Below are 71,917 nucleotides of genomic sequence, written 5' to 3'. Positions count from 1 at the left end.
CAACTTCTCCTCCACCTTCACATACATCTTTCATTTCTTCTCTTTTCTACTTTCACTCACACTCTTCTACTAAGTCTTCTACACTCTTCTTCAACTTCTATAATATTTAATCTAACTCTATTTTGGAGCAAAGAGAAGGCTTACCTTCAACTTACAACTACAAGAGTCAAGACCACTCTACAAATTTCCAAAGGCTTCAAACTTCAACTGAAGGCTACTACTCTCTTCAACTCAAGTTCAAGGGTTTCGATTCTCCTCTAAAGGCTTCAAGTCCAGGAAAATTAAAGCTTTATTTGTTTCCATTTCCTTTATTTCATTTCAAACATCATTTCTCCCCTGCTACTTCATTTTAAATTACAAAATGAGTGGCTCGGGACCCTCTGGAGGGGCATCCTCTATTGGTTCGGCACCCGCTAGATCGGATGACCCGGCATGGGCTTACAGAACATTGGTTCCGGGTTAAAAAAAAAACAAAGTAAGTTGCATATTTTGTGGGAAAGTCATATCGAGTGGAGGTATAGCCCGCTTGAAAGGACATCTAACGGTTGTTCCAGGTGAGGTAGCAGCATGTAAAAAAGTGTCTGAAGATGTAAAATACCGAATGAAGCAACTTTTAGATTTAAAGAGAAAAGAAAGGGCTAGGAAGAACGTATCCAGAGCAGAGGTTGGTAGTTTTTATGGCACACCAAAAGAAGAGGAAGATGAGGAGGAAGACATTGGCACTAGAACAATGACTCAGAGAAAGGGAAAGGAAGTTGTTGTAGAACCAACTGGTACAAAGAGGAAGAAGGGAATCACAGGGGGAATCAGGAATTTTTTTGCACCATGAACAACCCCCGAAGCCTAGCCAAGTTTTAAAAGTGCTTTGGCAACAAAAGAAACCATAGATAGGGCAAACATGGCGGTTGGCATACTTTGCTATGATGCCAACCTCCCTTTCAGTGTTTGCCAATTCACCTTTCTGGGAACCTATGTTCAATGTTGTGAATGCCGTGGGTTCGGGTTATAAGGCACCTGCTTATCATGATTTAAGGGGGACCATTTTAAAGAATACGGTGGATGAAATAAGCAGCTACTTGGAGGAGATTAAGATGTCATGAAGATCCACTTGGCAGTAGCATTATGGCCGATGGATGGACAGACACCAAACAACGTTGCCTAATCAACTTTTTGGTGTACTGCCCTAAAGGAGTAATATTTCTAAAATCCGTTGATGCATCTGGCAGAGTGAAGAATGCCGATGAATTATTCAATATCTTTGATCGGATTGTCACAGAAGTTGATCTAGAAAATGTAGTGCAGTTTGTAACTGACAGTGAGCCAAGTTAAAAAGTTCCTGGGAAAAGATTAGAAGCAAAATATGGTACATTCTTCTGAACTCCGTGTGCAGCCCATTGCTTAAATCTAATCTTGGAGCACTTGAGCAAACCTAGTGTATTTCCTCATATAGCAAGCACAATTGAGAGGGCTCGAAGGATTACAAAGTTTATCTACAACCACGAAGGCCTCTTGAATTTGATGAGAAAGTTCACAAGTGGGCGGGAATTATGTCATCCTGCTTTGACCAGATTTGCTACAAATTCCATAAGCATACAAAGTCGGGTGTTGAATCGGAAAGCACTTCAACAAATGTTCGTGTCTGACGAGTATAGTACTAATAGGTTTGTCCAACACTCATTGAGTAAAGAGGTAGTTAGTACTATGTTGGACAAATCTTTTTGGGACAATTCCAAGTACATTTTGAATGCCAACGAGCCTTTAGTAAGAGTGCTACGTTTGGTAGATCGGCAAGACAAACAGGCGATATGTTACCTATATTAAGCCATGGATAGTGCCAAAGAGTACATCAAGGAGAGGTTGAAGAAAAAATCAAATTACATGCCTATCTGGAGGGTTATCGACCAAAGATGGGATAGACAACTCCACAGTCCCCTCCATGCAGCAGGATACTTTCTTAACCCTGCTCTCTTTTTTAGTCCAACCTTCTCCAAGCATAGTGAAGTCACCAAAGGCTAGTTGGAATGCGTCACTCGATTAGTACGTGATGAAGCTACACAGGACCTCATCCGCAATCAAATTGAGACTTATCGAGAGGCTACCGGTTTGTTTGGAATAAAGCTTGCAATCCGCAACCGATCGAAATTCGGACCAGGGATATTTGATTTGTTGGTTTAATTAAGTTTATTTCATTTGAAGTTTCAATTTCTCAACAAATAAATACTTGGCTATTGGTTACTTTATCGTTGCATGGTGAAATAAGGTCGGAGGTGACGTGGAGGAATTCCAAAGCTTTGCCATCAGAATCCTCAGTCAAACCTGTAGTGCGACTGGATATGAAAGGAACTTGAGCACCTTCAAACACCTCCACTCTACAAAAAGAAACAGGTTGGAGCACCAGAGATTGAATGACCTGGTGTTTGTCCATTACAACCTCAAGTTCCGGCAAAGGTATACAACTTAATTTAATGTTTTCAACTCTCACCTCATAACTTTAAACTTTAATTTAAACTTAAACATTAATCTTAATGTTTTCAAAGACTTGATGAGGAAATCTTCCACCACTAGCGACCCTTTGAGTATATAGATCATCTAGATGTTATGATGGATTGGGTTGCGAAAGATGAAGATGTTAGTTTCACGATGGAAAATATTGGTCGGGAAAATCTTGAAGCACCCACTATGGTTGGGGCCAATGATGATGACATACCTTTTGAAAAAGATGTTCCTCCTACTGGTGGTGGCGGCGGCGGCGACGACGACAACGAAGACATTGAATATGATTATCCAGGTTATGAATGATGCTCTTGAGACATGTGACTTGAGAGAGATGATATCATGTATTTCCTTCTTTTATGCTTTTCTATGTATCACTTGCACTTGTGTAAGAAAATTTCGTGTTTTAAGTAATAAAAATGCCTTTTGTTTTACATATTTTGATTCATTTACTTGTTTTTTTTATCTCTTTCTATCAATTACGGATTTTTTTTAGATTTTTCTCATATTTTTTCTTATTTTTTTCCTTCGACCGAAAAGTTTCGAACGAAATGGCCACCGAAGCGAAATTTACAACTAAGTTTTGTACCCAAAACCAGTGGTTTAACATGAACTCTAGCAGTCCAAAATCAATGAATAATTTGGACTACAAACCCATATAAAGGTCAAATCTACATAATCAATTAGATTTCAGGATTAGAGTCTAGAGGAGCTGCGTCATAGAAATTCCTATCCGCTTGCACTATGGCAACTACAGAAGAATGACGCTTGGAGACATGGACCACCAGATAAACATAGAGAGGATAATACAATGAAATAATGTGGATATTTTGATGGAATTAAATTTATGGTTAGGCTCAAGATTATTCATCTAGATCATCACATACCCATGGAGCAGGATCGGCGAGTAAATAGAGTCGCCAATTAGAATGCGAAGAAATTTGGGAAGAATGCATATGCACACCATTCATAATCATACATCCCTTAGTTACATAAGTGGTGACCCATAAAGTTACAAGTATGACCGTCAAACATTTAAAAATAAAAAATGACAAACAGACCCTCCAATCATAATAAATATATCAAAAGAAAAGGGAGATGATTTTTTCACCCCCACTGTAGGATGGTACACCCCCTTTTACGTGAATTGTGGGCAGACTTCAACGCTTTTTGACGTCAAATCACTTTAAAAGGGGGGTGTATCCATCCTACAGAGGGGGGTGAAAAAATCATCTCCCAAAAAAAAAACATATATTGCAGTTCTCCCCCTCAAGCTAGGGCATAAATGCCTATCATGCCCAGAGTGCACTGTGTCCAACATACTCTTTTTTTCCCACCTGCCTTGATAAGAATATCTGGAGTTAGTTATCTGACTCAAGGTGTCCCAATACCCTTGGTTGTGACCTTACAACAAATTGACAGTCAAAATCAATGTGTTTTCTCTCACTAAAAATTAGCTTCGAGACCGACATCTTGAATGACTAACTAATTGTGACAACAAAGCTTCATAGGAAGTTCTCAACCAAACCAACTAAATGTACCATGTGCCATGGTCCTGTATATACCTCAAAACTCGATCTTCCAAGAAAGCACTCCTTAGATTTATAGGTGACTAAGTTTCCTCCAATGAGAGTACAGGACCTGGACGTCGACTATCGATCAGCCTTAGAGTCTAAACATCAGTGTCACAACAGGCCTCAGAATGATAGTTTGGACAGAAAATACCTTCTCATGGGGCGAGACGAGATATCTCAAAACATGAAACATAGGATGAAAGAATCAATTTGTTTACCACAGTTAAATCAATTTCCCAACAAGCTAAGAAGTGCATCAATATCTTTTTGAATATTTAAGTGGTACATCACTATCACCAGAACGAAGAGAATGATTACTCCATAGACGGCCAAGCAGTGCATCACTATCTTTTTGAATAGTTAAGTAGTACATCTATTCCTAGAACAAAGAGAATGATTCTACTCCATAGATGAATCGACAGGTTCTGACCCCAATATATTCATATCTATTGACAGATCTACAATAGAATTGTGCTATGGAATCACAATTCAAAAAAATAATACTTGTGCAAAGGAAAAAATATCCCTCACTTTGATCGAGGAACCTGAATGCCCAAGTATTTTGAAAGACCTAAATCCTTGATAACTGACTTTTTACACAAGCAATATTTTAGCTCTCAAATAGCTTCATTGCCCTCATCAATAACAATTAATCATCAACATAGCCAGTAAACATAATTACCGATGATTTGTGGACACGGAAACGAGTGTCATGTGTCGACACGGACAAGGAGTGTCGGACACGGCAAACCCCCAAAATTTAGACACGGGGAGACGGCTAAAATCGAAAGTAAATATAATCATGATTGTGGACTCGAATTCGTGTGCCGAGTTTCGACACAGATATGAGGTGTCTGGCATGGCAACTCCTAAAATTCTAGAAATGGGGACACGCCCATACATGTCCTTGCATATAAAATTATCGATTACTATCATAATTTGGAAAATTATAAATCCAGTATTCATTTAACAAATTATTAAATCTTCAGACTAATCAACTATAATCTAAAACAAACATGAGATAATCAAATAACAATGCATTCATCAATTTAATCTAGTTCTCTTTCGTCTGCAATATGCAGAGAGAAAGGGAGACCAATAGGACACAATCAATATAATACTGGAATAAGAGTTTGTTTAGGGTTTTAGGTTTAGGAGAGGGGATATAACAACAAATATTAGTTAAAGAAGAGCTAAGAGAAGAGTATAGAATAAGAAGACTTAATAATAAAAAGGTAAAAACAATATTCAATAATAAAATAGAAATAGAATGTCACAGTTGACGAAACAAATAGATATCACATACGCATCATCGCGAGAACTAATTAGAAGAGTTAAATTTGTTTCTCAATTATGGTTTGTCGATCACAATCCATGTTGGCCTTGATCTGATGGTGTGATAAGAGATGATCGGATGAGATTGTTCACGCACGCGTCATCGTGAGGAGCAACTGAGAGCATTAAACATTTTTTTTCTCAATAAGATTTGAGCCATTGATCACGATCTGTGTTATCTTGGTTGGATGGTGTGATAAGACGATGATCAGATGAGATCGTACATGCACGTATTATTGCGAGAATCAACACGAAGAACGATTGGGAGCATTAAATTTTTTTTCTCAATTATATCCGGGCCGTTGATTATTTTCTCGATTAGATCTGGGCCGTTGATCACGCTCCATATTGATCTTGATCAGCTGGTGTTATCAGACGATGATCGGATTAGATCGTTCGTGTACGCATCGTTGCATGGACCGCAATTGGAAGCGTTAATTTTTTTCGATTATATCTTGGTCGTTGATCTCTTAGCCTTCATCGGATCAATGGGAGTTGATCACAACACTCCCATGTTTTGATAATAGCACTCTTCTCTTTAATTTTACACTTACCATTGGTTATTTATAGCTTTCTGAGAATTGCAACAGCCTCTAACAGTGAAAAGAAAATATAAACTAAGGAGAAGAGTGCCAATATTAAACAAAGGAGTTTGAATAGCATCTCCCTAATTAATCCAACAACACTAAATGATCCCTCCCTCCCTCTCTTTGTAAAATTCTTGAAGGTTAAAACGAAATTCAATGAAAAAAAAATCATGGTTGCAAAACATGCCATTAGAGTAACGAAATACTCAAAAATTGGCCAAAGAAAAGGCTGGACTTCGATTCCTCCTAACAAAGCAACGAAACTTTTTAAATGGCCCTTAGCCCCTTATTGAGTCCTTTTCAACTCAGTGGTCAGCACCACTGTGACGGCGTGCACCATGTGTGAGATAAAACACACAGAAATATTGAAGCAGGTTGATGTAGTTTTCACAAAGGGACTGTTCACTTGCTTTCCTTTTGGCTGAAAGGAAAAGAAAGTACCGCTTATTTTCCCTAGAAACCTAAAAAAACACTGTTCTCTTGCTTTCCCAAGAAAGCTGAAAATATGACGTGGAAATTACGATAAAATACGTGGAATTTACGGTTTCCGTCAAAAGAGGCAAAACAATTTCCGCCCAATATGGTCGGAAATTGATTTCTTTTCCCGTGAGAAAGCGTATCGGGCTCCTCTCTCAACCCCAAAAGCTTGAAATCCCCCCGTCCCTTCCTCTCTTCCATCTTCTCCAGCGACCTCTTCTCACCGCCGATCTGGCCGCTGGGAAGCAGAAAAGACATAATTTCGAGAAACTATGTCAACCTCCCCTTGCGCAAAATGCCCTACCCTAGCTACCCCGAACTCGCATCCCTGTGCCTCTGTTCGCCCTTGTAAAGCATACATCTACCTCCATCTTCCACCGTTTAAATAAAGAGGAGGAGAGAGAGAGAGAGAGAGAGAGAGAGAGAGATGGCACCTCAAGCACAAAGACTCTTCTTTCTCGTCAATCTCTTCCCGCTCTTGTTAGATATGTATATTAGAGGTGAATTTGCAGATGAGGCTCGCAAATTATTCGATCAAATGCAACAAAGATGTTGTGTTTTGGAATTATTTGTCAATTTCCTGCTTAATTTCTCTCAGTTTCTCTAGATTTCTGGGCAAGTGAACGGCCACAGGAAACGGATTCCAGCACAGTTTCTTTTCCTTTTTCCACGTCAGATTCTTTTCCTTTCTTTTCTTTTCTTTCACGCGGAAAACAAGTGAACGGACCCAAAATGGAAACCTTAGCCAAGTTTTAAGCTGCATTTCATGTTTATCTCATGGCAGTAAGTGGCCTATTCTGCCACACTGTATCAGGCCATAATGTCATACTTCTACAAGCTCTCACCCAAGAATGAGAATAAATGCTCTTTCCATTTTATTATTTAATATTGCAAAGCTGACATCACTGAAAAATTGCATTCTTCATATTTAGACTAATTGAGACAAATTGATAAATAAATAGGGAGAACTAGTGAGATTGCTGCCAATTAGAAAGTGGTAATGTCACTGCAATGTCACGCACCCACAATCTCCCATCAGAACTATATGGTCAATGGCCCTACATTCCTTTTTAATCCTTGGTTTCTCAAAGGCTAAATTTATCAGAACAAGAAAATTAATTGTTTTTTGATAGGTAAGCTGGGATCGAACACTTGACCTCAGGGTGAAAGAACATAGTCTTTACCAAAATGAAAATTAATTGTTACTTTAAGAATTTGTCCCATAGATGCAAAGAAGGAACTTTAATTACTAATTTCATAAAAATTGAGTAATCAAATTGGTAATAAATAAATTTACACATTAGGCTAGGAACTAAGAACATGAGGTTCTTATTGTAAGAATTTGTCCCATGGCTAGGAACTAAGAACATGAGGCTCTTATTGTAAGAATTTGTCCCATGGATGCAAGGAAGGCACTTTAATTACTAATTTCATAAAAATTTAGTCAATTTGGTAATAAATGTATTTACACACTAGGCAAGGAACTAAGAACATGAGGTTCTTATTGTACGAATTTGTCCCATGGATGCCAAGAAGGCACTTTTGTTACTAATTTCAAAAACAAATAGTCAATTTAATAAATGTATTTACATACTAGGCTAGGAACTAAGACCATGAGGTTCCTAAGTTTCAGAATACTTAGGTAGGACTATAATTTGATGATAAACACAAAATTCAACAAAAGAGCATAAAAAATGCATACCAGACTGAGGCCCATCCACACTCTTAGCAGCTATCTGACTCTGCTCTTCCAATTGCTGCAAAAGCTTTAACGATAAAGAGCGGCCAGTGCCTTCATAGCTTTGAGAATAAAAGCATTCAATAGTTAGGATCATGGTTTTAAATATCGGCCGAAATCCGACGGTTGCGACCTGAACCGAAATTTCGCGAAATCCGGATTTCCCAAATTTTGGCTGAATTTTTTTTTAATATAGTATTAATCTGGAATTTCGACCGAAATTTGGTAATTAATAAAATAGTACTTTTTTATTACTGGATTTCGGCCAAAATTTAGGGATTCAGCCGAAATTTCGGTTTCGGCCAAGGCTGAAACCGAAACCAAAACTGAAATTTAAATCCACGGTTAGGATGCATACTAATCAATCTCTCAATTGGCTCCCAAAATTCGGTTTCGACCAAGGCTGAAACCGAAACCGAAACTGAAATTTAAATCCATGGTTAGGATGCATACTAATCAATCTCTCAATTGGCGGATCAAACCAGCATCCAAAAGGAAAAATAGCAAAGATGTTGACAGACCATACCCATTGACAGTAGATGACAGGAAGACAAGATAAGGGCCAAGTAAGGACTTCACAACCGGCAACGGAATAGCTGCCGCTTCGTCAACAACCAAAAGTTCAACTTGAGAAAGCTTTTCATGGTCATGTGGTTGAATATACTGTGAGAAAAAAAGAGGCAATTAGAAGACAAATCATGTATAAAGTTTGGGATCCAAGCAAAATAATTTTAATGGTGTCTTAGCATACCAACAAGGTTTCGCGAAGAGCATGAAAAAATAGATGACTAGACATGAACCATTATAGTTACTAAAAACTGAACTTTATTTTCCTTGAAGTAATTATTTTTTGGGTAAAGAATCAACTTACAATTCTTAATGAAGTATCATTATCGACAAATAAAATAAAGAGGGAAGATAGAAAGGACACTAATTTCCCCATGAAATTCAACTGTCTCATTGAATAACAAGAAGGCTATACAAGAACATTTTTTTTTGAATGGTACGTCCATACAAGAACATTTGCTACATATAAATTACTTCAACACTATTCACATTCTAAAACAATGAAACAATTACTGCCACATAATAGAGAACCGCAAAGTTAGCATGCATAAGCAAAGTCCAAAAATGAAATAAATACTGCAGTTGAATTCAAAGTTACTGGAAATGCCTTTGTTTGGGAGGTGTGTGTGGGTGCGTGGTGGGGCGGGTGTGTGTGGGGGGAGGGGGTGGAATAACAAATGTGAATAAGTGCTGAAAACGTATTGAATGAGAAAAGTGTGAGAAACACATGGGAAACATTTCACATGCACCCCAAAAATCACATCAAAAACAATATTGTGAAATATTTTCTTTGACACCAAATATGCATAAATAGATTGCAATATCTACAAGCTTTTAATCCTTACATGAATGTATTCACGCATATAACCTTGTAGACATTGAAATTAAACATTCCAAATCTACAAACACAAAAAAAAAAGTTTATCAAAATATTGTTTAAAATTAAAATTATTAAAAAGGATAATAATAAGTTTAAAATGTTAAAAAAAAACTACAATACAATAAAAACATACACAAAAAAAAAAAAATAGACAAAAACCATATGAAAAATAAAAATAAAAATAAAAATAAATAATCAATCTAAAGTGTTCCCCTCTTTGAAAAGACGAGAATGTCATGTAGTGGCCCCATCTGTAACGACTTGGATTTTTTTTCCCAAAATCCTAATCGCTATCACAAAAAGAAACAAGGTAGACTCACAATTGTAAAATACATTTCTTGGAAATAAATATAACACAGGGTCCATTCTTTAAAAACCATAACACCAACGGCCGCACAACTCCACCCTGTCTAGCTACGATCATGCAATTTTCTTGTTTTTCCAAATTACCAGGATAATAATAAATCCTTTTGTTTCAAGCAGTGGAGTCTAATATCATGTGAAGGATACAGCATTACTTTTCTTTTAAGAGAACTAACAGGTTTTCATTCTTGACATGCTTGAGGCATAAACAATAAATGAACAAGATGTAGTACTCGACCAAATTTAGGCATTTGTCATGGCATCAATACAAGAAAAGCTATATTACATGCATCTACCCTTTTATTGAGTACCATACGAGATTTAAGTCTAGCTGTCACCTGCCTTAACAAATCGTAGATGTGGAAAAAGAGGCGATCACACTTATAACATGAGGGAAACCACCTGAAAGTAGAGTCACACACACTCTCTCTAAGTTTTACACATAGCTTAAGAACTGACGAAATAACTGTGTAGGTATACGGCAAATCATTTGGTTTGCCTAGATACATAGAACTGAGGAAATAATAAATATATACAAAATCCATTTGATGTATCTACGTATATAGTACTTATGAAATAAGAAACATACACGAAATTCATTTCATTTTTCCTAAGTACGAAGAAGTGATGGAATAAAAGATATATATGAAAATCATTTCATTTCCCTAAGTTATAGAGAACTGATCAAATAATAAAATATATACAAAAATAATTTCGTTTCTCGCAAGTTATAGAGAACTGCCGAAATAAGACAATTTATACGAAAATCATTTCATTTTCTCTAAGTATAGAGAACCAATGAAATATGAGATATATACGAAAATTATTTCAATATCCGCAAGTATACAGAATTGATGGGATCAAGATAAACACGGAAATCATTTCATTTTCCCTAAGTACAGAGAACCGACGAAATAAGATATATATACGAAAATCATTTCATTTTCCCTACCTATAGAGAACCAATGAAATATGAGATATATATACAAAAATCATTTCATTTTCCCTAGAGAACTAATGAAAAATGAGATATATACGAAAATCATTTCATTTTCACTAAATATAGAGAACTGATGAAATAATAAATATACACACGAAAATCATTTCATTTTCCTAGGTATAAAGAACTGTTGGAATAAGAAAATACATACGAAAATCATTTGATTATATAGCTGAGGGTACTAATATTGGTTGAAGAGTGGGGAAGAAAACCAAGCCTATTCATCTCTCATTCTCTTTCCCTCTCTCTACTCTCTCTCTCTCTCTCTCTCTCTCTCTCTCTCTCTCTCTCTCTCAGGTTTTAGCCAAGGGGGGTGGACGAATTTTTCTTTTAGGGAATAATCTTCAGATATTTATAATATCTACCAAGATCTCATTTCCCTCCCAAAGTTGGCTCGCAAAGATCTCTTAATTAGATAGGGTGATTGGAATGAAAAAGACTAAGATTGATCTCCTTCCTATTTTGTTTTCTCCCCTCTCAAATTAAATTTTAAAATTCAAAGTTCTTTCCTAATTACAAGATGTGCTAGCTACACTTACTAAAAGAAGGGAATAAAGTCACCGCCTTGTGAGCAAATCTCCAAGATCCCATGGAATATTCTCCACTTCAAAGATTCGATTAACACGCTTGCCTTAATTACATTAAGTTGATTTATTAAAATAAGACAACGATGGAGTGTTGCCTATTTGGTTTCCCTCATTTGTTTTCAACTTTTAAAATATAAGATTCTTTTAATTGAAGTTTGTACCATCTTTGATTACTAAAATAAAAGAATGGAAGTCAACTTTATGAGATTTGAAAAATACACAATCTTACTAATTCGTTTTCTAATTTAATTAACATAAAGCAACTTTTAAAACTGGCCTAAAAAGAAGTTTAAAGGACAAATCCCGTAATAAGCCCCTACCTTAATCGTAAATGGGCCAAAACTTCACCAAATGGTATCAGAGCGGTATCTCCTCCAGTACGGTGTGCCAGCGATGGGTTTGGTCCCTAAGCGGGGTGGATTGTTGAAACCCACGTCGGAAAAGAAGAGAAAGTTCATGGGCTATAAATGTAGACCACCTCTTTCCTTGTGTAGACGAGTTTTAAAACCGGGGAGGGATGCTGCGACATAGAACCGAAAAATATCTGCACAGTTGCCGCGGCGTTATAGAAAGTTGGTATCAAAGCGTTTCTCTGACGATATGATGCGCCTACGAGGACGTTGGGCCCCAAGAGGGGTTGAATGTAAGGTCCCACATCGGAAAGGGAGCTTGTCTTTTAGGTTTTCAAACAACCTTGTTAGTGCGAGTATAGCTACGTCATAGGAAAGGCTAGTTAGGATTGCCTAAATTTACTAATATAACATTGATGACCCCCTCATAGATCATGGTTTTAAATTTCGACCGAAATCCGAAATTTGGAACCGAAATTTCAGATTTTGGTGGGGACCGAAACGAAAAGGTACCGAAATAGAAATTTACCAAATTTCGTTCAAGATTTCAGAAATTTTGTTATTTTGGGAATTTCGTAGAAATTTTTAATAAAATAATAATTTTTTATTTCGTTAACGAATTTCGAACGAAATTACCGAAATTTCGCCCAAAATGAAATTTTGGTAATTTCAATCGAAATTTTGGTAATTTCAATCGAAATTTCATCCCAAAAATCTGGGATTTCGTGGGCCAATACCAAATTTTGCCCGAAAATTCAGGATTTCGGCTGAAATTTCGGTTTCTGATAACTTTGAAATTTTAGCCGAAACGGAAATTTAAAACCATGCATAAGACACATAATGAACTCCATAATACATTCTTTGTTTAATCACTAAATTTCCTTCAAATTCAAAAACTGTTTATTTAACAAACAAATTCTTGAATTATTTGGAGGTACACTCATTTGTTTGTTGTTTAGTCTCTTTTTCTTGAATTGCTTGCTATGCAGATTTTATAACCTTGGTTGTTCTTGAAAACTTTAACTTAACAGAATTTGGGAGTTGAATTTCAGGGAAAATTCTTTTTACGGGGGTAGAATGCAATGCCCGGCCACACCAAGGGTCGATTGTAATTGTTGATAGTTGAATTTGACCATATAGATCATCCGACCAACAGTTCTGATTGCAAATATTCATTGATCGGAGATCAACAGTCTTGATCTTGGTCTGGGGCCTTCCGAACTGTTGGATCAATGTTTGGGTCCTTTTAGCCATCTATTGGACTCGTGTAAATTTGAACCATCTCTTTAGAGTGTCGATTTCCCCCATAATCCTTCAAGATCAAGAGAGTGGGAAGATCGACAGCTCGTGGTATATTTTCATCATTTTATTTATAGTTTGATTTTAAGACATCAAATCTCGCCCGTTTGACTTGATTTCGGTCTCATTAGATAGGTTTTTCGACTACCTACCCAACGGGCCCAAAATCACGTGATTTGGACGTGGTTTGATGAAGTTTTGGCCCATTTACCATTAAGGTATGGGCTTATTACGAGATTTGTCTTTTAAATTTCTGTTTATGTAAGTTTTAAAAGTTGCTTTATGTTGATTAAATTAGAAAATGAATTACTAAGCTGTGTGTATTTTCCAAGTCCCATAAAGTTGACTTCCCTTTAGTAATAAAAAAAAATGCACAAACTCCAATTGGAAAGAATCTTATATTTCAAAAGTTGAAAACAAGGGGTGGAAACCAAATAGGCAACCCTCCATTGTTGTAAATAAACTTAATGTAATCAAGGCAAGTGTGTTAATCAAATCTTTTAAGTGTAGAATATTCCATGCAGAATATTCCATGAGATCTTGGAGATTTGCCCACAAGTAAGGGTGTCAATTTTGGCTCGGGCTCGGAAGCTCGCTCGAGCTCGGCTCGAATCCTTAACGAGCCGAGCCGGCTGGCCAGGCTCGGCTCGGCTCGGCTCGGCTCGGCTCGTTAAGGCTCGTTAAGAATTTAATATATTTAAATATATATATTATATATTAATATATACACTAAAAGGGTTGTCCAGGGAGTGAAAGGGGGAGGCAAAATATGTCACTTCTTTTTTGGAACCCCATTTGTTACTTGGACCACCCCCCGTAGTGTAAAAAGAGTAGTAAAAAAACACTAGATAGGGCTGTCCAGGGAAGATGAGGGGTGTGAAATTAATATAATTCGAGCTCGATAAGGCTCGCGAGCGGCTCCAAGCCTGGCCGAGCCTGACCGAGCCGAGCCTGGTTCGAGCCCGAGCCGAGCCCGAGTCGAGCTTAATGAGCCGAGCCGAGCCGAGCCAGCCAAGCTCGGCTCGGCTCGTTTACACCCCTACCCACAAGGCAACCATATTGTTGACTTAATTCCCTTATTTTAGTAAGTGCAGCTAGCACATCTTGTAACTAAGAAAGAACTTTGAATTTCAAAATTTAATTTGAGATGAGGGAAAACAAAATAGGAAGGAGATCAATCTTAGCCTTCTTCTTACCAATCACCCTATGTAATTAAGGGATCTTTGCAAGTCAACTTTGGGAGGGAAATTAGATCTTGGTAGACATTATAAATATTTCAAGATTGTTCCTTGAAAGAAAATTTCACCCACCCCACCCCTTGGCTAAAACATGAGAGGGAGAAAGATGGAGAGAGGAATAGGCTTGGTTTTCTTCCCCACTCTTCAACCAATACAAGTACTCTTACCCATATAATCAAATGATTTTTGTATGTATTTTCTTATTCAAACAGTTCTTTAAACCTAGGAAAATGAAATCATTTTCGTGTATATATTTCTTATTTCATCAGTTCTCTAAACTTAAGGAAATGAAATAATTTTCGTATACATCTCATATTTCATCAGTTCTCTATAACTTAGGAAAAATGAAATGATTAAAAATGAAATGATTTTCGTGTGTATATATATATATATATATATATAGAGAGAGAGAGAGAGAGAGAAAACGGTTCCTACACATATGTGTAGATAAGTTATCTACACACTAGCTTAAAATACAGTGGGGGCCACATTACTTGGGTGATCCAAACCATTCATTTTTAAGGCCCTCACATAGATAGGGTGTCCACAAAAAATCAGATCCATAGGATCATCCTAACCATTCGAACTGTGGAGGCAAAAAATGGACTAATTTGTGAAGGTTTAAAGACATCCATTTTACCTCCACAAATCGTAGGGTTGGGATGATCCTATGGATCTGATTTTTTGTAGACACCCTATCTATGTGAGGGAATTAAAATGGATGGCTTGGATCACCCAAACAATGTGGGCCCCCATTGTATTTTAAGCTAGTGTGTAGAAAACTCTCTACACATGTGTAGGAACCGTTTTCTCATATATATATATATATATATATATATATATATATTTTTTTTTTTATTTTATTTTTATTTTTTTTTATTTTTTTATTATTATTTATTTATTTATTTATTCCATCGGTTCTCTATAACTTAGGTAAAATGAAATGATTTTCGTATATATTTTCTTATTTCATCAATTCTCTATAACTTAGGAAAATGAAATATGAATTTCTTATATACTGCCTCATTTCAACATCTTATTTCAACAATTCTCTATAACTTTAACTTCCAAAAAAGGAAATTATTTTCGTATATAATTAAATGTTATTTCATCGGTTCTCTATAACATGGGGAAATGAAATTATTTTCATATGTATCTCTTATTCCATGAGTTCTCTATAACTTAGGAAAAATGAAATGAATTCCATGTATGTTTCTTATTTCATCAGGACTATATAAAGAGATACATCAAATGAATTTCGTATATATTTCTTATTATATCAATTCTATGTATCTAGGCAAACCAAATGATTTGCCGTATACCTAGTTAGTTATTTTGTTAGTTCTTAAGCTATGTGTAATATTTAGAGAGAGTGTGTGACTCTACTTTAAGGTGATTTCCCTCACATTGTCAGTGAAATCGTCTCTTTTTCAACATCTATGGTTTGTTAAGGCAGGTGAGAGCTAAACTTAAATTTCATATGGTTCTCAATAAAAAGGTATAGTAATATAGCTTTTCTTGTATTGATGTCATGACAAATGCCTAAATTTGGTAGAGTGCCACATCTTGTTCATTTATTGTTTATGCCTGAAGAATGTAGAGAATGGAAACATGTTAGTTCTCTTCAAAGAAAAGCAATGATGTATCATTCACATGATATTAGACTCCACTGCTTCAAACAGAAGGATTTATTATTATGCTGATAATTCGGAAAAACAAGGAAATTGCATGGGCATAACTAGATAGGGTGGAGTTGGGCGGCCGATGATGTCATCTGAGGACCCTTAAGTCTAAAGCCAACACAAGCAGTGTGTGCAGCCTTCTGTTGGTAATCTTCTGAGGGGAGTGGAGATCCCTGAGGTGATAGGATCTGCCGTAACAAGACCTCATGGCCACTACCTATGGATGGGGAAGTGGGATATCCGTGAAGGCAAAGGTAACATGCTAAGGGAAGCTGAAGGACCTTGGGTAGTCGTTCCATATTGCATACATAACATGCATTGTGCATTTAGATATCCTGTTGCACTTAGTTTCTACATTGTACACTATGGCACTTCATGTCACACTACACACTATTTATGATTCACTCTTGTTTCTATTGTTATATTATTCTCATGAGTTATATTTATGCCTATCTCAAACTGTCACCCTTTTTAGTAAATTGTGTTACTGAATCTAATTCTTTTATTGATTTCTAATACTTGTTTGGGTCGCTGAATGGCGCTGCTAGTTCTAGTAACTAACGTTGTTTAAACTATAGGATTTGCAACACTAGGCGATGAACACAATACAAATGGGGAAGCTTAAAGGGGTCGAAGGCAAGAGTTGGTTTGGCCATGTGGCCTAGAACGGAAGTCCTGTCTGAGTTTTCTTTATTTCTATTATTATGTCAATTTGCTTTTATTAAGTTCTCTAAGTTAAAGTTAGTGTTTTGGTTTTTAAAGAATGGATTGAATTTTAATTCAAGATTTACTCAAGCCCAGTGTTATATTTATTTCCAAGAAATGTATTTTACAATTTTGAGTCTACCTTTTCTCTTTTTGTGGTAGCGATTCCGATTGTGGGAAAAACGGGGGGTTACAAAAATCCGAGTCGTTACACCATCCAAATTCCTACAAGGCGGGAAAATAAAAAGAAAATCCAGTTAAATAGCATACATGCTAACTTCATGATAGTGTGGTGTCATCGGTCAACCAACTAGACAAACTAATTCCAAGCCTTGTTTCAAAAGACCCAGCGTCAATCGTCGACTCCCTATTACCATGGCGTAGATCTTGTCCGAGTCGTCATTTTCCCTACCAGGTGAATCAAAAATCCTTTGACTCTCCCAAGTTAGGATTGCATCAACTAAGCACTCGTCTCTGTTGCGCCAAGTCAACAACGATCTGCTTTGACCAGGCTTTTGCCTGTAATCCAGGATAAGGTCGTATATATAGGGAAACCTACAATGAAACACCCGCAATAGGATTTCTAAAAGTTTCATATACTAACAAAGTGAGACAGCATCAGCATTTGCTAATCCCTTCGGTCAACTACAAGAAGTTGCAAAATGTCAAAGGAGAAGGCATTTGTAGAAGCTAAAGAACAGTTTTTCTCATTTGCAGAGAAGGGCTAAAGAACCTTACAGAGAAAACAACACCTACGCACCCTACCCCCAGGCGCGCGCTTAAGGAACCGTTAAGTATCATTCCAATCGAATTCTTCGGAATGTCGGGTGCGGCAGATAATAGGAGCCTTCATGACCATAAGATCGGTTTAGGATGTTTTTTCAAGTCTCATTCGCATAAGAGAGACAAATGAGGCATGGATAATTGCCCTTATACAAGCCTCCATGTACACACTTCCCCATTCTCTTCTCCACTATTTTCAAGTGGGATTAAATGAACATTATAAGATGGGCGAAAAAATGTGAACCATTTCCGTGGAGGTCAGCTAACTAGTTTATAGAGACATTGAACACCAGTAAGGCTTTCAAGGTTTAATTCATACGCCTACTTTACTTTTCTCAAACAAGAAGGCAGAACGAACAAAACCTATTACATAATTTCAGTAATTCTACTTTTTCCTTTTCTGAGAGCTGCATATGAACCTTGTAATTTCCTTGTACCTTGATGTTTTTTTAATGAATTGTCAGTTCAAAGAAAATTAACTCATAGAAAAGCCAGTAAGAAAACAAACTCATTTTCTAAAGAGGACATTTCAAGAACATGTTTAGTGAGCGCGAAGATAATCACTTTGCTGTAATTTTTCTATTTCTTTGTTTGTTGCAACTACCCTATTATGTTTTTACTTATTGTCATTTAATAATATCTTAAAAAGTAAAAATAGGGCACATGTGGATTTACCTGAATTGTCTGTCTGTGTTGCTTGTAGATATTTATCCGTATAGTGGCTTTCTTGAATTCAGGATTAGAACTCTTCACCACATCGTAATGTAAATGCTCCTGAAATAATAGAACACGTATATTAGAATAAATTTAAAATGGATGGGAAGAACAATAAATGGTGAGATAACAATGGGTAATATAAATGATAGATCATAAAAAAAGACATGGGACTAACAGAATAAAGCAAAAGCAGATTTATGGAAAGGGAACACCAACAATGACAATTCATTTATTGGATTTAGAGTGCTGAAGATAGGGTCCACCATACGAAGTTACATTCATTAGAGAATGAATTTAATTTGATAAGGCCCAGCTCTCCTGTCACTTAAGTTTTCTTTTATGTGTACAATGATAGGGCCCATATTACTGGATGGCCCTAATGGCATTCTTGTAACATCTTTACATGGAATTAATTATATATCTATACATATATACACATAAGAACTATGGGGGTGGGGAATTCAACCCATACAAATTTCTTCTTCTCTCCTTTTTCTCCTCTCTTGCTTCTCATCTTTTTCTTATTCTTATTCTTATTCTTCTCCTCTCTTCTTTATTCTCTTCTTTTTCTTCCCTTCCCTACTTGTTGTTCCTCTCTTTAAACCTTGCATGGATGATGATTACTAAACTTCACATGGCATCTGAGGAAGAGACTCAATCCTTTGTAGCTTTGGTTCTTTGTATCTTTTCTTTTAGATTTATTCCATTAGATATGACCTGGGATCTCTTTTCTTTTCTTTTGGTCATTGCCTATAGATCAGATTATGGATTCTCTAATATTTTCATTTGGTCTTCACTATAAGATCAGATTATGGATCTTTTTATCTGTTCTTTTCTCCCTTTTCACCCTTCCTAGTTGGGTTTATAAATCGCTCTTTTTTCCACCTTTTCACCCTTCCCGATTGGGTTTATAATATGTTCCCTTTCTTCTACTATATCTTTTCTTTCCCTTGATCTCCATTCTCCTTTTCTTGATCTTGATCTTTTATGGATCTTGATCTTTTCTTGATCCTAATCTCATGTGTTAACGGTTTCATGAGAGAAGAGGAAGATGAGAAGTTGGAGAGAATGAGAGAGTGTGTGTTCTCCTCACAAAATGATATATATATATATATATATATATATATATATATATGTGTGTGTGTGTGTGTGTGTTCTCCTTGATCTTTTCTTGATCCTAATCTCATGTGTTAACGGTTTCATGAGAGAAGAGGAAGATGAGAAGTTGGAGAGAATGAGAGAGTGTGTGTTCTCCTCACAAAATGATATATATATATATATATATATATATATATATATATATATATATATATATGTGTGTGTGTGTGTGTGTGTGTGTGTGTGTTCTCCTTCTCACAAAATGTTTTATATGCGTGTGTTCTCCTTCTCACAAAATGTTATATATATGAGGAATATGATTGTGCGCCGCTCGAGCGCATATAGCTTATATGCGCTCGAGGGCACAAAACTCATGTGGGCCCACATTGTTAGGATGATCCAAAGCTAACATTTGAAAGACTCTTGCATAGATAGGATGTGCACAAAAAACCAGCTCCATAGGATCATCCTAACCCATCCAAAAGTGGAGGGCAAAATGGACAGACACCGTTGGCCACAAATCTGCCCATTTTTGCCCTCCATTTTTGGAGGGGTTAGGATGATCCAATGGAGCTGATTTTTTGTACACACCCTATCTATGATGGGGCCTTGCAAATGAATGGTTTGGATCACCACAAAAAATGTGGGACCCATGTGTTTGGGCCCTCAAGCGCATATAAGCTTATATGTCGAGCGCACAATCATATTATATATATATATATATATATATATATATATATGAGGAAAGTGTTGGTGAGCTTAAGCGCCCCAATCACATGGGTCCCACATTTTCTGTGGTGATCCAAACCATTCATTTGCAAGGCCCTAACATAGATAGGGTGTGTACCAAAAATCAGCTCCATAGGATCATCCTAACCCCTCCATTTGTGGAGGACAAAAATGGGCAGATTTGTGGACAAATAATGTCTGTCCATTTTGACCTCCACAAATGGATGGGGGGTTAGGATGATCCTATGGAGCTGATTTTTGGTACACACCCCATCTATGTAAGGGCCTTTCAAATAATGTCTGCCCATTTTTGCCCCAACAGTTTGAAGGATTAGGATGATATGGAGCTGATTTTTTGGGCACACCCTATCTATGTGAAGGCCAATCAAATGAATGCTTTGGATCACCCAAACAATGTGCGCCCACTGTATTTTAAACCTAGGGAGTAGATAAGTTATCCACTATAGGGAGTAGGAATATAAACCTTCACAAATCTGCCCATTTTTGCCCCAACAGTTTGAAGGATTAGGATGACATGGAGCTGATTTTTTGGGCACACCCTATCTATGTGAAGGCCAATCAAATGAATGCTTTGGATCACCCAAACAATGTGCGCCCACTGTATTTTAAACCTAGGGAGTAGATAAGTTATCTACTATAGAGAGTAGGAACTCTTTTCTCATTATATATATACACACACACACACACACACACACACTAGTAAAAAACCCCGTGCGATGCACGGGCCAACAAAGAATTGTACGGACCACATCATAGGTTGATCCAAATCGTCCATGTGATGGAACACAACATAAATAGGTTGTACCCCAAAAATCATTTCAGTAGGCTGATCCTAGCCCTCCAATCTATAGAGGTTTCCATAATATGTTGTTCCTCTTAAATCGGATGGTTAAGATCACCCTATAGATTTTTTATTAAAAGAGCATAAAGGAGGGGGGGTAAGATTGAAATTATGTGGCTTTAATGGGTGCCTTTGTTAAAAAGTATAAAGTAGGGGGTATGATTGAAAATATGTGGGTTGAATGGGTGCCTTTGTTAAAAAAAAGTCAAAAAAAGTGATGTGTAATTCTCTTATAATTTTGGGAGAAATTCAAGTAATTCAAACTTTTCCTCTTCTACTAGTAAAAAATCGCACGGGCCGACAAAGAACTGTACGGACCACATCATCGGTTGATCCAAACCGTCCATGTGATGGAACACAACATCAATAGGTTGTGCCCGTAAGATCATTTCCATAGGCTGATCCTAGCCCTCCAATCTATAGAGGTTCCTAGCCCTCCAATCTATAGAGGTTTCCATAATTAACAAAGCATAAAGGAGGGGGGTAGGATTGAAATTGCGTGGCTTCAATGGGTGCCTTTGTTAAAAAGCATAAAGGAGGGGGTAGGATTGAAAATATGGGGGTTGAATGGGTGACTTTGTTAAAAAAAGTGATGTGTAATTCTCATAGAATTTTGGGAGAAATTCAAATAATTCTCTCCTTTTGTCTTCTGCTAATTCTCAAAAAAATTCAAATAATTCACATCACTTTTTTTGACTTTTTTTAACAAAGGCACCCATTCAACCCCCATATTTTCAATCCTACCCCCTCCTTTATGCTTTTTAACAAAGGCACCCATTGAAGCCACATAATTTCAATTCTACCCCCCTCCTTTATGCTTTGTTAATAAAGAAAAGTGGACAAAGTCAACATAGTGACGTTTTTGCTTTGCAGAATCACGGATTTGGTACATATGTTACATAATACTACGGATTTGGTACATATGTTACATAATACTACGGATTTTTGTGAACATATTACATAATACTACGGATTCAGGACGCCTTTCAAAATACTGGCAAATTCCGGGCACCTTAAGAGGAACAACATATTATGGAAACCTCTATAGATTGGAGGGCTAGGATCAGCCTATGGAAATGATTTAACAGGCCCTATTTCTGTTGTGTTCCATCACATGGATGGTTTGGATCAACCGATGATGTGGTCCATACAGTTCTTTGTCGGCCCGTGCTTCGCACGGGGTTTTTTATTAGCATATATATATATATATGTGTGTGTGTGTGTGTGTGTGTGTGTATCATTAGGGTTACACATGTAAATTACACCGCTCTTCTAACACTCCCCTCAAGCTAGATTGTAGCATGGTTTAAAATTGCAGTTTCGGTACCGGTTTCGAACCCTGAAATTTCAAAATTTCGGTCAAAATCCGGTACAACAAAGAAAAGACTATTTTATTCAATATTAAATTTCGAGAAATTTAATATTGAAATATTAAATTAATTTTAAAAAAACAGGCTTTTTGAGTGAAATTTCGGAAATATAGAAATTACGACCGAAATATTGGCCGAAATAAAATACCGTTTCGGGTTATCGTCATTTCGGTGTCGGTCTCCACCGAAATCCGAAATTTCGGATTTCGGTCGAAATTTAAAACCATGGATTGTAGAGCCATGCAACCCCAGCTTGTAACACATATCATTCAACTTTGCTCTCCCTAGTGGACTACGGCACACTGCTTCGTGCCGAACCGCATAACCGCCTCACTAAATCTCCCAAACCAAGCTCTAGGAGACACATGAAAAGACTACTCCACATTGCATCTCACTGCAACACTTTCCCCATATTCAATCTTAGCTCTAAACGACTGAAACAGCCTCGAACCACTTCAAGATGACCTTCAAGTCGACAACTTGTTGAATAGGGTGTCGTATGCAAACTAAATATGAGAGATGGATCCCAGTCCCCTAAACACCACTCCTTCCAATAATCCTACATCTTCATCCCTAGTGAGAACTTCATTATGTGCTTCACCAACAATATTAAAAATAAAAGGGAATATTGGATTCCCTTAATGAAGATCATTGAATCTAGAGAAGAAACCATTGGCATCTCTGGAGGTAACGGATGGAACTAAGCTCAAAACAAAGGCTTATGCATACCTTGGCCTCTCCTCCTCCTCCTCTGGAGTGAGTGCGGGTTTCTCCTTTTACAGGTGGAGTTCCCTTGGTATGTGGGGATGCCGTGTGATCACAGTGAGGGGCTGGCATTGGTGCCTTCGCCGGTGCCGCCGGTCTGCTGATCCTTTTCAGGGTGGCGCTGACCATGGATGAGACATTTCAAGAGAATGCCATGATTGGCACTGGTGTTGCTTCTTCTCTATGCTTTCCAGAGGCTCTTGATTGGCCGGTGGGGAGGCGCGTGACTTCTGGCAGTGCCATGGTGGAGAGAAAAGTCGTGCTAGCTCACGGGGATCATCATAGCTGGAAGGTGCCGTGTCTTGCCATGTGACCTCGAGTCTCTCATGGGTCCAGGGAGTCAGGGACAACGTGGCGCTGTGCGACTGGTGCTCGATTTTAACCCCAACACTTTCCACTAAGAATACCACAAAAGATCAATTGATGTGGCCACAGTCCTTTTCCATATCCACTTTACAAATCACACCTTTAGTTCCATCTTTTTTTTAAGGCAAGCTGGGATCGAACCTGAGACCTCAAGGTTGAGCTACAAATCCTCAACCATTGAGCTACAAGCCCAGCCGGTCCTTTGGTTCCATCTTGTTTCCAAGAATCAAGACATTCATTAGCAATTAGGATGCCATCCAAAATTTGGCAATAGTCCATGAAGGCGCCTTGAAAAGGATAAATAAACTCCCCCATGAACTTCTTAATCCTTACGTCCAACATATTAGCTATACTTTTATATATGTTGTTCAGCAAACTTATAGGAAAGAAATCTCTCACCTCTCTATCACCATCTCTCTCTAGTCCCAAGTGAGGAAGACTGATGAATGGTAACAGTGATGTCACTAACGGATCCATGTAGCCCATGAGTTTACTAGAAATGCATCAGTATACAAGTCAACTTGTTCAAAAAAAAGTAAGCACACAAGTCAATGCATGAAATACATAATGATTTATAACATCAGCATACCATTTCAGCAATATACCTATATTCATAGCATTTGTAATAATTTTAAAAATGAATGTTTGTGTCAATCAGAGAATGATGCAAGTCCTCTTGAAGTTAAAAGAGTAAATTATCCTTTGAATTTAACTTATAAGTGCATAACAAATGTATTTGACACTCTTTAAGGACCAACAGGAATTTTAAAATAATACTCGATGAGGTTTCTCACAAGAAATGACTAAAAAATTCAAAATCAACAATATGCTAAATTACTGGCAGATGTTAATAGTTGGAAGTAACATCTCAAATAATAACACCAGGTATCCTCGCCTAATTCCAACTTTGGCAAGGGAGAACATACAAACCTTGTATCCTAGTGCATCAAATCCTTTGCAAATAAACTCAAACAGAGTCTTCAAGTTCTCAGGGCTGGGTGCGGTTACAAAAATATTCGAGTACCTACAAGAATTGCAATAGTTTGTAGACTCTTCAGAAATTAACAAGACAACTTGGACAAAGCAATAATTGCATACACAACTGTTACGTTATAACCACCAAAAATAAATAAACAAATAAATTGTAAAGTTCTAGTAAACAACCCTGCAGCAATAGCTCCTGCAACAGATAAACCTAGAGCGGCTGATTTGCCACGCCCACGAGCAGCAATCAAAGCAACAGTGCTCCGAAGAGCCTTATCAAGAATTGAATCAAGAAATGTAATGACAGCTTTTCCCTATTCAATACACAATGGGAAGAAAAATTGGCCAAGTATTGATAAGGTTTCTCTAAGAATAATCCAATGAAGACTAAATAAGAGAATTACCACATAGCTGTGAGCCTGTGACATGTACCTGGTCTAACGTACAGCATTTCGCAATCAAAGGACCGACAGGAAAATCATCATGAAGTTGTTCCTTCAGATTCTTCAAGTCCCGTTCTGTTTCTGAGAGCCCTTCAGAATCCTTTAGAGAAAATGAGAAAAAAAAAAGTTTGAAGAATATAACAAAGATAACATCACCCGCCAACATATTTTATCACATAAATCAAAATTTAGCTGTCAGTTTCTCCGTAGAACTGAACATTAAATTTACAACTCTTTCCCTAGTTCCGCGTCGATGACCTAATATAGCCAAAAAATGCAAAACGGCTTTTCCTTCTAGATAATATGTAGCAGTTTATCACGGGAAAACTTTGGAACAATATATAGAACACCCTTCTGTAAATGGAAGGTGAAAAAGAGAAGAAAACAGGAAAAAGAAAGAAAGAACTTCCCTCAGATAGTAGCACGAACCTTACATATTATGAATTTCATAAAATGTTGAATTCATCTTTAATGATAGAACGTAGGAACAAAATGAAAACATCCCTTTATAATGTAAATGTGAGAAACGAGAAGACAAGCAAAAATAGGACTTACCTCAGTTACTGGCACTGGAGCAATGGACCTTATATGTGATGAAATTGGTAAAATATTTAGCTCATCATCCATAACCACACATGAGCTGCATGATGCCAGTGATAACAGGAAGCGCTCATTAAAGCGCCTAGCTGCCTCAGAATGGGACTCCGTCCGAAGCCTCTCGTGAACATCCTAAAATCAGAAATAAGTTTATTAATGAGAATCGTAGAAGCACAAAAGAACAAATACACTGCCCCGACCCATGCACACATGGAAAACGTGCATGAAGCTCAGATGTGTTGGTCTGGTGGGCCACCACACGTCAGGCCATCATTGTCCCATCACTATTAGATGATCCTAAACCTTGGTAAATACCTAAAAGAAACAACGAACAGACATTTTGGCCACACCCAAAAGATCATTCATTGCCCGAGATGTTAGGATTATCCAATCAAGTTGAACCAGCTGCAATGGACTAGACTCATTTCTTTTCTTATATTCTCATTTTGAAGCAATAAGCTTAAGATGCAAAAAATAAGAAATATATAAGCTTCTATTCAAAATAAATATGCAATCTACCAATATGGTATTTATGTCATATCACAAAGGCATGCATGGCATCTATCTTTCCGAAAAAAGGAGTGTGCATGGCTATAATGAAGTAAATAGCTGGGAAAAATTGGGAAAATATCTTTTCCGGATTGTGAACTTCCACTGAATGAAATTTTTGTAGCGGTGAGCAGCATATGAATACGAACCATAACCATGGTGTAGAGACTGGTAAGTGAGGAGAGAGAACGAAGCAGCAATATCACTAAGCCACCCCCTTCAACCGTCTCAATAGTTCTTGCAAGGAGATTTGGAGTCAATGCCTCAAAATCCTAAAAAAGATAAGAGTAGATTGGGCATTAAAATATGGAGAAGGTGCGAGATATCAGAACACTTGTAGCAATGGGGAAAAAACGCAATAACCAATGATAAGCCCATATTTTATAGAAGACAAGACAGTCATAGGTATGAAATCAAACCTGTAGGATACACATGCCGAAGGTGTTCCCAAGGATTCTTTCCGAATCTTTGTATAAGCAATATGTTAACCCTCCACTTTCAACAAAGAGTGAAAAAGGATCAACCTTCTCAGGATCCAGAAGTCCCCTCTGCATTAACTTTTTAATCTGCTTTGCACGTTTCTTTTTGTGACTGGAACAAAAGAAAATTTCAATCAGAATATATTACGAGGTTATTTCTTGATAGGACCTTGGATAAGAAAAGGTTGAAGACTAAAAAATAAGTCACATAGCACCAATCAAAACCTCAAATGCATTAGTCCCAAGCCGTGGAAAAGAAAAGAGCAGTTTCCACCGGAGCGAGCATGACTCAAATGGATGTGTGTCTCATCCGTAAAAGGTACGCATTTAGTTTTAAATCTGACTGGACCATAGTAGCCTGAAACTCCATGGGCAAGTGGGAAACCCATTTCCCCTAAAACGCGTTTCGGAAGGGTGGGAAACTTGTCGCCCATAAAAGGTGAGAAACTCATTTCCGAAATGTATGAGAAACATATAAGAAACTTATATGAAACACGTGAGAAACGCATGGAAAACTTGTAGAAAATGTATGTGAAACGTGTGGGAAATATGTGTGAAACTTACGAAAATCATTTTAAAAAATTGTGGAATAGATATTAAAGAGGAAGACAATAGTGTATACCGTAATAAAACTAAATGCAAAAAATACCCAAATAGAATGAACTTAACAAAATTTAAATATACAGAACCATATCTTTCATGTTTTCCTTGTGTTTCACATGCCTTTTCATTATCGTTTCTGAAACGTTTCTAATGTGTTTCCTAAGACGTTTCTCGTACGATTTTTTATTTTTTTCCGCTTCTCGTTTCCCCTCTTCTTTTTTTTCTTGTGTTTCCGGTTTCCATTTCCTATTTCACTTCCCGAATCCGTTTCCCACCCTAGCAACTATGGACTAGACATTCTGATTTAGACTCTTAGAATTGTATTTCACATTGACTTCTACAACAAAACTCACATGCTGATCTTGATTTGCATGCATCACTAACACCAGTGGTATGCCAGATTTCAATGTTTGCCCCACCCCAAAGAAAAAAAGGCCCATCCATATAATAACCTTTTAAATTATTAAAAGAAAAATTGTCCATGAGAGTTCCAATTATGAAGAATCTTGTACAGAATTGAAGGTGTGAGATGAGATGCAAAAATTTGTAGTGGGCATGTCCCCATTCATTTTGGCTGGTCTGGGTTTTCTGGCCTAGATTGTTGGAGACATGTCCCCATTCCTTTTTCCCTTTTTTCTTGTAAAAATTTGTAGTGGGCATGTCCCCATTCCTTTTGGCTGATCTGGGTTTTCTGGCCTAGATTGTTGGAGACATGTCCCCTTTCCTTTTTCACTTTTTTCTTGTATTCTTGCCTTTCCATTATTAATAAAATATCAGTTCAAAAAAAAAGTTAAGAGGTTTACCATTCCATTCCCCTACAACTGCATATGCCATTTATGGCAAGAAATGTGGAAGGTCTTATTGGGGAAGAAAAAAATACAACTCAAACACATGGGAGTATTGAACTTCTACTCACAAGTTGCACAGATTTTTTTGAAAATAGCTTTTCCATGTCAGCGGTAATGCAAAGATCGGCCATTTTTCCATGTATGCAATGAAAAAAATGTTTTTAGAGAACTACTATAAAATTCTATGGCAAATGAGAGAAGAAATACCAAAGCCCAATGGTTGATCCAAATCTATGAGAGGAGTTGAGCTCCCCTTGATGACACCTAATGTCGGTCTAGGTTTAAAGTTGGTGGACACCCAGATCATGTAACATGTCCAACAGGCCAAACTTCAAACGATAGTCCCTAAACCTGCTCTGAATCTAATCCCTTTTCGTAGGAGTCAAGAACTTCATGATATCTCACCAAACTATAGCCTCTTGACATCCAAATTCATCAGTTCCATTCTCGGGAGACCGAGCCACATTTCGCCTAAATTACCCTCCTCCAAAGTAGATCGCCATCCTCACCATATTTCCACAGCCATTTTCCCCGTAAAGCCTTGTTCATTGTTTTTAGTCTTCTGATCCCGAGGCCTCTAACTAACCAGATGATGTGTTTTGCATTCATCTTTATTGTTCAATAAAAAAGCCCTTGATCCTCCAGCTCGGACATCCCCAATCCTATCATTATAACCACCGAGTTGGCAATGTTTACTCTTTTACCTTCAAAGCGTTTGATCACTGCGTTGAGATTTTTAACTTGCAAGGATCCGAGCAGCTGAGTAAGATGGGGTGGATTTAGGACCAGTTTTACAACCATAGTAAGACAGCTTAAGAAGCTCCCTATCATTCCTTCTACTTAACAACTTTGATTTTGATGACTCAGCTGCCACTAATATGGACTCCTGCTTTTTCTCTTTAGGAACTATGATTTTCAGTTTTCCTGGATAATCAGACACTGGATGATTATCAGGAGTAAACTTAACTAGTGACATCAGAAAGATATGGAATCATACCTTTATTTAAATATATAGAAATCTCAGATAGAGGTACCTCTCCCAATAGATCGTTTGAGTCCACATCAAACTCATAAACATTAGGGGAAAGGAACGGCTGACCAAAATCTCATTTCCTTACATACTGAAATTCCCAATAGTTGAAAAAAATGCTCAAAATTAGCATCTCACAAAAATTGGTGGTTTTTTTTTTGGGTGGGGGTGGGGGGGATGGGGGGTTGTATGGGAACGATGTCAGCTACTGTATGTACTGACATCATGCAGATATCATCAATTCGGGACCACTTGGACCCTATTTGTTCCCTTCTCTCTCTTCCATTTCCTGAAATAAGCTTTGATAGTTGTGATGCCTTTTTATGATGAATTTCCACATTAGATGCCCATGATGTTCAAGGTAAGGTGGCTCTTCATTTAAGCTCCCCTCTGAAGGGAAACTGATACTGAAACAGCTAAGGTTAAGCCCCTTGCCATAGGGCTGTGACTTATTGTCCATGATCTCAATAACACCAACTAGTGGTTCCTACAATGTCTTCTCTAGTATTTATTCGAAACAGGCTCATGTCAGGGGATCTTCATGAGATATAATGCAGATGGGCAAATTGACGATGTCCTTAATATTGGGTGAAACAAACAAACCACTGTATCATTTCAATAACTAGGGAAACATGAATGAACACAAGTATGTCCCTGCCTTCGATAAAGATGCCTTCTAGGATTCTTATTTTTTTTTTTAAATGAAGATGCCTTCTAGGAATTGAAATGCTCTTATCATATATTCTGCCTACTCCTCCTTTAATTAACATAAGGTCCTCTACATTTTACGATTAAAAAACAACCACAACGCAAAGCACAAAAGAGTCCTCTTTAATCTATCGGCCTAAAGGGCGCTGCAGTAGTTATGACAAAAAAATCACTTAGCTTGAATTGCCCTCACAAAGCTCCCACACGCTATTGGGAACTGACAATCAACAAGAAAGAATTAACATTCTGCCCAGAGATAGTTACTTGGAAAGTCACGATAAAAAAATTTAAAAAGAATAAGGTACAAAAGGAAAAAAAAAAATGTCCTCAGGAAACCCTAAACTCCATCGGTCATCACTACATATTGTACTGTTAAAAATACTTCTAAAAATTGTTGAAGTATAAATGATTAAAAAACCAACTGTAACAGCTTAGGACCTGTTCGTTTAAGATTACGACAAACGATTGTGAATGTTAAACTGATTAATGGACTCAAATTTAAACCCAACTTCGAGTCCAATAGTAGGTTTGGCACTCACAATCAGTTGCCGAATCTTAAACGAAAGGGCCTTAAGCTTTTGGAGTAATTGTTGTTTCACATGGTATCAGCGCTATGACCTCAGGCAGTCTTGAGTTCAAAACCCAACATAATCCTTGATAATAAAAATCCACGTGCGCGGCCAACCCAAAAGAGTGCCCACATGTACGGCCAAACCAAAAAAAAAAGAGGGGCCACACATGAGGGGGAGTGTTGAAGTATAAATGATTAAATAACACCAACTCTAACAGCTTAAGCTTTAGGAGTAATTGGTTGTTGGGTTTTGCTAACGTTGTTAAGGGGTATTTAATTGCCCTTGGGAACATGATTTTACACATGATTTGATACTTTTATACATCTTTTGAGATTTTATTATCAAAACGATGGTTTTAAATTTTGAACAGTCGAGACCGGCACTGAAATCACAAAAACCCAAAATAGTATTTTATTTCGTCCGAAATTCCAAAATTTCGGTCGAAATTCCGTTCTTCCCCAAAAGTTCACCCCAAACCTGTTTTTTTTCTTAATTAATTTAATATTTTACCGAAATTTCGGCCAAAATTTGGTACCGAATAAAATGATGTTTTTATCGTTTCGCCGGATTTCGGCTGAAATTTCGGAATTTCGAGATTTTGGTGGCGTCCGAAACCAGTACCGAAACCGAAATTTAAAACCATGATCAAAACATGTGTAAAATCATGATCCCAAGGGCAATTAAATGCCACTTAACAGTGCTCTTAGGGCACTCGTTAGCAAAACCCTTGGTTGTTTCACAAAAATACTAAAAGTTATCAAAGCCTAGGGTTTGCATTAAGTTTGTAAAGCAACTACTGCTAACTAAAGAAAATAAGTGTTGGTACAAAGAAATAAAACGATAAGAATCACAAATTGGAGAGAGAATCAAAACCTGCTAAGTTCGAGTTTATCCCTGTAGCACCACAAAACAGTGGGGCGAGATTTGACAACAGCCTTGCTGAGCATGTAGTGAAGATTAACTATCTGCAAAAAAGATGAAATTTTGTGATGAATAATCGATAGAGAAAGAGAATGAAAACCCTTTAAATAAAAAAGAAAGAAAGAGAACGAAAACATATGAAGGGTTGATTAGAGAATGCAAGAGAAGTGAGAAGAAGAAGACCTGGTCACGGGATTTGTCACCAACGATGACGAACATGGAGCGATGTCTGGTTTTAACGCCATTTTCGATTACGGTTCGGATTCGTTCGTCCACCTTCTTCCTCATTTTCTCCAAATTTGGGCACTGAAAAAAACCCTAATACTGCTACTATAAGCACTGAAAAAACCCTAATAGTACTGAGAGGGATTTTGCTCGCTCTGCCTCTTCTTCGTTGTGTACTCTCGGCTTTTGGAAACGAATGAAAAAAAATAAAATAAAAGGTGCCGTTATAATGGTTTTGTTTCGGGTTTCTAGGGCAATATTCGGCTCCTAAATGACGAAACTACCCTTTTGTGTGTTTTGGTGGAAGCTGAAACAGGACGCAAAACGGCATGGGAGAAGAACCCACATGACCGGGTTCCTTAGTTTTTATTGATCAGCTAATTATTGCTCATCAAAACCACTGGGACATGTGGAAAAAAGTCATCGGCCATCTAATAGAGGGTATTAGGGCTGCAACAGGGTTGGGTTGGCTCGGGGTTTTCAAAACCCGAGCCCAACCCTGGATCCTATTATCTCGGCCCTGACCCTCCCTACCCTGAGTAAGGGCCGGAAAACCTCAACCCATTACTCGCCCTACAGGGTATTGCGCTGGCCCTGGCCCGCCCTGATTGGGCAAGGCCGGGCCGGGCCGGGCCGGCCCTATTTTGACCCTAGTGCAAATACCTGTTAAGAGTGCCAAAAATAAAGCAACCACTTATCATATGGAACAAAATGATCAATAAACAGAGAAAGGGAACAAAATAAGACAATATGAATTCAACAACATGACGGGCAACAGAGACAATTAATAATAATAATTTAAAGAAACATCAATCCAAGATAATAGAAAACATTAGCAAAAGAAACATGCACAGGTGGTTCAATTCTATAATAGAAAACTCAGGGTCGGGCCGGGTCAGGGTACCCCCAGGCATTAACCCAAAACCCACCCGACCTGAGTAAGGGTCTAAAAAAATGAACCCTAACCCCCCCTCAGGGTTAGAAAATTCAGCTCTGACCCTGTTTGGGCTCAGGGCGGGTCAGGGCTGACAGGGCCAAACTTGCACCCCTAGAGGGATGCTGATTGTGGGTCCCCTTTTCATTTAATATATTTTTTGTTTTTTGTTTTTTTAAATGATAAATTCAACTTTATCCCTTTTCGCCCGGCTTCACTTCAAAAGGTTTTGTGAGGGGCAAAATCGAGCACTCAACCACATGGTGACACGTGGCCCCTGGACCCATAGAGACCCTAAGCAATTGTGGCAACATGACATCTCCAGCCAACACGGCACCCGAACCAATTGGCCACAGCCATTTAGTCCTTGGAGACAGTGCAATGCTAGTACCAATCATGACACTGCCATGTGGCATTCCATCGCCGATCATGCCCTTTACTATGACAGCTGGACAAACCAGTAACACCGATACGGGCACCAATGCCAGCAATCACATTGGCATCACACCACCATCGTCCCCAAGTTACGAAAACTCCACATGTGAAAGGGAGACTGTTAGCCCAAGCTTGAACCCCAATTTTGATAATCACAAACCCAAATTGATCAATATATTAAGGTACTAGTGGTTTTTATTTTGTAAAGCTAGCTCAATTGGTTAGATTGACCTATAAAGGGAAAGTCTAGCAAGGAAGAGGACAAATGTAAGTGGAGCCATTAAGTAAAAGCCAAAGATGGAACCACAAGCAAGAACTTATTGGAGCCAAAGTCCAGATAAGTATGAGGAGATCAAAAGCAAAGTGCAAAGCACCATCTAGAAGATAGAACAATCATTGGAGGACTAAAGTGTCATATTTTTAGATTGTATATGAGGATAGTCTTCTTAGGATGCATTTCAAGGCACACAACTCAAAATCTTTTTCAAATCCTCCTAAGTTAAAAATAAACCATTTTCCAAAAAGCCCAAAGTGTTTCAAAATTATGTAAACATAAGAGAACAAGCCCTCATTTTCTTTGGAAGCGGCCCACTTCCACGCATACATGTAGGTGGGTCTATCAAGGATGCTCATATAGCCTAGACATCTCACTCATATGACATGTGTTCTAGAAGGTCTCAGCTTTCTGCATCTTTAGCCCATACAATTGCCTCTTCAGATACAATCAGTTGGCCAAGCTTTTTGGCATGTAAAGTTTTTACAACTTTCCCCATAACATAGGCGCCTTTTCTTCTTCCATAATGTTAAACATAACGTTATCTATTAGACATAGTCTAATTGTATTGACCGCCTTCGACTCCATGTATTACCACTTGGCACTGTTCATCTTCTCCGCCTTCCCATCATTTCCCTTGAACGCCTTAGACATGCCATGTTGAACTAAGATGTCCTTCGCCTTCATCTGCCACAGGGTGAAACTGCAATTCCCGTCAAACCTGTCGATGTTGAACTAGGTAGAATTCTCTTTTACTGTCATCTCAAATTACTTCGCACTTTCTCGGTGTAGAGCTCCACCTCGAATGAGAATTTCTTGGACAATCATTATACCTTCAAAGATCGCTCTAACCGCAATCTAAGCACAACACCCATGATCACTCCACCCGATTTCGGCAGTGGCTCCAACCTAAGCTATGATACTAGTTGTTGAGAAAATCCGTCCGGCAATGTGATCCAATCGTGCACAGATTAACATAAAAGATAAAAGTAAACATAGACCACAAGATGAACATCGAGATTTACGTGGTTCGGCAAAATGCCTACCTCTACGAGCGAGAACACGATCTTCCACTATGAGAAAAATAATATGCAAGGATTACAATGGATTGACCCAAAGCCCACAAGATGAACATCGAGATTTACGTGGTTCGGGAAGATGCCTACTTCCACTATGAGAAAAAACAATATACAGGGATTACAATGGATTGACCCAAAACCCAGAAACTTGCAACCCTTCCTTTGTCCTCTCACCCAAGACCATACACAAGAGAAACCCAAGAGAAAACCCCGAGAAGCAAAAAAAAAAAAAACCCTTTCTTCTTACTTGTTGAGAAAATCTGTCGGGCAAATCCAATCTGATCGTGCACAAATTAAAGGAAAAGATAGAAATAAATACAAACCAAAAGATGAACGTCGAGATTTACATGGTTCGTCAAGATGCTTGCCTCCACGGGCGAGAACAGGATCTTCCACTATGAGAAACCAATATACAAGGATTACAACGGATTGACACAAAACCCATAACCCCACAACCCAAGACCGTACACACAAGAGCAACCCGACAAAAAAACCCACCAGAAGAACCCAAGAAGAAACTCTCTCTTTCCCTTGGGGAACAAGACAACTTTCCCAACAGGGGTCAATTGCACCTCCGTCACCGCTAGAGAGGAAGATGATGATATGGAAGCTAACAAAGAGAATACAAGGCCAGATTACATATAAGAAGCATATGAGAAGTAGAAAGAAGAAGATGAGCATGGAAAGATATGTGTAAGTGATATTGCTTTGCCATCTCCGCAGAGGAACCTATGACAGCCATTGTTGCTAGTGATATGGTGTTGCCCACAACTATTATCTAATTCTATGAAAAGTTTACAGCTGGTTTAAACAATGGACTGCTACACATATGTCATATTTGGTTTAAATGGTTGACTGCTACAAATATGTCATATTCAGCAGACACTGATTTGGAGTTGATTGCTATTCTTCCAGCCCTCCCACATCACTTGGTAAGATACAAGTCAATAAGAGAATTAAGGTGGGAGGTTAAGTTCCTTGGGATGACAGTTATGAAGAGGGTGTGGTATATCTTCATCTTTGATCCAGGTGGACTCATTCCCGGGTGGAGCTTATGTGAACTCGGACTGAGTTCTTTTAAGAAGGCGAGTGTGATGCAGTACATCCTCTCGTGCATCGGCTTGACTATTAGCTGCAATAGTAATGTTATTATAGTACTATTGTCCTTCCTTATTTTTTTATTATTTAATAGTCGTTCTTATTAATCATTTGATTATTATACATGCTCTTTTTAGTCTTTTTACCATTGGTAGTTTATGTTGGTATGTTGGTTGATGTTGTTGAAAAATATGAGGGTACTGTTGTTGATAGAAAACAGAAACTTGTTGCTTCAAGGCGTGATATCACTTTCCTTAAGACAAGATTCGCCCCCACTAGTAGTGTGCAAAGGGTATCCGCGAATTGCCTCCAAGATACAATGAAGCCTAGTAGGGAAGCCCTACTAATGTTTGATGACGCGTAGCACTAGCGTAATCAAACCCGAAATGCCCTTCTGAAATTTCAAGCCTTAGAGAAATTTCTAGATAATGTTTCTGCAAAAAAACAGTATCTAGAACAGTAAACAAAAGAAAAACAGTATGTAGAAATACTTGGGGATTTTTGTAGGAGTGTAGAAGGGAGTGTAAAGTCTGTCAGAATTGCCAATTCGATTTCTATCTTGAAATGATTGAATTCTGCACAATTTGTAGACCACCTGGTGTCTTTTAAGTGTGAAAAACATCTCTACAGGGCACCTTTCCAGAATGTTTGAAATCTGACCGTTAGATCGCACCCATTGATATTGAACGGTCCTGATCGATCCTAGATGTGACTGTTGGTTTGAGTAAAACCTCTCTCCAACCCAGTCATCGTTAGATCAACCATCTATGGTGTGGATCGCACCCCCTTGGCACTTGACCGTTGGGGGAAGGGACACAACCCATTTGATCACACCCTTTGACCGTTGGAGTTATGGGCCCGTTGGGCCAACCGTTAGGCCCGAACCGAAGCCCAACCCAACCGGTCGGCTTCGTGCGAAGCGCAAAGTGCGCCTAAAAAAGCGCCAATAAAGCGCCACTATGCGCCCTATAGCCCATTGCCCACGCCACGCGCGCGGGCGCGTGTGCGAACGGTGCGTTGCACCGTCCCGCGGGTCCAACCATGGGTTCAACCCAATGTGCAATCAAACAAGTAATAGAAAAGTGTAGTGCTTTATAAGCCCTTCTCTTTCTTTTCTCTCATCCGGTACGGGACTATCTTTTCAACTACACTTCTACATTCTTTTGTAAAAGCAAATATTTCCAAGAAAACATTTTCTTTTTCCCAAACGCTTTTTATAAAACATTTTCCAAAACACTAATACATGATTTTGAAAATCCAAAATCACTAATAGATGTTAGTTGTAACTTGTAAGGGCTGTCTATATGTAGCCAATCTCATTTCATTTTCTGAGGTAGACATTGATTTAAGATTTGAGAGAGAGAGAGAGAGAGAGAGAGAGAGAGAGAGAGATGCTCTTCTCCATTATTCTTTCTTTCCTTGTGAATGAATTGGATTTGTAGACTAGTGTTCTAGTCCCTTTTCACTTCATTCCTTTATTTTCTTGTTGAATGCAAGAATAAGAACTGATCAAGATCAGTTTGTTATCACTGACAGATTTAAACACACTTGCATCTTCTTGCTTGAGAGAACTTTCTAGAGTGTCGGAGAATTTATCGTCAAATCTGTTCATTATAGCGCATCGATTTAAGATCTATAAGATTTTTCCATAAAAAAAAAACACTTACAGATTTGCACGTTTTTCGTTTTCTCACCTGCTCCGAATTAAAAGTGAATGACAATTAATTGATCAATTTCATATATATCTTTTGTAAATCTATTGAGAATTATAAATTTATTGAGAATGTTATAGCCAAAATGAACTCAAAACCGAGACATAATAATCATTCACGCTTTTGGTAGATAAAAGTGTAATGAAGAGAAAAACATTTGTTAGACTTTCCGAATTATTTCAGGAGCCACACTTTGTAATTTTGCTTTAATCAAATGCATCTTTTCCTCTTGAGAGAGAGAGAGAGAGAGAGAGAGAGAGGAATTCATGAAAAACAAGATTGCATAGTAAATCAATCCCATGATTACCCAAGTGACATACTCAAACTGTATTATTATTACTATTTTAAGAAATGCAAACATCAAGTTTGCTTATTCAAATAGACACTACGGTAGTTAATGCATGGGATCCTTGTCGGTAGTTATCTAGTTTTTGGGCCCGAACTGTGCCTGAAGAAAATCAACTACTTTCTTGTCAAGTTGGAAGGCCTTGGCGAGAACATCATCGGAGATGGGCAGGTTTGATCCGAAGACGGCATTAGCTATGGTGATCACACCTGGGTTCTGACTTGCCAGAGCGGCAATGGCCACCGCATTGGTCCGTCCAACATTGAATTGGAAGTGAATGAGACCTATTGGAAACACAAACACATCACCCTTATTGAGGACCTTTGATATGAGCTGATTTTCGCCATTTGCAAGGTTAGAGGTGACGAAACCAACGAGGAGGGTGCCCTCTTGAACTACAATCATCTCAGTGCCCCTTGGGTGTGTGTGGGGAGGGTTTAGTCCATAGGGTGCAAAGTCTATGCGAGCCATGGAGATGCCAAGAGTGTTGAGTCCTGGTATTTGGACCACGTTCACTGCGGTCACATTGGACCCAACTCGGTTATTTGTGTTGCGTGGCATGTCAAGCCCTGGGAAGAAGAAATCGCTTGCTTGAGCGAGCATTGGGTCCTTGCAAACCACGCCATTGACTAACACTGAGAAGGAAAAACATCAAAAAAAGATCAGCCAATAAAAAAAAACATAACCCATGCACGTAGGGCCGGTGTCCACACGCAGAGTAAATGCAATAACAATATTTCTCAAGTCATCTAGCCAAACCCCACATTACCTACCAAAAAATGGAATTGAGTTTGCACAAACACGTGATTATCATGATACTAATGGAAGTTAAATTGAGAAATAAAAAAAAAGCATTTGTACCTGGAGACATATTGTCAGCAACACAAAAGTCCTGTAGAGGACTGGGATCAGCGGCAAAGGTAAGAGAAGATGCCAAGGAAAGGAGTACAAGTACAACGAGGGGAGTAGCCTTCTCCATTTTATCAATCTAAAGAGGAGTATTGGGTGCGAGTGTTTTGATGGTGTGGAAGAAGCTTAGAATGAGTGTTTTAATAAGTGGGGCTTGCCCCACCACCGAACTGGTCATGAGTACAGAAAAGAAAATATACAAAGAAAAATAAGAAACAACATATTATGGAGGAAGAAAATCAAAGATCCAATTTACTCCATCTCTCGCTAAACGGTCCGCTACCCTATTAGCCGAGCGAAGGACATGCTGAAATCAAACTGGGTGATCTCCCACATGGTCTCGAACAATGCCTACCCTATTTATACCTACCCATTTGATTGCTAATTTGCAGACCTTTTTTTAAGGTTGGCCAATACCACTCTAATTAGGAAATTGATTTTTCCCGACCCCTTTTCAGCATTTCCACCTCCTCTTGTTTATCTTTTCTTAAGAATGGCTATATTTCCACCTTTTGTTTGCCTTTCCCTGAAAATTGTCATTTCCAAGAAAGCACAAACAAAAGGATGGATATGCTGAGGAATGGGGTAGAAAATAAAATTTCACTTGTAATTATAAAAAAACTTACAGCATCTATAATTTTTTTTTTTTCGTTACTTCGCTATTAAAGATTAGTTGCCAAAACTTGGTTAAATGGTAAATAAATATATTTTAAACTCCTTTGACCATTTGGATGTTTTTCAAATATGCGATTTGAGAAATAATTGGTGTCGATTTTCTGTCGTTCAAGCTGTTGATATGGTGGACACCCACTCACATAAAAAATCCATCCATCATCTACGTTAAAACTATGATAGGATGATCCTGATCCACTGATGGCAAATTTACCAAAAAACGTCTTAATATATCATTTCCTTTGGGAAATCGTTTTGACAATTTCATGTTTTCAGATAATATTGTGATGGAATTTCCATACCAATCTAATTGTTAATAGGGAAAAGTGTTTCTACACGGCCGAGTAGATACGTTATCTACTCCGTCGGCCAAAATTACAGTGGGGCCCACATTGTTTGGGTCCTGATCGCAATAGTTAGGGTGTGCCAAAAAAAAAAAAAAAAAAAAAAACCAGCACCATAAGATCATCCCAACCCTTCTATTTGTGGAGGTTAAATATGGAGGGCTATGAACCTCCCATTTTTAACCTCCACAAATTGAAGGGTTAGGATGATCGTTTGAAGTTGATTTTTAGGGCACACCCTATCTATCTCAGGGCCTAACAAATGAATGCTCTGGATTATCCAAGCGATGTGGGCCCACTGTGTTTCATGCGACGTAGTAGACAACGTTATCTACTTTTGACCGAGTAGAAACACTTTTCCCTTGTTAATATCTTTTACATTATAAACTATAATTCAGAAAATATATTGTCAAATTAAGAGTTCTTCTAGCAAACCGTTACTACTTTACAATATTATAAAACAAGAGTTTTAATACGGTGCCCGACGGTCAAGTCCCATGTGGGCGGTACCCCCTTGATATTTGATCCAACGACACCCCAGTTTTTAAGAGGAGCAAAAGAAATAAATCACAAGCAATCACAAGAAGAAAACAATATATGCAGTTCACCATAATGGGCTACATCCAACGACAAGGTAACACAGGTCCATTATTTCAAACCAAATAGTACAACGTTACCTCCACACTTGTAAAAACTACCGAAAAACCCTTCTCTCCAACCTTCTATACAATCACAAAAAAACCCCAAATCTATACACTAAGTGTGAGGAGAAATCCCCATAAAAAACCTCCAACATTATGCTAGGGTTGCAAGGAAAAACTAATGGAAATGAAGAATGAAAGAAGAGGAACACACCCTAAGTAACCAGGAAGAAGAAACATGTTTTTGCCTCACCAGAGAAGCCCTCCTAGAGCCCAAAGAGAAAACCCCTCATTTCTTGTAGTAACCTTTTCTCCTCTCAAACCTCTCACTCTTCTCCTCCTTTTTAAAGACCTTTTTATCTCTTGCCTTTACAAAACCATATGAGAGAGGCATGGAAAACATCCCACTTAAAAGACCAAGTGAGACCCGCTCCAAAAAAAACAAAAAATGAAAAAACTGGTGCTCATGCGTCACCATTTTAACAATCTCCACATTGATGCATAATCATCGGCATACCAAGTCTTCCTTCTTGAGACCGAGAGAAGATAAACTTCGATCTAACTTTTCTCCTTGAACCATCGTTACGATCATATCCACTACATTCTCCTTGGTTCAGACTTTCAACAAATAGATCCTTCCATCAGACTTCCTGAATGTAGTGATATTGTACCGATATATGTTTGGTCCTTTTGTGATTAACTGAATTCATGGCCAAACAAATGATGCACATGTTATCACAAAAAAATAATCCATGGGTTTTGACTCGATGCCAATCTCACCCATCAAACCTTGAAGCCAAACTACTTTCTAGCAAGCTTCCGCTGTCTCCATGTACTCGGCCTCGATAGTGGATAAGGCAACCGTTGGTTGCAACTTTGCCATCCAACTAATAGGACCATTCCCATTAGCATAACCCATAATAGATCTTCCTTTGTCCATAAATTATTAAAAGTTAAAAAATCAAACAACTACACAAAATTTCTTTTAATTTAAAAAATCATTCGCATTTAAGATAAAGCTCATGGTACAAATAAAACTGATGAGAATTTCACATTCTGCCCTAAATTTTCTTTTGCATATGACGAAGATAATTATACAATCTGAACAGATAAGTGTAAATGCCAAGAGTAAATCTCTTATATCTTATGTGTTTATAAAAAAACTAATAAAATTTCGTAATATAAGCTATTATATCTCTCATGTCTTATGTATTTACATATGGTCTTATATATCTTATAATTAGGATTTGTAAATGGTCCAATTTTTTAAAGAAAACTCCCCAAATTTTGAAGAGGAATCCATATCATTCTGATGAATTCGCTAAGGGTGCGACTTATTCTTTTTTTTAAAATAATAATCCCTACCATTCTTGATCTTTTAAAACATTCCTAAAATAGATAAGTTAATGCCGCTAATCTTTTTTTTTTTTAAAATTACAATCATTCATTTTCATCCATTTATATGCCATAAATTTAGATTCTAAGATTGTCTCACAATGGAGATTTTTGAAACAATGGTCCATCCGCAATTGGGCCAAATATATGAACGCCTTAAACAATCAAATACGAAGGGGCATAATGTGTAAATAGGTTAATTTTAAATTAATCTTATCTACAAATAGAATATTAAGGAATTGCCTCTTTAAAAGTTAAGTAACTATATCGTGTGTGAGTGTACGTAGGGATTTGCTAGCATCCATCAACAGACCATCCGCGATGTGAGAGTTTGTCTTCATTCACGAGGTGGCTGCCCTCACATACAACAGCGCAGCCGTAAAATGGCTTCTGCGATGAATGCTAGCAAATCCCTATGTGCGTGTGCGCCAGTGTGCTAGTGCGTGCGTGCGTGTGCGTGTGTGTGCGTGTGAAGCATTAGAACCTTGTAGTCACAGCCCTTATAATTAATATTTTCCATGGCTTATTTTTATATAAACTATTAGAACCTATAAAGTATTAAAAAAAATTCTATCACCCGAATTTCTCAAAGTTTCACCGCCCTTTATCATTACACTTTACATTTATTTCGTTTTTAACATTTAATGATTTTAATGCTGAGAGAGAGAGAGAGAGAGAGAGAGAGAGAGAGAGAGAGAGAGAGAGAGAGAGAGAGAGAGAGAGAGAGAGAGAGAGAGAGAGAGAGAGAGGAGAGAGATGGGCCTTACACTTGTCATTTCAAAGAGAAGGAGATGGGGCTAATGGTTGTCAATTAAAAGAGAGATGACTTGTAACTGCCCGAGCATTTAATGCTCTTACACTTGAGAGATATGATTGTACTGTTAATGCTCTTTCACTTATGTCTTTTCTCTTCCTTCTCCTATTTTGTACCAACATACAGTTAAATACATGTACTTTGAACAACATTTTCTAGGAAGGTTCTCTTATATCTTATGTCACTTAGTATTTTCTATTTTTCTTTATTAAGTATTAGAGATAAGAGAATATAAATTACCAACGTAGGAACAATGTCGGTTCCTGGTCTAGAAATAGGATATAAGAGATTATTAATTTATAGAGCATTAATTACGAGAGCCTCAACTGTATTTGTAAATGAGATTTACTTCTTTGAGAAGGGTAAGCAATTAGCTATTTGAGAAGATTTAACGTGATGCAACGGTCTTATCACCCATTTTAACAAATGTCTCTTGTAAGAGTTCAAAACTTTTAAATATCTCGTTCACTTTCGCACGCATGCCCTGCGTGTGCGCGTCCACTGTTAGATACGCTGATGATGATATGGAAGATGACAAAGAGAATACAAGGCCAGATTACATACAAGAAGCATATGAGAAGTACAAAGAAGAAGAGCATGGAAAGTTATATGGAAGTGATATTGCTTTGCCATCACCGCAAAGGAACCTATGACTGCCATTGTTGCTAGTGATATGGTTTTGCCCGCAACTATTATATAATTCTATATATGATACGTTTACATAGTGGACTGCTACACATATGTCATATTTGGTTTAAACAGCGGACTACTACACATATGTCATATTCAGCAGACATTGAATTGGGGATTATAGGTATTCTACTAGCCCACGCACATCACATGGTAAGATACAACTCAATAAGAGAATTAAGGTGGGAGGTTATATTCCTTGGGACGAGGGTGTGTATATCTTCATCTTTGATCCAGGTGGACTAATTCCCGGGTGGAGTTTATGTGAACTCAGGGCCGAGTTCTTTCTAAGAAGGCAAGTGTGATGCACTACATCCTTTGGTGCATCTGCTTGACCATTACTTGCAATAGTAATGTTATTATACTATTGTCCTTCCATATTTTGTTATATTTAGTAGTCGTCATTATTAATCATTTGATTATTATACATGTCCTTTTTTAGTCTCTTTACCATTGGGGGTTATGTTGGTTGATGTTAGTTGTAAGGGCTGTCTATATGAAGCCAATCTCATTTCATTTCTGAGAATGACATTGATTTGAGAGAGAGAGAGAGAGAGAGAGAGAGAGAGAGAGAGAGAGAGAGAGGCTCTTCTCCTTTATTCTTTCTTTCCTTGTTAATGAATTGGAATTGTAGACTAGTGTTATAGTCCTTTTTCTCTTCATTCCATTATTTTCTTGTTGAATGCATGAAGAAGAACTGATCAAGATCAGTTTGTTATCACTGACAGATTTAAACATACTAGCATCTTCTTCCTTGAGAGATCTTTCTTAAGGCTGGCAACGGGGCGGGTCGGGGCCGGATGTTGGGGTCCCCTACCCCTTGCCCTATGCGGGGAATTTTCCCCCTCCCCTTCCCCTCCCCACTGCGGGGATCATGGGGAATCCCCCTCCCCTCCCCATGGGGAATATCTAATCCCCATCCCCGCCCCGCATCCTTTGGGGACAATCACTTTACTTTGTTAAATGTTAGGTTTAAAACTAAAGATTTGCTAGGGACAATCACTTCAGGCATGTTGCGGCTTGGCTGTTGCATGTGAGAGTAGCCACACAACCCACACAGGCTAAGATTTTGTCTTATTCATTTTATTAACCTGGGGACAAAGGTGGTTGCTCTCAGATTCATTTAATTGATCGATAGTCCCTAGCAGATCCCTAATTTCCAATCCCACTTGCCAAAAAGTACTGTACGTGCCACACCATAGGAAGATCCAAACCATCCATTTGATGGGCACACCATAAGAAGAGGAACACACCTTGGAAAACCAAGAAGAAGAAACTTGTTTTCGCTTTACCACAAAGCCCTCCTAAAGCCCCAAGAGGAAACCCCTCTTTTCTTGTCTAAACCTTTTCTCCTCTCAAATATCTCACTCTTCTCCTTTTTTAAACCCTATTTATCTTTTGTCTTTAAAAAACCATATGAGAGAGGCAAGGAAAACATCCCATTTAAAAGACCAAGAGATACCGACTTCGAAAAAAGAAATAAAAAAATGGTGCTCATGCGTCACCATTTTAACAATCTCCACCTTGATGCACAATCACCAGCGTGCCAACCCTTCCTTCTTGAGACTGGGAGAAGATAAACTTCAATATAACTTCTCTCCTTGAACCATCTTTATGAGCATATCCACCACATTCTCTTTGGTTCACACCTTCAACAAATAGATCCTTCCATCTTTAATGACTTCCTAAATGTAGTGATATTGAACCGATATATATGTGGTCCTTTGTGAAAAATTGAATTCTTGGCCAAATAAATGATACTCATGTTATCACAAAATAAATCCATAGGTTTTAACTTAATGCCTCGATAGTGGATAATGCAACCGTTGGTTGCAGCTTTGACATCTAATTAATAGGACCATTCCCAAACCTAAATATATAACCCGTAGTAGATCTTTCTTTGTCCATATCATTAGCATAACTTGTATCAACAAAATCATGCAACGGATTCGAATCCTTTCCATATATCATAACATAATCAGTAGTACTTCTTAGGTAGCGAAGCACCAATTTGGCGGCCTCCGAATGTGCTTTACCTGGATTCGCCATAAACCGGATTAAAACTCCAACCGCATAAGCAATGTTCGGCCTAGTTCATATCACGATAAACATCAAGCTCCCAACAATGCTAGCATATGGGACTCGATCCATTTTCTTCTTCTCCTCTTCCGATTTTGGGAATTGATCGGAACATATCTTAAAGTGAGCCGCTGATGATGGCTTTATCGGCTTAGATTTGCTTATCCCAAACCTTTCAAGCCCCTTTTTTACAAACATATTTTGTGAAAGCAACAAAGTTCCATTCTTTTTATCCTTGGAACTTTGTTGCTTTCACAAAAGATGTTTATAAAAAAGGTGCTTGAATGGTTTGGGATGAGCAAGTCTAAGCCGATAAAGACACATTAGCAGCTTACTTTAAGTTATGTTCCAATCAGTGCCCAAAATCGGAAGAGGATGTGAAGAAAATGGATCGAATCCCATATGCTACCCTTGTCGGGAGCTTGATGTTTTCCATGGTATATACTAGGCCAAAAATTACTTACGCGGTTGGAGTTTTAAGCCGGTTTATGGGGAATCTGGGTAAAGCGCATTCAGAAGCCGTCATTGTTAGGGTGTGTGCTCTAATCAAAATCCAGTTGTTGTAATGTTGCAACTATTATTTATTGTTACATGACATCTATTGGGTATTTGTTGGAGTGAATCGTGAGAATATGCCTGGCAACAATATATTATTAACTTATATGCCCAATTGTTTAAGGGTGGAGACACAATTCTCTTCCATGAATGCAACCCAAGCATGAGACTGGTCAACCCATGGAGCCTTAGGTTTTAGATGTTAGAAACCCTTAAAAGATAGATAAATCATTAACCTAATGTGCTTCTAGGCACACCTTTATCCTTAGGTAGCATCGTAGGATAGGTCATGCACATTGAGATTATGTGGTGGGGAGATATGATCTTCAGGTTCTTTGCAGACCTAGAATGTTCTTGGTTGGGGTTGAGATTGGACATCTCGTACCTGTACACAACTAGAATCGAACCTGCCTCCATATACGCATTGGGGTGGCCTATCTAGGTCACTGGGGTAGTTGATTCTAAGTAGGTGGAATGGGCGAAATGATTGGATCACACACTGAACGGATGGCTTTGTAGAATAACCTGTGGACAAGGAATTGGATAAGGTTATTCTGTCAGACAGGACCCTTGGATCTGTCCTTAGACCTGAGGGATATTTTTAGTCTGTGGGCACACCTTATGGCTTTGGTCTATCTAACAGTAGTCCCCGGTCCGGGGTTACCAGCGGGTAGTGCTGGGTCATGGGGTAAACCCGTGGGGTCAATAGTGATGCCCATCATGGAATCCTCCACCCCTCCCATAGAGGAAAATCATTTGCAATTTCGATCTCAGCTAGGCCATTAAATAATGACTGGCCAATCCGTTTGATAAATTGTTTATCAAAGTTTTTCAAAAACATTGATTGTTTCAAAAGGGAGTTGCAAATGCATTTGCGGGCCCAAGCTTGATAGGTAGAAAGGTATACCATTGAGTGAGCCCATGGGGTAATTGATGTCCACCCTCCACAAGACCCAACTCGGTAAATGAAGGATTGGAGGAAGGACTACACATTGGATGTGATTTGGGTAATTTGATCTAATGGTCTTCTTCAGGGTAACGTCATGGTGGGGTTCACTTGCCTAATGCTATCGTAGTTGGACTACATTGCGTGAGATCACAGTAGGGCCCATTGTGGACCCTGTGAGAATGATCATTGGATCCCTGGGCCGATCACACTCACAACTCGCTAGACCCTTATGGATTGTTGGACAATATGGGTTTCAGATTTGATCGTATGTGTGATATGGATTGGATCCACTATATGTGATACAGGGAGGAAGAGCACCATACATAGGGTGCACACACATGTATTAAAGATGAGATACACCATATTATGGTGTGTACATGTCTTAATTAACATGTGCTTATTAAATGCTCAAATCCTATTGGATAAGAGTTATGAGAGATCCTATTGGTTGATTTATTCTAATTTCCTATTGGTGGAAATTTAAAAAGGAAAAGAGAGAATTTGAGTTGGAGAAGGTTTCCTATTTCTAAAAGTCCCATTGGTTATTGGTAACATTCAATAAGAAAAAATCATTTTGAGTATCCATGTGTTTTACATGTTTAAGAAACAAAGAGTTTTAATTGAATTTAGTTTCCAAAATCAAGGGGACACATACAAGGGAACGAATTGCTAGAGGGAACTCTATAAACGGAGGGGATGGGTGGACAATTTGGATTACTTGCACAATTTGGAAAGCCATATGCAAAATTCGTCCAGCCCATCTCCCCTCCCAATTTCATTTTTCTCCTTTCTTTTTCCCGCTTCTAGTTTTGTTTCTAGTTCTTTAGAAGAACTTGAAAGCCTTATTGGTTTTAGTTTGGGAGAGGATTCCAAGTTCTCTCCTATTTCTCCTTCAACCGCACGGTTTGAGAAGCCACTACTTCGACTTCCGGACCAGCTTGGGTTTCAGAAACGTCGGGTACCTAATGGGGAGTAGATCAAGCAGAGATTGGCAGTATCGGTCAACCAATTGGTAAATGTCCTTAACCATCCGAATTTCAATTCATAAACATTGATTAATCTAGCAACTAAGATCTTGGTTCAGTTGGTGGATCGAAAAGTTTTTGTTTTTAGCTCAATCTTGTTTCTGCCGTGCATATTGATTCCACTGCCGAGTTTCAGTCAAATGAGCGCTTTTCTATGTGAGAGGTACTAGTGATTATGCTATCACATATGAGAAGGATTCGAAGTCGTTGCATGGTTTTTTTTATGCAAGTTATGCTAATGTTATGGACAAAGGAAGATCTATTATGGGTAATGTATTCGAGTTTAGGAATGGTCTTATTAGTTTGATGTCAAACTTGCTACCAACGGTTGCATTATCCTGTACCGAGCCCGAATACATGGCGGCAATGGAATCTTGCAAGGAATCTGAAAATAAATATGTGTAGGCCTAGGTGATTGCAACCCAAAGGGGAAGCGAATTAGATTTATAAAATTGTGCCCTTTTAAAGGATTGATTAAGAAATTAAATCAAAGAAAATTTTAACAATAAACACAAAGAACTTAAAATCAATGCACAAGTAAAGTAAAGGAGATAAGGGAAGGAGTACAATGAGATTTAATAGGGGTTCGGTTTAAAACCCCAGACCTACATCTCCACCACAACTGTTGATGGTCACTAAAATCTGTTCTTAACGGTGAAGATCAAACCAATACAACGAGGTTGCTCTGCGCCTCAACACTTGTCGACGGAGACGGATCTATGTCTCCCAACACTCACCTTCGGAGAAGGCTCTGCATCTCTGATTACTTGCCAAATATAAGATTAAAAGAATGAAGGAATGCATTGTTCAAAGGCAATTACACAAGATGCTCTCATAAAGATATACAATTTTAAGCCTTGAATCCAATCCCTCATAAGATTTCTCGAAGAGAGGCACAAGGAGTGACTTTTCACTCAAGAGATGCTTTAAGTGTATATTAGAGCTTGTTGATTTTGCCTAAGTGGTTTGAGAACCCTTTTATAGCCAAAAACCCAAAAACTAGCCATTTGGGACACCCCCAACGGCTCTGTAATGGATAGTTTAAACTAGCCGTTAGGCTATTTAAAATACTTGCAAAGTCACTCACGGTGGACCGCCAGAGGCTCTCTCATGTTTTTTAAGGGAAAAATACAGACACACCCCCTTTAGTTTCTAACACATTCAATTCTAACCCTGACTTTCAAAACGTGACAAGTACACCCCCTGAAGTTGTTTTAACGTGACGGAGTAGATGGCGAGGTAGAAATGACCAAAATGCCCTCGTCTTCCCCAACTGAAAATTAAGGTTTTCAGACTTCAAAACTGAAATTAGGGTTACTTAAAAACTGAAATTAGGGTTTGATTCAAACCCTTGTTTATTTATCAACATAAACCCTTGATTTAGGAGTTTTATTTATCTTCATTCGCACCATTATCATGAATTGCACATAAACCCTAATATTTTAGGGCTTTTTTTGTTTTATTTTTTTTCTTGAAATGTGGCTTTGATGTAGCCATGGGTGGGGTTTCATTGTTTGTGGTGGAGGTGACGGCGGTGGCCGGAGGTGTCGGCGGTGGCCGAAAGTGGCGACGGCAGCAGTGGAAAATGGCGTAACCCTAATCCCTCTGCAAATGAGGGTATTTCTGGCGTCAAAATATTAACCATGGTTAGTTTTAGTCTTTCTATCAGGTTAAACCGACGGACAGTTGAAGGAGGGGGTGTACTTGTCACAAATTGAAACCTCAGGGGGTGTACTTGTCACGTTTTGAAAGTCAGGGTTAGAGTTGTCAGAAACAAGAGGGGGTGTAAATGTATTTTTTTCCTTTTTTTTATATCAGAATGGCACCGGTCGACCGACCATGTCTCGATCGACCGTCCCCCCCTGAATTTTGGCCATTTCATATTTTCCTATTGTTTTGCCTTGGGAACTTGGTCCGCTTGATTTTCTTCATTCCATTAGCTTACTTGGGGTATTTTAACCCTCTTTTGATGCCTTGTTTGGATCCTAAGTGTGGGATTGGATTTTACATTCTATTTGACACAAGACTTGACTTTTGATCTTCTTCAAATTGTGTCTTCTAGTCCCTTTCAACTTCGTGGATCTCCTCTTGCTTTGACTTTGAACCTTGACGAACCTTCAACTTAAATAACAAACACAATTAGTACATATAATCATTTGTGTTTTGAATCATCATAAAATAGAAGATAGCCAAGGGTTGAACAATTAGGCTTACATCTCCCCCATTTTTTGATGACATCATACAAGGGATTTTCCAATAAAATATGTTTTGAAGTAAATGATATGCCAACTTAGAACTTTAAAACATAACACCAAATTTCTTTCCTCCTTTGTCATCCACATAAAGAAGAGATGAGAGCATATCAAAATATCAAGGGGTTTTGAAATATTAATACATAAGTTTTAGGTTCGCCTTAGTCAAATAGAATTTAAAACTACAACTCCCTCTTTTTTTATTTAGAAATTCAATATAAGAGGGGGTTTTCAAAAAGAAATTGCCAAGGACTCTAGAATTTTCATTTTAAGTTCAACCTTCGGCTTAACTCATCATCTCAAAATGATTTTCAACATTCATTTTCAAATTGTAAAGATTTTTCAATTTTTAGCTCCAGCCCCTAAATCTGAGTAAAAACTCAAACAATGATTCATGTTGGAGCTTTTAGAACCCAAGTTTTATTGGGTCCATTCCTTCTAACCCATTTAGAATATTGATTTCTATGCTCACATTGAAATTTATAATGTCCATAAGATCCACAATAGTGACATCTTATGGATGGGTTAGCATGCCTTCTAGATGCAAAATATGTTCTATAGTAAGTTGTGCATCTAGATCTTTTAAGAATAATGTCTACAATTCTATCCCCATTAATAAACCTATTTAGACATATTCTCAACTTTTCATTTTCTCTTTTAAGATCTTGAATTTGGTTTAAAAAATCATTAATTTCTTCTTGATTTTCCCTGTTTGAGTATTTATTAATTTTCATGATCACTTTTTAATTCAACAATTTGATAAGAAAATTCAAGAATTAATCCCTCATTTTCTTCCTTGAGGGTTTCATTTTCTTTCTTCAAATATTCAAGTTCTTTACTAAAATCATTTTTGGAAGAAGGTTCAAACTTTTGATCTTCTTCAAAATATTATGATGAAGACCTTGTTTATGTCTTGTGATAAGTGAATCCTTTTGAATATCCTGACTATGTCTATTGGTATATTTTGATCTCAGTTACTTGTGTTTGATCATGCTGCTTGTAAAATCTCCACTGTGAACTTTTGAAATACGCGACCATGCTTCTTGTTGCATATTTCAGTTCCAGCTTCATTTTTAGTCTAGGTATGTGATTTGATCTTGTTTGGTTCGTATCTTGGGAAAATGATTCTCTGATTACTCATTCTATGCCTATTTTACTTCACATTGCTCCTTGCCTCCTATTTCGGCTTTTATAATTGTGGCCATGCTTCTCATTTCAGTTTCGGTTTCTACATGCAAATTTTGTATGTTCTATTTTGGCTCTTATCCATTTGTGGTAATATGAATCCCTGATTATTTACCTTGTGTTAAGCATATTTTGTGTGGCTCAAAATTACTTGTGTTGAACCATCAGAATGTGTAGTGTATCCCTCACTCTAAGTTTCGGCTTCACTTTGACTTTCTGTTGCAGCCTTCTGTTTCCCTACCATGCTAGACCCAGCTAGAGTAATGCTTGTTTACTATCTGAGCGTTAGCTCACTCGTAGTTTAAAATTTTCAGATATTGAAATTGGACTTGTGCAAAGATCTGGAGTGGGAGCGTACCCTCGTTTTATTTGGTCAAAGGACTAGTAATTTGCACTTGAGCGTGTATACATCTTTTAATAGTATTGATGGATATCGATGTTTTAGTTTGAGAGAGAGAGAGAGAGAGAGAGAGAGAGAGAGAGAGAGAGAGAGAGAGAGAGAGAGAGAGAGAGAGAGAGAGAGAGAGAGAGAATTCATGAAAAACAAGACTGTATATTCAATCAATCGCTTGATTGTTCCATTGACATTCTCAAACTGTATTATTATTACGATTTTAAGAAATGCAAACACCAAGTTTGCTTATTCAAATACACTATTGTAGTTAATGCATGGGATCCTTGTCGGTAGTTATCTAGTTTTTGGGCCCGAACTGTGCCTGAAGAAAATCAACTACTTTCTTGTCAAGTTGGAAGGCCTTGGCGAGAACATCATCGGAGATGGGCAGGTTTGATCCGAAGACGGCATTAGCTATGGTGATCACACCTGGGTTCTGACTTGCCAGAGCGGCAATGGCCACCGCATTGGTCTGTCCAACATTGAATTGGAAGTGAATGAGACCTATTGGAAACACAAACACATCACCCTTATTGAGGACCTTTGATATGAGCCGATTTTCGCCATTTGCAAGGTTAGAGGTGACGAAACCAACGAGGAGGGTGCCCTCTTGAACTACAATCATCTCAGTGCCCCTTGGGTGTGTGTGGGGAGGGTTTAGTCCATAGGGTGCAAAGTCTATGCGAGCCATGGAGATGCCAAGAGTGTTGAGTCCTGGTATTTGGACCACGTTCACTGCGGTCACATTGGACCCAACTCGGTTATTTGTGTTGCGTGGCATGTCAAGCCCTGGGAAGAAGAAATCGCTTGCTTGAGCGAGCATTGGGTCCTTGCAAACCACGCCATTGACTAACACTGAGAAGGAAAAACATAAAAAAAGATCAGCCAATAAAAAAAAACATAACCCATGCACGTAGGGCCGGTGTCCACACGCAGAGTAAATGCAATAACAATATTTCTCAAGTCATCTAGCCAAACCCCACAATACCTACCAAAAATGGAATTGAGTTTGCACAAACACGTGATTATCATGATACTAATGGAAGTTAAATTGAGAAATAAAAAAAAAGCATTTGTACCTGGAGACATATTGTCAGCAACACAAAAGTCCTGTAGAGGACTGGGATCAGCGGCAAAGGTAAGAGAAGATGCCAAGGAAAGGAGTACAAGTACAAGGAGGGGAGTAGCCTTCTCCATTTTATCAATCTAAAGAAGAGTATTGGGTGCAAGTGTTTTGACGGTGTGGAAGAAGCTTAGAAAGGGTGCATATTTATAGCAGAGAGAGAGAGATAGATAGATAGAGAGATGCATGGCTTAGGGGTCATGTGATTTCATGGAAATGGTCTTGTTACTACCAAATCAATACACGGTTTAACAACTACGCTATCTAATCTAATTTTTTATCCAAGTAGATCTTTTCCAGCAAAGAATAGAAGCAATCATCGGACTTGTTTTTCTGTGTAAATTTTGTTTTTAATATTTTGAAATGGTAAGATCTAAATTAATAAGTGGAGCGAGCCCCACGAGCTGGTCGTAAGTATACAAAGAAAAATAAAAAACGACATATTATGCAGGAAGAAAACCAAAGATCCAATTCACTCCATCTCTCGCAAAACCGTCCGCTACACTATTAGCCGAGGGATGGACATGCTGAAATCAAACTGGGTGATCTCCCACACGGCCTCAAACAATGCCTACCCTATTTATACCATGTATATATTCCCAAAATACTTACCCATTTGATTGCTAATTTGCAGACCTTTTTTTAAGGTTGGCCAATACCACTCTAATTAGGAAATTGATTTTTCCCGACCCCTCTTCAGCATTTCCTTCTCCTTTTGTTAATCTTTTCTTAAGAATGGCTACATTTCCACCTTTTGTTTGCCTTTCTCTGAAAATAGTCATTTCCAAGAAAGCACAAACAAAAGGATGGATATGCTGAGGAATGAGGTAGAAATTAAAATTTCACTTGTAATTATTAAAAAAAACTTATGGCATCTCTAAAATTTTTTATTTTAGTTACTTCGTTATTAAAGATTTTTTGCGAAATCTTAGTTAGATTGTAAATAAAATAATAAATATATTTTAAACTCCTTTTACCATTTGGTTGTTTTTCAAATATGCAATTTGAGAAAAAAAAATGGCGTCGATTTTCTATCGTTGAAGCTGTTGATCTGGTGGACCCCAACTCACACCGAAAGGCCATCCATCATCTACGCTAAAACTATGGTAGGATGATCCTAACCCACTGATGGCAAATTTTTCAAAAAACGTCTTAAAGAATTTAAAAACGATTTTTTCAATAACTTAATATCATAAATTTTGGGGGCAACTAAGACGCCCTTATCTATATATTTGTACCAATATGGCTCCAATAGTATATCTACTACTACCTAATACATCTTTTTTCCCAACTTGACTTTCATTAGGTTGGATAATTTAATTAAGGGAAAATTACAGATACACCCCCTCAAATATGGTAAAATTCCACTTCTAACCCCGTGGTATCAAAGGTACCAAAGACACCCCCTTAGTTTTCAATAATGCTTGTTATATGACGGGGTGTACAGGAACGAATAAATTGTTAGGGGGTGTCTTTGATGGATTTTGAACTATAGGGTGAAAAGTAGGGGATCTACTTAAAAATGTCAGAAAGTTGAGGGGTTGCCTTTGGTACCTTCGATACCACGGGGTTAGAAGTGGAATTTCGCCCTAGTTGAGGGGGTGTATCCTGTATTTTTCCCTTTAATTAATGCCCTATTTATCTGAAAAAGGGCACCACTTATTGAGCGGGAAAGGCATACTCTATATGTAGCTAATCCAAGGGGTTTATTCCATATATAAATTAGAGAAATGATAATGGGAATGGCTGCCTTGCAAAAACCAGCTAAAGGTCGCTCCACATTGGTCCATCCCAACAAAAATCATTTGAAAGAGCACAGGAAAATATGAAAATGGCACGGACAGATATTAAATTAATGGAAAAAGAAATCCACCTTGATCAGAAGTCCCAATAGGAGCGCCCATGCAGATGGTTTTTTGCAAGGGCACCATTCATTTTAGCATTTTCGTCTTGAAATTATATATGAAAGGAGGCCAATCCAAAGAATTGCTTATCCAAGGATGTGTATCCTCCAACGACAGAGAACAATGCAGTTCCATGCCACGTCCAGTTTTATACATTTTCAAAGTTTCTGTTCCCACTAATTATTGATTTGTTGAGCTGAGTATACGTCATTTCACTAAACTAGGTGACGAGGTAGTTGTGAACTTGTGATGTGGAAAACCCCCTTGCGAGATTGTTAGATGAAGTAATTAAAAACTTGTGGGGCCCACCTAATTCAAGTCCATCGTATAGTCATCTAGAAAGCATACAAAACTCCTTTTGCATGTTAATTTATTTTTAGGGCGCTGATATTTTCGCCCTTGACGGCCCCCTTGGAGGCTAGCTTCCCTCTTGACAGCCCACTAACTATAAAGTACGATTCCCATCTACTTTTTACCGACGAAGCAGTCATTTCCTTTTTCTCTCCCCTTCCAGGATAAAATCACCCCACTCTACTCTACAGCTGTACAATACTACATCAAGCAAGGTAGGCCCCACCATAGGATGATCCAAACCATCCATTTGATTGATCCCAACTTAATTAGGTTGTGCTCAAAAAATCATTCTGATAGGATGATCCTAGCCCTCCGATCCAAACCGAGATTTTAATTTTTCTCCTCTATTTCTCCCACAATTCGGTTATTCGGTTATAACTGAATAACCGAATTTTTATTCGGTTCGGTTTCGGTTACCGAAATTTGGTAACTGAAATTATTTCGGTTACCAAATTTCGGTCTATTCGGTTCGGTGAAAACCGAATAACCACCCCTACCTACAATTGGGCCTTAATGTTACTGTAAGACCTGAACCATAGGATGATCCAAACCATCTATTCGATGGCCCACAACTTAAATAGGTTTCACTCCAGAATATCATTTTCAAAATATCATTTTCAAAGGATGATCGCAACCCTCAAATCTATAGAGGTTTCTCTTTAGATCAGAGGGCTAGGATCATTCTTTGGAAATAATATTTCGCGGTGCAACCTATTTATGTTGTGGGCCATCGAATGGATGGTTTGGATCATCCTATGGTGGGACCTACCTTCCTCACAAATTAAAACAAATTAATTATTGGGCCCACCAACAGTTCATGCACGTTGGAGAGAGAGAGAGACACCGGATTGGAGTAGTGTTGTATCGGTTAAAAGTAGATAGGAAACATGCTTTATGGATTGGCCGCGAGATACAAAGTCAAAGTCTTATTGAAAGGCTATTTCGTGTGTGTTAAATACATTCAGCAATATAATAAAGTTCTTTTGTGTTCTGTTCTCTTCTGTGTTTCTGTATTACTTGTTCTTTAAATTCTACAAAGTGGTATCAGACCAGAAAGGCTGGGGACAATTTCAAAAGAAGATCGGCACGGGTTCGGTAAGTTGGCAATATGGCAGGCAATACCAATTCTTCAAGTTTTCAGCAAAACGTTCCTTTGTTTAAAGGTGCTAATTTTCAGTTTTGGTCTACTATGATGAAGACATTGTTTATGTCACGTGATATATGAATCCTTTTGAATATCCCGACTTTGTTCATTCGTATATTTTGATCTTAGTTACTTGTGTTTGATCATGCTTGTAAATCTCCACTGTGAACTTTTGAAATACGCGACCATGCTTCTCGTTGCATGTTTCAGTTTCAGCTACATTTTTAGTCTCGGGATGTGATTTGATCCTGTTTGGTTCGTATCTTGGCAAAATGATTCTCTGATTACTCATTCTATGCCTATTTTACTTCACATTGGTCCTTGCCTCCTACTTCGGTTCTTATTATTGTGGCCATGCTTCACATTTCAGTTTCGGTTTCTACATGTAAATTTTGTATGTTCTATTTTGGCTCTTATCGATTTGTGGTAATATGAATCCTTGATTATTTACCTTGTCTTAAGTATACTTTGTGTGGTTCCAAATCACTTGTGATGAACCCTATGTGAATTTCTTTGTGATGAACTATAAAAGATAACCATCAGAATGTGTAGTGTATCCCTCGCTTTAAGTTTGGGCTTCACTTTGACTTTCTGTTTCCCATCAGTGGGTTAGGATCATCCTGTTGCAGACTTCATGATCGGTGTGTGTGTGTGTGTGTGTGTGAGAGAGAGAGAGAGAGAGAGAGAGAGAGAGAGAGAGAGAGAGAGAGAATTCATGAAAAACAAGACTGTATATTCAATCAATCCCTTGATTTCCCCAGTGACATACTCAGACTGTATTATTATTACTATTTTAAGAAATGCAAACATCAAGTTTGCATATTCCAATACACTATGGTAGTTAATGCATGGGATCCTTGTCGGTAGTCATCTAGTTTTTGGGCCCGAACTGTGCCTGAAGAAAATCAACTACTTTCTTGTCAAGTTGGAAGGCCTTGGCGAGAACATCATCGGAGATGGGCAGGTTTGATCCGAAGACGGCATTAGCTATGGTGATCACACCTGGGTTCTGACTTGCCAGAGCGGCAATGGCCACCGCATTGGTCCGTCCAACATTGAATTGGAAGTGAATGAGACCTATTGGAAACACAAACACATCACCCTTATTGAGGACCTTTGATATGAGCCGATTTTCGCCATTTGCAAGGTTAGAGGTGACGAAACCAACGAGGAGGGTGCCCTCTTGAACTACAATCATCTCAGTGCCCCTTGGGTGTGTGTGGGGAGGGTTTAGTCCATAGGGTGCAAAGTCTATGCGAGCCATGGAGATGCCAAGAGTGTTGAGTCCTGGTATTTGGACCACGTTCACTGCGGTCACATTGGACCCAACTCGGTTATTTGTGTTGCGTGGCATGTCAAGCCCTGGGAAGAAGAAATCGCTTGCTTGAGCGAGCATTGGGTCCTTGCAAACCACGCCATTGACTAACACTGAGAAGGAAAAACATCAAAAAAAGATCAGCCAATAAAAAAAAACATAACCCATGCACGTAGGGCCGGTGTCCACACGCAGAGTAAATGCAATAACAATATTTCTCAAGTCATCTAGCCAAACCCCACATTACCTACCAAAAAATGGAATTGAGTTTGCACAAACACGTGATTATCATGATACTAATGGAAGTTAAATTGAGAAATAAAAAAAAAGCATTTGTACCTGGAGACATATTGTCAGCAACACAAAAGTCCTGTAGAGGACTGGGATCAGCGGCAAAGGTAAGAGAAGATGCCAAGGAAAGGAGTACAAGTACAACGAGGGGAGTAGCCTTCTCCATTTTATCAATCTAAAGAGGAGTATTGGGTGCGAGTGTTTTGATGGTGTGGAAGAAGCTTAGAATGGGTGCATATTTATAGGCAGAGAGAGAGAGAGAAATAGATGCATGGCTTAAGGGTCATGTGATTTCATGGAAATGGTCTTGTTACAACTTAATCAATATATGGTTTAACAACTACGCTATCTAATCTATTTTTTTCATCCAAGTAGATCTTTCCCCGCAAAGAATAGAAGCAGTCGTCAGACTCTTTTTTCTGTGAAAGTTGAAACAATCTTTTCTTACCTAAATTATAATGTAACTTATCTGAGTTGAAAAATGCCTGCCCTTTTTTTAAATGCTTAGATCTAAATTAATAAGTGGGGCTTGCCCCACCACCGAACTGGTCATGAGTACAGACAAAGAAAATATACAAAGAAAAATAAGAAACAACATATTATGGAGGAAGAAAATCAAAGATCCAATTTACTCCATTTCTCGCTAAACGGTCCGCTACCCTATTAGCCGAGCGAAGGACATGCTGAAATCAAACTGGGTGATCTCCCACATGGTCTCGAACAATGCCTACCCTATTTATACCTACCCATTTGATTGCTAATTTGCAGACCTTTTTTTAAGGTTGGCCAATACCACTCTAATTAGGAAATTGATTTTTCCCGACCCCTTTTCAGCATTTCCACCTCCTCTTGTTTATCTTTTCTTAAGAATGGCTATATTTCCACCTTTTGTTTGCCTTTCCCTGAAAATAGTCATTTCCAAGAAAGCACAAACAAAAGGATGGATATGCTGAGGAATGGGGTAGAAAATAAAATTTCACTTGTAATTATAAAAAAACTTACAGCATCTATAAAATTTTTTATTTTCGTTACTTCGCTATTAAAGATTAGTTGCCAAAACTTGGTTAAATGGTAAATAAATATATTTTAAACTCCTTTGACCATTTGGATGTTTTTCAAATATGCGATTTGAGAAATAATTGGTGTCGATTTTCTGTCGTTCAAGCTGTTGATATGGTGGACACCCACTCACATAAAAAATCCATCCATCATCTACGTTAAAACTATGATAGGATGATCCTGATCCACTGATGGCAAATTTACCAAAAAACGTCTTAATATATCATTTCCTTCGGGAAATCGTTTTGACAATTTCATGTTTTCAGATAATATTGTGATGGAATTTCCATACCAATCTAATTGTTAATAGGGAAAAGTGTTTCTACACGGCCGAGTAGATACATTATCTACTCCGTCGGCCAAAATTACAGTGGGGCCCACATTGTTTGGGTCCTGATCGCAATAGTTAGGGTGTGCCAAAAAAAAAAAAAAAAAAAACCAGCACCATAAGATCATCCCAACCCTTCTATTTGTGGAGGTTAAATATGGAGGGCTATGAACCTCCCATTTTTAACCTCCACAAATTGAAGGGTTAGGATGATCGTTTGAAGTTGATTTTTAAGGGCACACCCTATCTATCTCAGGGCCTAACAAATGAATGCTCTGGATTATCCAAGCGATGTGGGCCCACTGTGTTTCATGCGACGTAGTAGACAACGTTATCTACTTTTGACCGAGTAGAAACACTTTTCCCTTGTTAATATCTTTTACATTATAAACTATAATTCAGAAAATATATTGTCAAATTAAGAGTTCTTCTAGCAAACCGTTACTACTTTACAATATTATAAAACAAGAGTTTTAATACGGTGCCCGACGGTCAAGTCCCATGTGGGCGGTACCCCCTTGATATTTGATCCAACAACAGCCCAATTTTTAAGAGGAGCAAAAGAAATAAATCACAAGCAATCACAAGAAGAAAACAATATATGCAGTTCACCATAATGGGCTACATCCAACGACAAGGTAACACAGGTCCATTATTTCAAACCAAATAGTACAACGTTACCTCCACACTTGTAAAAACTACCGAAAAACCCTTCTCTCCAACCTTCTATACAATCACAAAAAAACCCCAAATCTATACACTAAGTGTGAGGAGAAATCCCCATAAAAAACCTCCAACATTATGCTAGGGTTGCAAGGAAAAACTAATGGAAATGAAGAATGAAAGAAGAGGAACACACCCTAAGTAACCAGGAAGAAGAAACATGTTTTTGCCTCACCAGAGAAGCCCTCCTAGAGCCCAAAGAGAAAACCCCTCATTTCTTGTAGTAACCTTTTCTCCTCTCAAACCTCTCACTCTTCTCCTCCTTTTTAAAGACCTTTTTATCTCTTGCCTTTACAAAACCATATGAGAGAGGCATGGAAAACATCCCACTTAAAAGACCAAGTGAGACCCGCTCCAAAAAAAACAAAAAATGAAAAAACTGGTGCTCATGCGTCACCATTTTAACAATCTCCACATTGATGCATAATCATCGGCATACCAAGTCTTCCTTCTTGAGACCGAGAGAAGATAAACTTCGATCTAACTTTTCTCCTTGAACCATCGTTACGATCATATCCACTACATTCTCCTTGGTTCAGACTTTCAACAAATAGATCCTTCCATCAGACTTCCTGAATGTAGTGATATTGTACCGATATATGTTTGGTCCTTTTGTGATTAACTGAATTCATGGCCAAACAAATGATGCACATGTTATCACAAAAAAATAATCCATGGGTTTTGACTCGATGCCAATCTCACCCATCAAACCTTGAAGCCAAACTACTTTCTAGCAAGCTTCCGCTGTCTCCATGTACTCGGCCTCGATAGTGGATAAGGCAACCGTTGGTTGCAACTTTGCCATCCAACTAATAGGACCATTCCCATTAGCATAACCCATCGTGTGTGAGTGTACGTAGGGATTTGCTAGCATCCATCAACAGACCATCCGCGATGTGAGAGTTTGTCTTCATTCACGAGGTGGCTGCCCTCACATACAACAGCGCAGCCGTAAAATGGCTTCTGCGATGAATGCTAGCAAATCCCTATGTGCGTGTGCGCCAGTGTGCTAGTGCGTGCGTGCGTGTGCGTGTGTGTGCGTGTGAAGCATTAGAACCTTGTAGTCACAGCCCTTATAATTAATATTTTCCATGGCTTATTTTTATATAAACTATTAGAACCTATAAAGTATTAAAAAAAATTCTATCACCCGAATTTCTCAAAGTTTCACCGCCCTTTATCATTACACTTTACATTTATTTCGTTTTTAACATTTAATGATTTTAATGCTGAGAGAGAGAGAGAGAGAGAGAGAGAGAGAGAGAGAGAGAGAGAGAGAGAGAGAGAGAGAGAGAGAGAGAGAGAGAGAGGAGAGAGATGGGCCTTACACTTGTCATTTCAAAGAGAAGGAGATGGGGCTAATGGTTGTCAATTAAAAGAGAGATGACTTGTAACTGCCCGAGCATTTAATGCTCTTACACTTGAGAGATATGATTGTACTGTTAATGCTCTTTCACTTATGTCTTTTCTCTTCCTTCTCCTATTTTGTACCAACATACAGTTAAATACATGTACTTTGAACAACATTTTCTAGGAAGGTTCTCTTATATCTTATGTCACTTAGTATTTTCTATTTTTCTTTATTAAGTATTAGAGATAAGAGAATATAAATTACCAACGTAGGAACAATGTCGGTTCCTGGTCTAGAAATAGGATATAAGAGATTATTAATTTATAGAGCATTAATTACGAGAGCCTCAACTGTATTTGTAAATGAGATTTACTTCTTTGAGAAGGGTAAGCAATTAGCTATTTGAGAAGATTTAACGTGATGCAACGGTCTTATCACCCATTTTAACAAATGTCTCTTGTAAGAGTTCAAAACTTTTAAATATCTCGTTCACTTTCGCACGCATGCCCTGCGTGTGCGCGTCCACTGTTAGATACGCTGATGATGATATGGAAGATGACAAAGAGAATACAAGGCCAGATTACATACAAGAAGCATATGAGAAGTACAAAGAAGAAGAGCATGGAAAGTTATATGGAAGTGATATTGCTTTGCCATCACCGCAAAGGAACCTATGACTGCCATTGTTGCTAGTGATATGGTTTTGCCCGCAACTATTATATAATTCTATATATGATACGTTTACATAGTGGACTGCTACACATATGTCATATTTGGTTTAAACAGCGGACTACTACACATATGTCATATTCAGCAGACATTGAATTGGGGATTATAGGTATTCTACTAGCCCACGCACATCACATGGTAAGATACAACTCAATAAGAGAATTAAGGTGGGAGGTTATATTCCTTGGGACGAGGGTGTGTATATCTTCATCTTTGATCCAGGTGGACTAATTCCTGGGTGGAGTTTATGTGAACTCAGGGCCGAGTTCTTTCTAAGAAGGCAAGTGTGATGCACTACATCCTTTGGTGCATCTGCTTGACCATTACTTGCAATAGTAATGTTATTATACTATTGTCCTTCCATATTTTGTTATATTTAGTAGTCGTCATTATTAATCATTTGATTATTATACATGTCCTTTTTTAGTCTCTTTACCATTGGGGGTTATGTTGGTTGATGTTAGTTGTAAGGGCTGTCTATATGAAGCCAATCTCATTTCATTTCTGAGAATGACATTGATTTGAGAGAGAGAGAGAGAGAGAGAGAGAGAGAGAGAGAGAGAGAGAGAGAGAGAGAGAGGCTCTTCTCCTTTATTCTTTCTTTCCTTGTTAATGAATTGGAATTGTAGACTAGTGTTATAGTCCTTTTTCTCTTCATTCCATTATTTTCTTGTTGAATGCATGAAGAAGAACTGATCAAGATCAGTTTGTTATCACTGACAGATTTAAACATACTAGCATCTTCTTCCTTGAGAGATCTTTCTTAAGGCTGGCAACGGGGCGGGTCGGGGCCGGATGTTGGGGTCCCCTACCCCTTGCCCTATGCGGGGAATTTTCCCCCTCCCCTTCCCCTCCCCACTGCGGGGATCATGGGGAATCCCCCTCCCCTCCCCATGGGGAATATCTAATCCCCATCCCCGCCCCGCATCCTTTGGGGACAATCACTTTACTTTGTTAAATGTTAGGTTTAAAACTAAAGATTTGCTAGGGACAATCACTTCAGGCATGTTGCGGCTTGGCTGTTGCATGTGAGAGTAGCCACACAACCCACACAGGCTAAGATTTTGTCTTATTCATTTTATTAACCTGGGGACAAAGGTGGTTGCTCTCAGATTCATTTAATTGATCGATAGTCCCTAGCAGATCCCTAATTTCCAATCCCACTTGCCAAAAAGTACTGTACGTGCCACACCATAGGAAGATCCAAACCATCCATTTGATGGGCACACCATAAGAAGAGGAACACACCTTGGAAAACCAAGAAGAAGAAACTTGTTTTCGCTTTACCACAAAGCCCTCCTAAAGCCCCAAGAGGAAACCCCTCTTTTCTTGTCTAAACCTTTTCTCCTCTCAAATATCTCACTCTTCTCCTTTTTTAAACCCTATTTATCTTTTGTCTTTAAAAAACCATATGAGAGAGGCAAGGAAAACATCCCATTTAAAAGACCAAGAGATACCGACTTCGAAAAAAGAAATAAAAAAATGGTGCTCATGCGTCACCATTTTAACAATCTCCACCTTGATGCACAATCACCAGCGTGCCAACCCTTCCTTCTTGAGACTGGGAGAAGATAAACTTCAATATAACTTCTCTCCTTGAACCATCTTTATGAGCATATCCACCACATTCTCTTTGGTTCACACCTTCAACAAATAGATCCTTCCATCTTTAATGACTTCCTAAATGTAGTGATATTGAACCGATATATATGTGGTCCTTTGTGAAAAATTGAATTCTTGGCCAAATAAATGATACTCATGTTATCACAAAATAAATCCATAGGTTTTAACTTAATGCCTCGATAGTGGATAATGCAACCGTTGGTTGCAGCTTTGACATCTAATTAATAGGACCATTCCCAAACCTAAATATATAACCCGTAGTAGATCTTTCTTTGTCCATATCATTAGCATAACTTGTATCAACAAAATCATGCAACGGATTCGAATCCTTTCCATATATCATAACATAATCAGTAGTACTTCTTAGGTAGCGAAGCACCAATTTGGCGGCCTCCGAATGTGCTTTACCTGGATTCGCCATAAACCGGATTAAAACTCCAACCGCATAAGCAATGTTCGGCCTAGTTCATATCACGATAAACATCAAGCTCCCAACAATGCTAGCATATGGGACTCGATCCATTTTCTTCTTCTCCTCTTCCGATTTTGGGAATTGATCGGAACATATCTTAAAGTGAGCCGCTGATGATGGCTTTATCGGCTTAGATTTGCTTATCCCAAACCTTTCAAGCCCCTTTTTTACAAACATATTTTGTGAAAGCAACAAAGTTCCATTCTTTTTATCCTTGGAACTTTGTTGCTTTCACAAAAGATGTTTATAAAAAAGGTGCTTGAATGGTTTGGGATGAGCAAGTCTAAGCCGATAAAGACACATTAGCAGCTTACTTTAAGTTATGTTCCAATCAGTGCCCAAAATCGGAAGAGGATGTGAAGAAAATGGATCGAATCCCATATGCTACCCTTGTCGGGAGCTTGATGTTTTCCATGGTATATACTAGGCCAAAAATTACTTACGCGGTTGGAGTTTTAAGCCGGTTTATGGGGAATCTGGGTAAAGCGCATTCAGAAGCCGTCATTGTTAGGGTGTGTGCTCTAATCAAAATCCAGTTGTTGTAATGTTGCAACTATTATTTATTGTTACATGACATCTATTGGGTATTTGTTGGAGTGAATCGTGAGAATATGCCTGGCAACAATATATTATTAACTTATATGCCCAATTGTTTAAGGGTGGAGACACAATTCTCTTCCATGAATGCAACCCAAGCATGAGACTGGTCAACCCATGGAGCCTTAGGTTTTAGATGTTAGAAACCCTTAAAAGATAGATAAATCATTAACCTAATGTGCTTCTAGGCACACCTTTATCCTTAGGTAGCATCGTAGGATAGGTCATGCACATTGAGATTATGTGGTGGGGAGATATGATCTTCAGGTTCTTTGCAGACCTAGAATGTTCTTGGTTGGGGTTGAGATTGGACATCTCGTACCTGTACACAACTAGAATCGAACCTGCCTCCATATACGCATTGGGGTGGCCTATCTAGGTCACTGGGGTAGTTGATTCTAAGTAGGTGGAATGGGCGAAATGATTGGATCACACACTGAACGGATGGCTTTGTAGAATAACCTGTGGACAAGGAATTGGATAAGGTTATTCTGTCAGACAGGACCCTTGGATCTGTCCTTAGACCTGAGGGATATTTTTAGTCTGTGGGCACACCTTATGGCTTTGGTCTATCTAACAGTAGTCCCCGGTCCGGGGTTACCAGCGGGTAGTGCTGGGTCATGGGGTAAACCCGTGGGGTCAATAGTGATGCCCATCATGGAATCCTCCACCCCTCCCATAGAGGAAAATCATTTGCAATTTCGATCTCAGCTAGGCCATTAAATAATGACTGGCCAATCCGTTTGATAAATTGTTTATCAAAGTTTTTCAAAAACATTGATTGTTTCAAAAGGGAGTTGCAAATGCATTTGCGGGCCCAAGCTTGATAGATAGAAAGGTATACCATTGAGTGAGCCCATGGGGTAATTGATGTCCACCCTCCACAAGACCCAACTCGGTAAATGAAGGATTGGAGGAAGGACTACACATTGGATGTGATTTGGGTAATTTGATCTAATGGTCTTCTTCAGGGTAACGTCATGGTGGGGTTCACTTGCCTAATGCTATCGTAGTTGGACTACATTGCGTGAGATCACAGTAGGGCCCATTGTGGACCCTGTGAGAATGATCATTGGATCCCTGGGCCGATCACACTCACAACTCGCTAGACCCTTATGGATTGTTGGACAATATGGGTTTCAGATTTGATCGTATGTGTGATATGGATTGGATCCACTATATGTGATACAGGGAGGAAGAGCACCATACATAGGGTGCACACACATGTATTAAAGATGAGATACACCATATTATGGTGTGTACATGTCTTAATTAACATGTGCTTATTAAATGCTCAAATCCTATTGGATAAGAGTTATGAGAGATCCTATTGGTTGATTTATTCTAATTTCCTATTGGTGGAAATTTAAAAAGGAAAAGAGAGAATTTGAGTTGGAGAAGGTTTCCTATTTCTAAAAGTCCCATTGGTTATTGGTAACATTCAATAAGAAAAAATCATTTTGAGTATCCATGTGTTTTACATGTTTAAGAAACAAAGAGTTTTAATTGAATTTAGTTTCCAAAATCAAGGGGACACATACAAGGGAACGAATTGCTAGAGGGAACTCTATAAACGGAGGGGATGGGTGGACAATTTGGATTACTTGCACAATTTGGAAAGCCATATGCAAAATTCGTCCAGCCCATCTCCCCTCCCAATTTCATTTTTCTCCTTTCTTTTTCCCGCTTCTAGTTTTGTTTCTAGTTCTTTAGAAGAACTTGAAAGCCTTATTGGTTTTAGTTTGGGAGAGGATTCCAAGTTCTCTCCTATTTCTCCTTCAACCGCACGGTTTGAGAAGCCACTACTTCGACTTCCGGACCAGCTTGGGTTTCAGAAACGTCGGGTACCTAATGGGGAGTAGATCAAGCAGAGATTGGCAGTATCGGTCAACCAATTGGTAAATGTCCTTAACCATCCGAATTTCAATTCATAAACATTGATTAATCTAGCAACTAAGATCTTGGTTCAGTTGGTGGATCGAAAAGTTTTTGTTTTTAGCTCAATCTTGTTTCTGCCGTGCATATTGATTCCACTGCCGAGTTTCAGTCAAATGAGCGCTTTTCTATGTGAGAGGTACTAGTGATTATGCTATCACATATGAGAAGGATTCGAAGTCGTTGCATGGTTTTTTTTATGCAAGTTATGCTAATGTTATGGACAAAGGAAGATCTATTATGGGTAATGTATTCGAGTTTAGGAATGGTCTTATTAGTTTGATGTCAAACTTGCTACCAACGGTTGCATTATCCTGTACCGAGCCCGAATACATGGCGGCAATGGAATCTTGCAAGGAATCTGAAAATAAATATGTGTAGGCCTAGGTGATTGCAACCCAAAGGGGAAGCGAATTAGATTTATAAAATTGTGCCCTTTTAAAGGATTGATTAAGAAATTAAATCAAAGAAAATTTTAACAATAAACACAAAGAACTTAAAATCAATGCACAAGTAAAGTAAAGGAGATAAGGGAAGGAGTACAATGAGATTTAATAGGGGTTCGGTTTAAAACCCCAGACCTACATCTCCACCACAACTGTTGATGGTCACTAAAATCTGTTCTTAACGGTGAAGATCAAACCAATACAACGAGGTTGCTCTGCGCCTCAACACTTGTCGACGGAGACGGATCTATGTCTCCCAACACTCACCTTCGGAGAAGGCTCTGCATCTCTGATTACTTGCCAAATATAAGATTAAAAGAATGAAGGAATGCATTGTTCAAAGGCAATTACACAAGATGCTCTCATAAAGATATACAATTTTAAGCCTTGAATCCAATCCCTCATAAGATTTCTCGAAGAGAGGCACAAGGAGTGACTTTTCACTCAAGAGATGCTTTAAGTGTATATTAGAGCTTGTTGATTTTGCCTAAGTGGTTTGAGAACCCTTTTATAGCCAAAAACCCAAAAACTAGCCATTTGGGACACCCCCAACGGCTCTGTAATGGATAGTTTAAACTAGCCGTTAGGCTATTTAAAATACTTGCAAAGTCACTCACGGTGGACCGCCAGAGGCTCTCTCATGTTTTTTAAGGGAAAAATACAGACACACCCCCTTTAGTTTCTAACACATTCAATTCTAACCCTGACTTTCAAAACGTGACAAGTACACCCCCTGAAGTTGTTTTAACGTGACGGAGTAGATGGCGAGGTAGAAATGACCAAAATGCCCTCGTCTTCCCCAACTGAAAATTAAGGTTTTCAGACTTCAAAACTGAAATTAGGGTTACTTAAAAACTGAAATTAGGGTTTGATTCAAACCCTTGTTTATTTATCAACATAAACCCTCGATTTAGGAGTTTTATTTATCTTCATTCGCACCATTATCATGAATTGCACATAAACCCTAATATTTTAGGGCTTTTTTTGTTTTATTTTTTTTCTTGAAATGTGGCTTTGATGTAGCCATGGGTGGGGTTTCATTGTTTGTGGTGGAGGTGACGGCGGTGGCCGGAGGTGTCGGCGGTGGCCGAAAGTGGCGACGGCAGCAGTGGAAAATGGCGTAACCCTAATCCCTCTGCAAATGAGGGTATTTCTGGCGTCAAAATATTAACCATGGTTAGTTTTAGTCTTTCTATCAGGTTAAACCGACGGACAGTTGAAGGAGGGGGTGTACTTGTCACAAATTGAAACCTCAGGGGGTGTACTTGTCACGTTTTGAAAGTCAGGGTTAGAGTTGTCAGAAACAAGAGGGGGTGTAAATGTATTTTTTTCCTTTTTTTTATATCAGAATGGCACCGGTCGACCGACCATGTCTCGATCGACCGTCCCCCCCTGAATTTTGGCCATTTCATATTTTCCTATTGTTTTGCCTTGGGAACTTGGTCCGCTTGATTTTCTTCATTCCATTAGCTTACTTGGGGTATTTTAACCCTCTTTTGATGCCTTGTTTGGATCCTAAGTGTGGGATTGGATTTTACATTCTATTTGACACAAGACTTGACTTTTGATCTTCTTCAAATTGTGTCTTCTAGTCCCTTTCAACTTCGTGGATCTCCTCTTGCTTTGACTTTGAACCTTGACGAACCTTCAACTTAAATAACAAACACAATTAGTACATATAATCATTTGTGTTTTGAATCATCATAAAATAGAAGATAGCCAAGGGTTGAACAATTAGGCTTACATCTCCCCCATTTTTTGATGACATCATACAAGGGATTTTCCAATAAAATATGTTTTGAAGTAAATGATATGCCAACTTAGAACTTTAAAACATAACACCAAATTTCTTTCCTCCTTTGTCATCCACATAAAGAAGAGATGAGAGCATATCAAAATATCAAGGGGTTTTGAAATATTAATACATAAGTTTTAGGTTCGCCTTAGTCAAATAGAATTTAAAACTACAACTCCCTCTTTTTTTATTTAGAAATTCAATATAAGAGGGGGTTTTCAAAAAGAAATTGCCAAGGACTCTAGAATTTTCATTTTAAGTTCAACCTTCGGCTTAACTCATCATCTCAAAATGATTTTCAACATTCATTTTCAAATTGTAAAGATTTTTCAATTTTTAGCTCCAGCCCCTAAATCTGAGTAAAAACTCAAACAATGATTCATGTTGGAGCTTTTAGAACCCAAGTTTTATTGGGTCCATTCCTTCTAACCCATTTAGAATATTGATTTCTATGCTCACATTGAAATTTATAATGTCCATAAGATCCACAATAGTGACATCTTATGGATGGGTTAGCATGCCTTCTAGATGCAAAATATGTTCTATAGTAAGTTGTGCATCTAGATCTTTTAAGAATAATGTCTACAATTCTATCCCCATTAATAAACCTATTTAGACATATTCTCAACTTTTCATTTTCTCTTTTAAGATCTTGAATTTGGTTTAAAAAATCATTAATTTCTTCTTGATTTTCCCTGTTTGAGTATTTATTAATTTTCATGATCACTTTTTAATTCAACAATTTGATAAGAAAATTCAAGAATTAATCCCTCATTTTCTTCCTTGAGGGTTTCATTTTCTTTCTTCAAATATTCAAGTTCTTTACTAAAATCATTTTTGGAAGAAGGTTCAAACTTTTGATCTTCTTCAAAATATTATGATGAAGACCTTGTTTATGTCTTGTGATAAGTGAATCCTTTTGAATATCCTGACTATGTCTATTGGTATATTTTGATCTCAGTTACTTGTGTTTGATCATGGTGCTTGTAAAATCTCCACTGTGAACTTTTGAAATACGCGACCATGCTTCTTGTTGCATATTTCAGTTCCAGCTTCATTTTTAGTCTAGGTATGTGATTTGATCTTGTTTGGTTCGTATCTTGGGAAAATGATTCTCTGATTACTCATTCTATGCCTATTTTACTTCACATTGCTCCTTGCCTCCTATTTCGGCTTTTATAATTGTGGCCATGCTTCTCATTTCAGTTTCGGTTTCTACATGCAAATTTTGTATGTTCTATTTTGGCTCTTATCCATTTGTGGTAATATGAATCCCTGATTATTTACCTTGTGTTAAGCATATTTTGTGTGGCTCAAAATTACTTGTGTTGAACCATCAGAATGTGTAGTGTATCCCTCACTCTAAGTTTCGGCTTCACTTTGACTTTCTGTTGCAGCCTTCTGTTTCCCTACCATGCTAGACCCAGCTAGAGTAATGCTTGTTTACTATCTGAGCGTTAGCTCACTCGTAGTTTAAAATTTTCAGATATTGAAATTGGACTTGTGCAAAGATCTGGAGTGGGAGCGTACCCTCGTTTTATTTGGTCAAAGGACTAGTAATTTGCACTTGAGCGTGTATACATCTTTTAATAGTATTGATGGATATCGATGTTTTAGTTTGAGAGAGAGAGAGAGAGAGAGAGAGAGAGAGAGAGAGAGAGAGAGAGAGAGAGAGAGAGAGAATTCATGAAAAACAAGACTGTATATTCAATCAATCGCTTGATTGTTCCATTGACATTCTCAAACTGTATTATTATTACGATTTTAAGAAATGCAAACACCAAGTTTGCTTATTCAAATACACTATTGTAGTTAATGCATGGGATCCTTGTCGGTAGTTATCTAGTTTTTGGGCCCGAACTGTGCCTGAAGAAAATCAACTACTTTCTTGTCAAGTTGGAAGGCCTTGGCGAGAACATCATCGGAGATGGGCAGGTTTGTTCCGAAGACGGCATTAGCTATGGTGATCACACCTGGGTTCTGACTTGCCAGAGCGGCAATGGCCACCGCATTGGTCTGTCCAACATTGAATTGGAAGTGAATGAGACCTATTGGAAACACAAACACATCACCCTTATTGAGGACCTTTGATATGAGCCGATTTTCGCCATTTGCAAGGTTAGAGGTGACGAAACCAACGAGGAGGGTGCCCTCTTGAACTACAATCATCTCAGTGCCCCTTGGGTGTGTGTGGGGAGGGTTTAGTCCATAGGGTGCAAAGTCTATGCGAGCCATGGAGATGCCAAGAGTGTTGAGTCCTGGTATTTGGACCACGTTCACTGCGGTCACATTGGACCCAACTCGGTTATTTGTGTTGCGTGGCATGTCAAGCCCTGGGAAGAAGAAATCGCTTGCTTGAGCGAGCATTGGGTCCTTGCAAACCACGCCATTGACTAACACTGAGAAGGAAAAACATCAAAAAAGATCAGCCAATAAAAAAAAACATAACCCATGCACGTAGGGCCGGTGTCCACACGCAGAGTAAATGCAATAACAATATTTCTCAAGTCATCTAGCCAAACCCCACAATACCTACCAAAAATGGAATTGAGTTTGCACAAACACGTGATTATCATGATACTAATGGAAGTTATATTGAGAAATAAAAAAAAAGCATTTGTACCTGGAGACATATTGTCAGCAACACAAAAGTCCTGTAGAGGACTGGGATCAGCGGCAAAGGTAAGAGAAGATGCCAAGGAAAGGAGTACAAGTACAAGGAGGGGAGTAGCCTTCTCCATTTTATCAATCTAAAGAAGAGTATTGGGTGCAAGTGTTTTGACGGTGTGGAAGAAGCTTAGAAAGGGTGCATATTTATAGCAGAGAGAGAGAGAGAGATAGATAGAGAGATGCATGGCTTAGGGGTCATGTGATTTCATGGAAATGGTCTTGTTACTACCAAATCAATACACGGTTTAACAACTACGCTATCTAATCTAATTTTTTATCCAAGTAGATCTTTTCCAGCAAAGAATAGAAGCAATCATCGGACTTGTTTTTCTGTGTAAATTTTGTTTTTAATATTTTGAAATGGTAAGATCTAAATTAATAAGTGGAGCGAGCCCCACGAGCTGGTCGTAAGTATACAAAGAAAAATAAAAAACGACATATTATGCAGGAAGAAAACCAAAGATCCAATTCACTCCATCTCTCGCAAAACCGTCCGCTACACTATTAGCCGAGGGATGGACATGCTGAAATCAAACTGGGTGATCTCCCACACGGCCTCAAACAATGCCTACCCTATTTATACCATGTATATATTCCCAAAATACTTACCCATTTGATTGCTAATTTGCAGACCTTTTTTTAAGGTTGGCCAATACCACTCTAATTAGGAAATTGATTTTTCCCGACCCCTCTTCAGCATTTCCTTCTCCTTTTGTTAATCTTTTCTTAAGAATGGCTACATTTCCACCTTT

The 71,917-nt window shown here is 38.3% G+C and overlaps 5 protein-coding genes across 5 annotated transcripts in view; all 5 read right to left on the bottom strand.

Annotated features, from left to right (window-relative positions):
* Positions 1-31,740, bottom strand: part of LOC143885484 (RNA cytidine acetyltransferase 1-like) — a 94,155-nt gene extending 62,415 nt beyond the window's left edge. Inside the window, exons 1-11 of the mRNA XM_077389695.1 lie at positions 31,483-31,740; positions 31,252-31,343; positions 26,558-26,729; positions 26,288-26,410; positions 25,548-25,721; positions 24,982-25,092; positions 24,730-24,863; positions 24,496-24,589; positions 18,334-18,432; positions 8,731-8,867; positions 8,169-8,266 (exon numbers count right to left, since the gene is read on the bottom strand). Coding sequence (XP_077245810.1) covers positions 8,169-8,266; positions 8,731-8,867; positions 18,334-18,432; positions 24,496-24,589; positions 24,730-24,863; positions 24,982-25,092; positions 25,548-25,721; positions 26,288-26,410; positions 26,558-26,729; positions 31,252-31,343; positions 31,483-31,587 — 1,339 coding nt within the window. The 5' untranslated portion in view covers positions 31,588-31,740. The remainder of the gene's footprint in view (positions 1-8,168; positions 8,267-8,730; positions 8,868-18,333; positions 18,433-24,495; positions 24,590-24,729; positions 24,864-24,981; positions 25,093-25,547; positions 25,722-26,287; positions 26,411-26,557; positions 26,730-31,251; positions 31,344-31,482) is intronic.
* A 5,740-nt stretch (positions 31,741-37,480) lies between these two features.
* LOC143883220 (germin-like protein 8-2) lies at positions 37,481-38,381 on the bottom strand. Its single transcript, XM_077386572.1, has 2 exons — positions 38,264-38,381; positions 37,481-38,037 (listed from the first exon to the last, which is right to left on the bottom strand). Exons 1-2 carry the CDS (start codon positions 38,379-38,381, stop codon positions 37,481-37,483), a joined length of 675 nt encoding a protein of 224 aa, XP_077242687.1.
* A 13,223-nt stretch (positions 38,382-51,604) lies between these two features.
* On the bottom strand, positions 51,605-52,503 carry LOC143883219 (germin-like protein 8-2). The gene is made up of 3 exons (XM_077386570.1): positions 52,386-52,503; positions 51,898-52,161; positions 51,605-51,810 (listed from the first exon to the last, which is right to left on the bottom strand). The coding sequence occupies exons 1-3, from the start codon at positions 52,501-52,503 to the stop codon at positions 51,605-51,607; spliced, it is 588 nt and encodes a 195-aa protein (XP_077242685.1).
* A 4,104-nt stretch (positions 52,504-56,607) lies between these two features.
* Positions 56,608-57,603, bottom strand: LOC143883218 (germin-like protein 8-2). Its single transcript, XM_077386569.1, has 2 exons — positions 57,486-57,603; positions 56,608-57,259 (listed from the first exon to the last, which is right to left on the bottom strand). Exons 1-2 carry the CDS (start codon positions 57,601-57,603, stop codon positions 56,703-56,705), a joined length of 675 nt encoding a protein of 224 aa, XP_077242684.1. The 3' UTR covers positions 56,608-56,702.
* A 12,734-nt stretch (positions 57,604-70,337) lies between these two features.
* Positions 70,338-71,236, bottom strand: LOC143883217 (germin-like protein 8-2). The gene is made up of 3 exons (XM_077386568.1): positions 71,119-71,236; positions 70,631-70,894; positions 70,338-70,543 (listed from the first exon to the last, which is right to left on the bottom strand). The coding sequence occupies exons 1-3, from the start codon at positions 71,234-71,236 to the stop codon at positions 70,338-70,340; spliced, it is 588 nt and encodes a 195-aa protein (XP_077242683.1).
* Between the last annotated feature and the right edge of the window lie 681 nt (positions 71,237-71,917).

This window comes from Tasmannia lanceolata, unplaced genomic scaffold (genome assembly GCF_043159265.1).
Source record: "Tasmannia lanceolata isolate RefF3 unplaced genomic scaffold, GAP_Taslan_0.1 ptg000008l, whole genome shotgun sequence".
NCBI classification, from domain to species: domain Eukaryota; kingdom Viridiplantae; phylum Streptophyta; class Magnoliopsida; order Canellales; family Winteraceae; genus Tasmannia; species Tasmannia lanceolata.
The sequence above is the reverse complement of the archived record's forward strand: the minus strand, read 5'-3'. Positions and strand labels throughout refer to the sequence as shown.

What these genes read in the sequence shown, in the direction of transcription:
- LOC143883220 (XM_077386572.1), bottom strand. Translation starts at nt 38,381, where the DNA reads ATGGAGAAGGCTACTCCCCTCGTTGTACTTGTACTCCTTTCCTTGGCA. An exon ending in TGCTGACAATATGTCTCCAG is followed by an intron (nt 38,038 to 38,263) that starts GTACAAATGCTT and finishes TTTCCTTCTCAG; the next exon opens with TGTTAGTCAATGGCGTGGTT.
- LOC143883219 (XM_077386570.1), bottom strand. Translation starts at nt 52,503, where the DNA reads ATGGAGAAGGCTACTCCCCTCCTTGTACTTGTACTCCTTTCCTTGGCA. An exon ending in TGCTGACAATATGTCTCCAG is followed by an intron (nt 52,162 to 52,385) that starts GTACAAATGCTT and finishes TTTCCTTCTCAG; the next exon opens with TGTTAGTCAATGGCGTGGTT. An exon ending in AGAGGGCACCCTCCTCGTTG is followed by an intron (nt 51,811 to 51,897) that starts GTTTCGTCACCT and finishes TGTTTCCAATAG; the next exon opens with GTCTCATTCACTTCCAATTC.
- LOC143883218 (XM_077386569.1), bottom strand. Translation starts at nt 57,603, where the DNA reads ATGGAGAAGGCTACTCCCCTCGTTGTACTTGTACTCCTTTCCTTGGCA. An exon ending in TGCTGACAATATGTCTCCAG is followed by an intron (nt 57,260 to 57,485) that starts GTACAAATGCTT and finishes TTTCCTTCTCAG; the next exon opens with TGTTAGTCAATGGCGTGGTT.
- LOC143883217 (XM_077386568.1), bottom strand. Translation starts at nt 71,236, where the DNA reads ATGGAGAAGGCTACTCCCCTCCTTGTACTTGTACTCCTTTCCTTGGCA. An exon ending in TGCTGACAATATGTCTCCAG is followed by an intron (nt 70,895 to 71,118) that starts GTACAAATGCTT and finishes TTTCCTTCTCAG; the next exon opens with TGTTAGTCAATGGCGTGGTT. An exon ending in AGAGGGCACCCTCCTCGTTG is followed by an intron (nt 70,544 to 70,630) that starts GTTTCGTCACCT and finishes TGTTTCCAATAG; the next exon opens with GTCTCATTCACTTCCAATTC.